The sequence below is a fragment of the Neomonachus schauinslandi genome, chromosome 6 (genome assembly GCF_002201575.2).
Source record: "Neomonachus schauinslandi chromosome 6, ASM220157v2, whole genome shotgun sequence".
NCBI lineage: Eukaryota > Metazoa > Chordata > Mammalia > Carnivora > Phocidae > Neomonachus > Neomonachus schauinslandi.
Genome location: NC_058408.1, coordinates 143,472,583 through 143,544,671, shown reverse-complemented (window position 1 = coordinate 143,544,671; position 72,089 = coordinate 143,472,583). Strand labels below are relative to the sequence as shown.

The 72,089-nt window shown below is 42.9% G+C and overlaps 1 protein-coding gene across 1 annotated transcript; it reads right to left on the bottom strand.

Annotated features, from left to right (window-relative positions):
- Window positions 1-22,714: 22,714 nt before the first annotated feature.
- Window positions 22,715-67,985, bottom strand: LOC110589501 (THUMP domain-containing protein 1-like). Its single transcript, XM_021700015.1, is given in 10 exon segments — window positions 22,715-22,829; window positions 22,831-23,155; window positions 23,158-23,620; window positions 23,622-23,813; window positions 48,642-48,770; window positions 52,520-52,642; window positions 53,694-53,828; window positions 57,724-57,749; window positions 66,925-67,071; window positions 67,949-67,985. Coding segments are annotated over 10 exon segments (1,692 nt in total).
- Between the last annotated feature and the right edge of the window lie 4,104 nt (window positions 67,986-72,089).

Here is a 72,089-nt window from a genome sequence, read left to right as displayed (position 1 = left end):
AAACAGATCTGATTCGCAGCTTTTAGAAAATGAAGCTGCGTGCTTTTGACTATTTAGAGCAATCTTGACAAAGCAATCTCATCTTCGGATAACGTCTCAAAAGGACATTATGGGGCTAGTAAAATTGTTTTTAATGTATGAAAGGAAAAATGGAAGCTAGCATTTAATATTTTGCAAACTCCCTATTTTGTTAGAAACATTTTGACTTCAATAGCTAATTAGATGTTGGAACAGTATCTAAAATACACAGTATTCAATTTCTTTTTCCCGATTTGTGTAAATCCTTACTTCGGCGCCATTCTGCATGGTAGAAGTAATAGAGAGCCTCAAAAAAGGGCAGATTTGTAGAAAAAGAATAGAGATGGGTGATTTTCAGTGGCCTCTAGAGAAAGAAGCCCAAGGGTTGTCCATCACACTCCATCCTCATCTGCCCGTGGTAGAGAGGAGGCTCTGTGAGAGCCAACTGTTTGGCCTCCAGGGCAAGGCTGAGCCACACTTACTGGTGAGTGCTGTGGGGGTAAAAGTCTCCTCTGTCTTCTAAGCCTAAGGGCCAGTGTGCTCTGTCCACACAGCAGCCAGTCATGACCGCCCTGGGCCTGGAGACCACACAAGGTGCTCTCTTGCTATTTGCTTCTTTGTATGAGGCCCAGGGAGCTGGTGGCAATGTTGGGTGGCTTTCTTCTGAAGCTGGTCAGGTTTAGGAAACAAAGGTCCTCTATAAGGTCAAACCTATCTTACCAGGGAGATCTGTGCTGGGTCTCAGGTCCAAAGTCCAATGAACAATCAAGTGTCAGCAGGGTATACTAGTCAGAGCTTGGTAGAGAGAACCGATAGCGTATGTACAGGGATATATAAGAGGAGATGTATGGTAGGAATTAGTTCACGCAACTATGGAGACGGAGATGTCTCACCATCTGCCAGAACCCAGAAAGCTGGTGGTGTCATTCAGTTGGAGTTGGAAAGCCTGTGAACCAGGAGTGCCAGTGTCCAAGGGCAGGAGAAAATGGGAGGTCAGTTCAAGCAGAGAGTGAATCCACCCTTCCTCCACCTTTTTGTTCTATTTGGGCCCTCCAGAGATCTGATGGGCCACCCGCACTGGAGAGGGCAATCCCATTTACTCAGCTCACCAATTCAAATGTTAATCTCTCCTGGAAACACCACCACAGACACACCCAGAACTATTCTACTTGCTCTCTGGGCACCCCTTAGCCCAGTCAAGGGGACACAAAATCAACCATCACACAGGGTGTTCTCGCCATTGTGCTCCTGTGCCCTCTGGAAATCAAGGGAGGGGGGCACACTGAGGCCAAGGCTAATTAAAGAGAGTCCCGAAGCCACAACCACTTCCTAAAACCTTCCAACTTGCCCTTCAAACTGTGATATTTGAAAAAGAGGGAAATAGGGGAAAGAATTGAGAAGAGAGAAAGAGAGAGGAAGGAAGATGGACAGAATTGCTCTGACCAGCAGCCAGGTAGCCTCCCAGCAACGGGAGTCTTGTACAGTGTCTGACCTGCCTTCAGGGCTGTCAGTGGGCAGTGTGGGGGAGATCCAGCACTGCACCTCCAAATGTCAGAGCCAGGAGCACGCGCACTGAGGGGAGGATACGGCACAGGTACTGCTTGCCAGCGTACTTTCCTTCCATGCAGAGCTTTGGAAATGTATGATTCCAATTCCACGGACTCGTTTGGAAGCACAAAGTTCAACATGGCAGGATATGGGTGATGCATAAAACCCTGTGCTCAGAAAACATAATGTGCACTTTCCCTAAGCTAATGAGCACTAAGTGAAGCTTTTCTTTTTTTCCTTCTTCCCACAGAGAGGAGAGCTCAGCTTGAGTGAGGTCATGAGCTATCAGTCCAGCCTGTGATTTGGTATATGCATTTGTTGGAAAATTGCAGCTTTCAACACAGAAACCTGGATTTCAGGGGGTAGTGGTAAGTACAACTAATATATTCTGAAGTTTTGCAACATTACTTAGAGATATGTCATATCTATCAGATGATGCATGATTGAGTGCTAATTTTTCAAAACTTCTAGAAGGGAGGTGGTGTGGAAGTGAGGAGGGGCAGAGGGGCATTTTGTGATTTATCAGACTTAGCAAAGCAGCTCAGTTCTGTGTGTGTGTTCCCTACGAGGGTGTGTATGCTCAGCACGCTCCTTCCCAGGTCTCAAATTCTTACCTCATGCCAGGACGTTCACCTAAATATCTAACCACAGTCTTTTCAAATGTGGAGGCTTTTGCCCCCAGAGAAGATATAACCAAGGTAATTTGATCAGTGGAACAGAAATGGTCCATGCCTCACTGAGCCCATGGCAGACTTCTGCTGCATTTTAAAGATGCTGGCATTTATTATCATTGATTACTTGGCTTTTAATTTGACATTTAATATAGCTCCTTGTCTCTGAGGCATTCAAGACATACAGACGTTTCCTTTTTACTCTAAGTTAACATTTTGCCTTTCTTTGTAGCTCATCATTCTTAATCTCCTTTAAACACTTCCTCTAAGCCAACAGCTGTCTTTAGCCTTTCTGCCTAAAGTATTTCTGGTAAGGATCTCGCAAGGTTGTCAGTGTATTTGAACTTCGATCCTCAATGACATCAGTCTTAGTGAGGCCTGCAGTCCTTGGGGCCAGGAGCCTCAGCTCTTTACACATTCTGCAAAGCGTCTTGTGAACTCACAGGCTTCAATAAATTCTCCACTGTGGCCACGGTGATCACTTTCCATCTCCACCCTTGGGACTTCGGTCATCCCTATTTCATGGACATCTCTTAACTAGGTCCATTAATTCTGCAGTAAGCATTCTAACTGCAGATCAGCTCCTGTACAGCATGATTTCCCAACTGGTCTATTTCACAAAGGCGCCAAAGGGATCTAATTTATAACATCCTTAAGGAGGGCTGTGATTTGTTGTTTTCATGCAGAAGCTGGAAAGCTCTCTGTGGAGCAACCCCTACACAGGAGCAACATTTACCTGGGCTAGGCCAAGCCAGAGCCTGGGAGGCAGATTGAACCTAGATGAGGGCATTGGGGTTCCTGGACAGCAGGTGGAAGCCCACCTAAGGAACACCTTGGTCTTGACCAGGGTCTCCCCAGGTCAGTCAGGCCACTGGTCAGTGGTGGAGACAGAAGGCGGGGATCACAGGGGTCCCGGCAGAGGGCCCTGGGGCTGGAATTCAGTTCTCACCCATGGATGAATTGTCCCCAGGTTTGGGGCTGGAGCCCTCCTAGGCTGGGTTCACTCCTCCAAATGCTGAGCATTTAATCACAGTCAACCCACGTGACCTAAACCTGATTTCAGGATCCGAGTGACACAGCCCCTGCTCAGCAGCCAGGCAGCCTTCGCCTCTCCTGAGCCTCCATCTGCTACCTGGGTCGGAGGCTCGCAGCACCAACCCTGTAGAAAAGTTAGGAGAACCCACAGCACAATGCCTGGCACAGAAGCACTCAATGCCCGTATGTTTTCCGTATTTTATTATCACTTCTTATTGCTTCTGAACATTCCAGAAGGTCATGCAGGGCGTATCGCTCCACTTGCCCCCAGCTTCTCACCTGGCACACCTGGCCGCCTCCCCCGCAGCTCTCTGCGATCTGCCCAATCCCCAATGGTGAACACAGCCTCAGAAACCGCACAGACCTGTTAACAAAGTTTAGGCAGCACATAACAGAATTCAAGGCAGGGATGGGGTTGGGGGAGTAGAATTATGTCACAGCCCCATGGACCAAATATTTCATGAGGCTGCTCAATGACCCCTTTCCCCCAGCCCCAGCTGCCAGGTTGCTGGATTCACTCATCACCTCCACACAAAACCTCCAAGTTCGTGTCCCTTTGCCATGTGATAAAATCTCCGCAGTCACCTGTACCCTCCACAGAGTCACCGTCCTTATGCAGAGGATGCCTCACTACCCATTCCAGGCTCAGCTTTAGTTTCATCTTTTCCACAGCCAGATGCATCAAATAGTAATTTCCCCCAAAGGGGGGGAGCCCTGAGCCCTAAGAGAAATCATGCCTCCATCTCTGCTACATAAGGAATGTGAAAACAATGAGCACCTTTCTCTGAAGGTTACAAGAATCCCAAGTACAATACCAGTAAGTAAGGTGCCCCCAGTAGCACCAGGAAGGTCCTTGACCTCCATCTCGTGGAAGGGGCTCGCTAAACGGGTCTCCCAAAACAAAGGGCTATCTTCCCCAAACATTGCTTTGTTACCATCATGGAATAAAGAAACATTTGAGGTTTTCAAAATAGCATTTCCCCTTGTCCTGACCGCACATGGATCCCACCATTTTGGGGTGCCTGGGTGGCTCAGTTGGTTGGGCGACTGCCTTCGGCGCAGGTCATGATCCTGGAGTCCCAGGATCGAGTCCCGCATCGGGCTCCCTGCTCAGCAGGGAGTCTGCTTCTCTCTCTGACCCTCCCCCCTCTCATGTACTCTCTCTCTCATTCTCTCTCTCAAATAAATAAATAAAATCTTTAAAAAAAAAAAATAGGGGCGCCTGGGTGGCTCAGTTGGTTAAGCGACTGCCTTCGGCTCAGGTCATGATCCTGGAGTCCCTGGATCGAGTCCCGCATCGGGCTCCCTGCTCGGCAGGGAGTCTGCTTCTCCCTCTGACCCTCCTCCCTCTCATGCTCTCTGTCTCTCATTCTCTCTCTCTCAAATAAATAAAAAAAAAAAATCTTAAAAAATAAAAAATAAAAATAAAAAATAGCATTTCCCCTTGTCCTGACCGCACAGGGATCCCACCATTTTGTAATCTGTTCTAATGTTCTGCTTCCTACTATGCCAGGATTTTTTTTTAAGATTTTATTTATTTATTTGGCAGAGAGAGAGAGAGTACAAGCAGGGAGAGGGAGAAGCAGGCTCCCGCTGAGCAGAGAGCCTGACGTGGGGCTCAATCCCAGGACCCTGGGATCATAACCTGAGCTGAAGGCAGACACTTAACCGACTGAGCCACCCAGGCGCCCCTATGCCAGGATTCTGATACATTTTATAACCCATGACTCCTGCATGCTTCTCTACAGATCTCACCATGATTTTGTAAAACTTCACTTTCTATAGTTTGTATTTAAAATAGGCATTTGAAAGCATTTTTAAACCACATACCCTTCCCCAGAGGTTCATATCGGCCCTCCTGGCATCTGCATCCTATTCCACTCCAGAGCCTGGGAGTCACTGATGTTAGACCATAAGCTCCTCCAAGGTAGCACCCTCCTCCACTCCCGTGGGCCCCACATTTGATCGGCCCCCAAGGGTGGTGGGCTCCACTCCTGAATATCTGTTCATGTCACGGATCTTTGCACTCCTTTCTATTCATGGCCCTGCCATACTTGAGCCCACCCCTTAGCTCAGCTGCCCACAGCAACAGCTATTCCAATGGTCTTCTGGACCCTACTCTGGCCCTTCCACAATCTGTGGCCCATGCTCTAGGCAAAACAAGCTTTTTAAAATGCAAATTTGACCGTGTTGCTCCTCAGCTCAAATGCTGCCATGGTTTCCCACTGCTCTTAGGCCAGTGTCCAAAATGGCTCTCAAGACCCTGCATGTCCTGGCTCCTGCCTCCCCCTCTTGCATCATTTCCCAGACTGACCCCCACTTCCTACTCTGTGCTTAGTCAGGCTGGACCTGTTTCAGTTCCTCCATTTCGTCATCGTCTCTGATCTCCCTTCGTCTGGACATGCCAGTCCCAAGGTCGGACCCATGGCAACTCCTCAATACCCATATTTGGTAAAGAGATGAATCAACCAGTTATTTACTAGGTCACTCTCTGCCTAGCAAATTGCCTGCCTGACACAGGAGTAAAATGTTTGAGGGAGAGGAAGAGAAGTGAGATGAGGAAAGACAAGGACACAGGGAAGGGACTAGAAGACAAGTAGTATGCCGGTTGATGAGAGGCCACAGACAGATCAAGAACCCAATTGGTAGATCTGGGGAGGGTGAAGCATGTAGAATTAAGAAAGGACAAAGCCAGGGTGACCACCATTGTCACAGATTGGGAGTCTTAGACCTTAGCCAGCCCCGCGGGTTGGGCTCTAGCAACAAGTCTAAGTTCCAAACGTTCCAAGCACCCAAGGAAGCTTCTGTCCCCTCTTGTGGGAGTTGTTGGATCCCACCTTTCTACACACTGTCCGTCCCAGCAGAAGGGCTGTCCCAGGGGAGGGCAGGGCTGTAGTCAAGACTGGGTAGACCCCTGATTGAATTTATAAGCCTGACTTCCACCAGCACAGCTACATCAAGGTCTCATCAGCTGGCCTCTGACCAGGGGCTCAATGCCACTCTGGCCATTCTCACCTCAGAAAAGGATATGAAAATATCTAGGCCAAGAAACCAAACTAGAGGTCTGAAGATGGAGATCTCTCAAGCCCAACACCTCATTCCAGCCACGAGGCAATTATATAGTCAAGCTCTTAGAGAGCAAAACAGCATGCCAATGAGGAGCAGCGGGAGAACTTTGTCTTCCTCCTAGAAAATGTGTTTCCTCCTGCAGGGTAGTCAACCAGAGATCTACGTGTCAGCATAGCTTTGAGAGATTCCGTCTGCATAAATGTGTACTTCATGTGGAACTCAGCTTACAAGGGGAAACAGAGGTGGCAACTATGTATGTTCTGTAGTGTGATAACACCGGGCCCAGCTCAGAACAGGTACTCCAGGAATCGCTGCAAATGGATGAATGAGCGGGTGTGACAGTCGAGGTAGAATGCAAGAGCCAGTGGGGCCCTGAGAAAAAGCACAGCTCTTATTGGAAAGGCAAGTCCCAGAAGACAGGGAGGACGCCCTTGAGGGTTATCATTCAGGGAGTTTGTTAAAGGAGTTTCTAATTACTAAAGTACTTATTGGAAAAAACCTAGACGTTACACAGAGCATAGAGAAGCACACAAAACCCACCGATTTAGGCAGACAAACTGAAGTAGATGTGGAGGAAGTGGCTGAGCAGGGATGGAAATGAAGTCAGTGAGGAAACCGGCCGGCTGGGCTGGGCCAGGCGATGAAGGGAAGGCATGAGGGTTGCTTCTGGGAAGAAAGAGTGATTCAGTTGGCCATACCATGGAAACTCCTGTCTGATATGTTGTTGAGACTTGAAAAATATCTGGGACCTCATACTGATGGTTCAGAGAGAAAGATGGGGTAAATGGGTATTGAGGATTAATACTGCCCAACACCAGTCCTTGTTTGGCCCGGAATACCCTACTCATCACTCATGCAGTGGTCAAAAGCCCCTGCTAAATCTTCGGGCCCACCTAACGAGAAGGAAACAAGACTCCTGCCATCCCCAGAAAGAAAAGAACATCACCCAACTCTTGGCCAACCAAGTCCAAACTGACTTTTGGCACTGGGGCAGGGCATATGTGGTAGGCAGAATAATGACCTCTGCCAAAGATTTCTCTGTTCTAATATTTGGGATTTCTGAATATGTTACCTACATCATGAGAGGGACTTAGATGTGATTAAGTTGAAAATCTCGAAATGGAGAGATTATGCTGTACTATCAGGGTGGGCCAGTGTCATCACGGGGTCCTTGTAATGGAAAGAGGGAGACAGGAGCATAAAAAGGATGTGTGACAATGGAAGGCAAAATTCAAAGAGATTTGAAGATGCTACTCTGCCAGCTTTGAAGATGGTGGAAGGGGCCAAGAGCCAGGAACAAATGCCGGCAGCTTCTAGAAGCTTGAAGAGACAGTGGAACAGATTCTCCTCTAGAGCCTCCGGAAAGGAGCCAGCTCTCCTGATACTTTGACCTGAGCCCAAGGAGACCCAGGCTGAACTGAGAATTACAGTAAATTTATGTTATTTTAAGCCAGTAAGTGTGTGGCAATTTGTTACCGCAGCCTTAAGAAACTAATACAGCATGTCTTTGTTTCATACAGTCGTCTCCACATTACAGGGCCTATCGTGTCCATGGGTCCTGCCCAGAAGGTTCTGGTAGTGCCCCACAGTCAGGTAACAACCAGAAACATCCACACTTTCAAATGCTCACTGCACGAGAGGGAGCATCCAGCCCACTGAGCACAAACTACTCAGTGGACAGGCAAACCTTTCTTTCATGCTCCCAACCCCTCAAGCTTCCATCACTCCTGCCTTTTCCTCTCAGTCCATGCCAATTTTTCAGATTAAAGGCTCCTAAAATATCCAGAAGAGGGCGCCTGGGTGGCTCAGAAGGTTAAGCTTCTGCCTTCGGCTCAGGTCATGATCCCAGGTTCCTGGGATCGAGTCCCGCATCAGACTCCCTGCTCCTTAGGAGCCTGCTTCTCCCTCTGCCTCTCTCTCTCTGTCTCTCATGAATAAATAAATAAAATCTTTAAAAAAAAAATATATATATATATATATATATCCAGAAGAAAGAAACTGGGGCTTGGTAGCAAAGGTAGAAACAGTGGGTACATGGAGAGAAAGACATTCATCCATTTGATTCACTTAAACACATTTGCCCCTGCATAGACATCTGCTTCTATGTATGTGCTCAACAAAGTACAAGACCGCTTCCGGGAGGGGGTCAGCTGAGATGGGAGCAGCTCCGTGCCCCCTAAGGACTGGAGGAGAGAGTGAGGCTCCCAGATTGACAGCATGCAATCCCATCAGCTCCCCTGCAGGGAGCACGGCTGCCTAACGGTCTCAGAATCCCGCAAGCAAAGGATTTTCATTCTGGGCATGGAGAAACTGGAAAACAGCAGAGCAAGCTGGAATTTGCACTTGCACGATCTGCTGGGTGAAATGATGCCTTGTCCGTTTTCACGTTGGTCTTCCTCCCAGACCTGCACGCCAGAGACCCGCACAGCTTCAGGTGGATGCTGGCTTCCCCTGGAAAAAGCGTGCCATGTGGACATTCCTCATTTGCTAATATGCCAAATGCTAGAGCAGGGATGTGGAGAGATTCAGGTGGTTTATCTCTATCTTCGGCTTCCAAGAAAAGCGCTTCACAGATCACACCATTATTTCCCATTAGCCTAAGAATGGTGCCCATTTCTCCCTTAGAGAGAGGCTCTGTATAGATAGGCAGTGGCTTCTGAAGGCCCATAAAAGGAACAGAAATTCAAAGATATTTTTTCCTGTCTTCAGCTAACATTTGCTGCGTGCTTCTTTGAATTATTCATTATTAAAATTATGCCATCAGTGAAACCAAACTATCTCTGTTAAGGGAAGTTTACCCACAGAAGTTTTAGAAAGTAGAATATAGATTACAATCACTCCTCCTACTTTTAGCCTAGTTTTTTTCCTTAAAATCCAAACATCACCATGGTTAATGCTAGAGAAAAGCCAAAATTGATTGATTATATATAGTCACTGATACAGACTTTAATGCTCAAGGTCAAAATTTGTTATTAAATGTTACTTTTCTTAGCTTCAAGAGAATTTTCAGCTATGTTATGTTGTTAATCTTTCTTCAAGGGGAATGCCATTACCTAAGACGTGAACAAAAATTTTTAGTGTCAGAAAAGCCTTATTCTTATGTTTCTAAAAAAGTCCTTGCCAAGTTCTCACTGGGATCCTAAGGTTACTCTAACTGGGTCTCTATACCTCTCTCCAACATGCCCCCCACCCCCGAACAGGGCATACGCTGTGGACTCACATACTCACGTGCATACACACACACACACAGCTGAATTTCTTTGGGCCTTCAGCTTTTCTACCTTCAGCTTAGATTAGAATCATAGGTTAGGATAAGAGTAAAAAAGAAAATCTTGGGGCTCCTGGGTGGCTCAGTCAGTTGAGCATCTGACTCTTGATTCCGGCTCAGGTCATGGTCTCAGGGTAATGGGATGGAGCCCCGTGTCAGGCTCCATGCTCAGCAGGGTGTCTGCTTGAGATTCTCTCCCTCTCCCTCTGCCCCCCCCACACCCTGCTTGCATGCATGCTCTCTCTCTAAGATAAATAAATAAATCTTTTTAAAAAGAGAGAGAGAGAGAAAATCTACCTTACTCCAATTCTTCCTACATCCCAAGGACCTGGCCTTGGAGAAAGATGGTCTTTGTAAAAATGAATGAATGAATGAACAAATGAATGAGGTCAAGGTGTGGAAAACACCACAGGGTTATTTATGCAAGCTCCACAAGTCACGAGCAGTGTGACCTCAGGCAAATTGCTTAACCTCCCTGTGTCTCAGTTTTCTTACCTGTAAAATGTGTATATAATTATGGTACCCACCTCATAGGGTTGCTGTGAGAATTGTATGCATGAATGCATGAAAAGCACCTTTTAACAGAAGAAGGAATATAGTAGATGAATGGATGGAGGATGCATAAATAGGTTTTTAAAAATAAGTCATTGTGAGAGTAGCAGGCTTCAGAGATCAATCAGCCGCCCATCAAGGATTGATTTAGCACCTAGGAAAAGGCAGGCTCTGGGCCTGTTGCTATGGTTATGATCACAACCAGTCGAGCTGGGTTCTTACTCTCACAGAGCCCTCAGTGCTGTCTCCTCAGAAAGCAAGGAACCTCCACGTAACGAACATGCTCAAATCATCGCTCTCTCGATGTGGACTGAGCAGGATATGTGCTGTCGGCTCAATTATCTGTGGAAAAAAAACACAAGAGTAACAAGATGATGGAGGCATTATGGTCTTCAAGGCTGAATGGACTGAAAAACACTCCAACTGAAGGCATTATGGAGTAATTATAAACAACTTTAAGTAGCCTATCAAGTCTTTTTTTTTTTTTTTAAGTTTATCTTCTCCCTTATAGCAGTCACTGTTCCTTGGTACCAGGCTGAAAATTTGATCACAGTGCACCCAAAGTTAAATATCCACAAATAATATATTATCATCATTCCCACAAATCCAGCACAAATGGTACCCTACCCAAGGCACGGTCTCGAGTCCTACCATTTCTAAAACATGAAAGCACAGACGGCCTTCTTGAGGCCCCTGGGGGGTCACGCTTCAGTTGACCAGCATCTCCCCTTCTGCCATTTGTATTAAAAGCCACTTCCGTCAACCCTCAAATCCATTCCTATAGGATAGGGTATCTTTGGGAACAAGGCAGGATTCGTGCAACAGAGGGACCATGATCTCTAAACCAGGCTCTAGAACCTGGTCTCATTTTCAGCTGATTAGCATTCACCATGCAAAGAGTTTGTTTCTGACTTATTTCACAGAACTCTCAGGATCAGTCCAGCAATGCAGATGCCAAAGGGAATGGTTCCTGGTACAAGAGCAACTTGTCATATTTTCTGCAAAGCTTCGAGGCATGTCTACAGCAGTGAGGCCGCTGAATTTCAGGATGTGGCAAAGAAAGAAACCAACTTCATGCACATTTCCATTTGTGTTAACTGCCCGGCCCCAGTCTCCCACTGACCCCCAAAACATATTTCCTGAGAATTATCCCTCAGTTTCCCAATGTCTAATAATAAAAGGGCTAATTATTGAGTAGTTACTACTGTGCAGGCATTTTCTTATTGAAATGTAATGGACTGTGGGCGCCTGGGTGGCTCAGTTGGTTAAGCGACTGCCTTCGGCTCAGGTCATGATCCTGGAGTCTCGGGATCGAGTCCCGCATCGGGCTCCCTGCTCGGCAGGGAGTCTGCTTCTCCCTCTGACCCTCCCCCCTCTCATGTGCTTGCTCTCTCTCATTCTCTCTCTCTCAAATAAATAAATAAAATCTTTAAAAAAAAAAAAAAAGAAAAAGAAATGTAATGGACTGGGGTGCCTGGGTGCCTCAGTCAGTTAAGCATCTGACTCTTGGTTTCAGCTCAGGTCATGATCTCATAGGTTGTGAGATCGAGCCCTGCATCCAGCTCTGTACTCAGCAGGGAGTCTGCTTGAAGATTCTCTCCCTCTGCCCCTTCTCTCTCTCTCTCTAAAATAAATAAATAAATAAATCATAAAAAAAAAAAGAAACATAATGGACCAATCATTGTATACATTTAAGGTGCACAACATGTGGATTCCATACATCTAAATAATACAAGATGATCACCCTGTAGCATTTGCTAATCTATCACCTAATTTTCACTTTTTTGTTAAAGGAGTAATGAAGATCCAGTCTCTTAAGTTGAATGTTTATAATACAGTATTGTTGCCTATAATCACTCTTCTGTACATTAAATCTCCAGGACCTTTATCTGCCAGTTGCAAGTTTATACCTTTAAACAACATTTCTCCTATTTCCCTTTTATTATGAGCTCCCGGTAACCACCATTTTGCTTTTTAAGAGTTTGGCTTTTTCAGATTCCACCTATAAATGATTTCATACAGTCTTCATGTACAGTGATTTCATACAATATTTGTCTTTTTCTGTCTGAATTACCTCACTTCACATTATGTCCTCAAGGTCCATCCATGTTGTAGCAAATGGCAGGATTTTCTTTTTTCGCGTGACTGAATATTCCCTGGTATATATGTATACCACATCATCTTTATCCATTTATCTGTTGATGAACACTTGGGTTGTTTCCATATCTTGCCTATTGTGAATAATGCTACAATAAACATGGGAGCACAGGTATCTTTGATATCCTATTTTCATTTCCTTTGGATATACACTCAACAGAATTACTAGGTCATACGGCAGTTCTATTTTTAATTTTCTGAGTTATCTCCACACTGTTTTCCATAGTGACTAAAGCAATTTATATTCCCACCAACAGTGTACAAGGGTTCCCTCTTCTATAACTGCATACAATTTATATACACTAGTACAAGTGATCCTTGTCATAAGTCTGTTGAAGCATTATCCCCATTCTGTGTGCAGAATACATTTTTAATTCACCATTATCCTCTATAATGAAGAAATGGAGATTTACAGGAAGAAATTTGTCCCAGGTATAGAGTTGGGCCTCCATGCCCATGTTCTAGATCAATGCACCTGTGGTTAACATTGGTTTCTTTGGTTCCAGCTTTAAAACAAAAAACTCTTGGGGCACCTGGGTGGCTCAGTCAGTTAAGTGTCTGCCTTCAGTTCAGGTCATGATCTCAGGGTCCTGGGACTGAGCCCCACGTTGGCTCTCTGCTCAGCCAGACCTATACTTCTGCCCCACCCCCATGCTCTCTCTCTCTCAAATAAATAAATAAAACCTTTAAAAAATAAATAAAACAAAAAAACTCTTTATTGAGGTATAAAATACATATAATAGACATAAACTATACACCCATAAGGAATACATTATAAATTTTGACACACGTACCCTCATAAAACCAACAACACAATCAAAATAATGAATGTATCCATTATACATCACTAAAGTTTCCTTCGACCCCTTTATAATCCTCCTCATATTCTGCCCTATCTCACACTAACTGCTGTCACTCTAGTTTGCATTTTCTAGAATTCTATATAAATGGAATCCTACTATTTTTGTGGACTGATTTCTATCAGTAGGCCTAAGTATTTTGAGATTCATCCATATTGTTGCAACTACGAATAATTCATTACGTGTATTGCTGAGTCCTACTTCATTACATAGATATACCAAAATTTGTTCCTCCATTTACCCACTGATAGGCATTGGGTTGTTTCCAGATTTGGCTGTTACAGATAAAGTTGCTATACATATTTGTGTACAAGGATTTATGTGGATGTATATTTTCATTTCTCTTGGGTAAATACCTGGAGGTGAAGTGACTGGATCATAAATGTATGCTTCACTTTTAAAGAATCTACCAAACTATTTTCCAAAGTCCTGTCATTATTTCATATTCCTTCCAGCAGCATATCAGAGAATTTCAGTTACTCTACATCTTTGCCAACAGTTGCTATGATGGTCAGTTTTAATTTTGAACATTGTAAAAGGTGTGATGGACTCTGTTGTTTTTAAATTGCATTTACCTTGGGGCATCTGGGTGGCTCAGTCCTTAAGCGTCTGCCTTTGGCTCAGGTCATGATCTCAGGGTCCTGGGATCAAGTTCCGCATCCTGCTCCTTGCTCGGCAGGGAGCCTGCTTCTCCCTCTGTCTGCCGTTCCCCCCTGCTTGTGCTCTCTCTCTGTCAAATAAATAAGATCTTTTAAATAAATAAATAACATTTACCTCAATGATGATAATGCTGAGTATCTTTCATACATTTATTTGCCATCCATATATTTTCTTTAGTGAAGTGTCCAAATCTTCACACAGTTTTTATTGGGTTTATTTGTTTGTTATTTGTTGTTACTGAGGTTTAGGAGTTTTAAAATTATACTCTGGACATAAATCCTATGTCAGGATGATTTGCAAATGTTTTCTCTCCATAGCTTCTATTTTCACCCTTACAAATGTTCATCAAAGAGGAGCAGTTCTTAATTTTGACAAGGTCTAATTTTTCTTTTATGGGTTGTGCTTTTGATGCCATTTTATTTTTTTTATTTTTTATTTTTTTTAAGATTATTTATTTATTTATTTGAGAGAGAGAATTAGAGAGAGCAAGCACATGAGAGGGGGGGAGGGTCAGAGGGAGAAGCAGACTCCCCGCCGAGCAGGGAGCCTGATGCGGGACTCGATCCAGGGACTCCAGGATCATGACCTGAGCCGAAGGCAGTCGCTTAACCAACTGAGCCACCCAGGCGCCCTTGATGCCATTTTAAAGAAATCTTTGCCTGATCCAAAGTTGCAAGTATTTTCTCCCAGAAGGTTTGTAGGTTTACACTCACATTTAGGTCTATGATCCATTGAGTTAATTTTGTATTGTGTGTGAGACAGAAATCCATGTTAATTTTTTTTAAATAGGGATGTCTAATTGTTCCAACATCATCTGTTGAAAAAAAAATTATCTTTCATTAAATTGCCTTTGTAGCTTTATCAAAAACAAATTGACCATCTACACATGGGTTATTACTGGACCCTGTTCTGTTCCATTCACTTCTTGTCTACCCTGATGCCAATACCCCACTGCCCTGATTGCTATGGCTTTAAAATAAGCCTTGAAGTCAGGTAGTGTAAGTTCTCCAACTTTGTTCTTCAACAAAGTCACTTTAATTATCCCAGACACTTTGCGTTTCCATGTGAATTTGAGATCCACTTCTCCGTTTCTTAAAAAAAAAAAAAAAAAAAGCTTATTGACATTTTCATTGGAATTGCATTGAGTCAGCCTACTGATTTATACAACAACAACAACAAAAAGCCCAGGAGAGTTTCAATGGACATAGAATTCTAGGTTGTTGGTTTTTCTCTCAGTACTTTTAAGATATTGTTCCACGCTCTCTTGGTTTGTATCAATTTCAACAAGAAATCTGCTACCATTTTTGTCTTTGTCCCGCTATATGTAATAAGTATGTTAAAAGGTGTTCTTCCACAGAATTTTAAAATACAAGTAAAAACCAAAGAACATTTGTCTCCTGTTCTATTTGCACAGATTTGAGCTACTGTCTAGTTGGGAGGACACAGGTACTATCTGCCCTATTGATGGGAATATAATTTGGTGCATTTTCTTCTATGGTAATTTGATATCATCTATCCCAAAAATGTCTGAACCTTTTTACTTTTCTACTAGCTTTTTCTCTAGAGATCTATTCAACAACCGTGTAAGTATATAAAACCACTTACTGCTTCATTGTCTAAAGTCAAAACTTCAAAACACAAATCATAGATTTTTAAAATATGAGTTTATATATTAAGAAAAATCTACCCAGGAAAACAAATATACACAGCATAGAAGTTTATGAGCAAAGAAATATGTATCAGTAAAGATACTTTTGAGTATACATGGCAAGAAACACAGTCCAAATGAGGTTAGGAGAGAAAGGAAGTTATTGGCTCCATAATCCAAGAAAAGGGAAGGTGACTGAACAACCCAACTCTAAGAAAAGAATAAGGAGCAAGAAAATAGACAAAAAGCTGGAGGTCTCTAACCTTCTTTATCACCATAAAAAAGATGACCTCCACAGTGCAGGACTATGGAGAATTTCCACTTTCTCCTTCACACATTTCTCTAGGGTTTCAATGTTTACCATATGAGTAAGAAAAAAATTCCTGTATTTCAAAATAAAACTTCAAAGAGGCAAAGGAATTATTTAGCATAATTTTTGCATAAGAGTAAAGGGAAAGAATATACACATACATACACACGTAAGTATTTTACTTCATATTTCACAAACATAAGGATTGCCCAAAATCTAATAAAAAGTTATCTAGGGGGAGAGCAGGAATAGAATTCTAGAAAGAAGAAAGATGGCAAGGAGACTTCTGCCTATACTGTTCGTGTAGTCTTGATTTTGAATCGTGTACCCGTTTTTCTTTTTCAAAATTAATATTAAACCAATAGAATGAAAAACAAATTATAAAACTGACATACATTAATATAACTATTATCAAGTTGATAACAATGCCACATAGAAAAGGAATTAATGCAATTTTTTATAGCACAGTTCTTCAACTGCACACACTTAGGATATATTCTAAGAACAAAAAGAACTTCCCAAAGGTCTTGAACTTTACTTGGTGGTTTGTCATAGGCAGTGATATTAGCACAATAATCTTGAAACTACGGGGCACCTGGGTGGCTCAGTCGGTTTAGCGTCTGCCTTCGGCTCAGGTCATGATCCTGGGATCCTGGGATCCTGGGATCCTGGGATCGAGCCCTGCATTGGGCTCCCTGCTCAGTGGGGATCCTGCTTCTCCCTCTCCCTTTGCCCCTCCCCCTGCTCCTATGTTGGCACACACATGCGTGCTCTGTTTCTCTCTCAAATAAATAAAATCTTTAAAAAAAATAATCCTGAAACTACTTTGTGTGTATTTAAAGATAGAAAAAATTCATAAATATAGTGATTTGTGGTAAGACCAGTTATCGAAAAGGAGAAAGGAGATATAAATATTGAGTTACAGACAGTGAGAAAGACCTTCTATTTGAAGTAGAGGTATCAGTACAAGCTCATGAGTTAAAATGTACTTTTTCCCTAGCCCTGTCTACTGAAAGGGTCTAGAATCAAAGACACCTTAGTAGCAATAAGCATACCTATTGTCCAGTTTTTGTTCTAAATATTATTCTCCAATAAAAGGAACCAGGGCTCCTTGGAGAAAGAGCTGATTCCATATCTGGGGCAGAGAAAATATAAGATGAGCCTGGACCATCTTGTTGGGCAAAAATAACAAGGAAATGCTCAAAGAATGAAGGGTCATATCAAAAGAACACTGGAGTCAGCTCTAAGGGCTCCATTGGCCAAATCTGAAACAAACTGAGTAAAAAGAATAATGACATGTTCATTTAAAAATAAACCCATTAATCCAAACTTAAAAATGAGAGAGGGAGATGTTTATAGAAAAATGTCAATTAAGGGGGTGCCTGGGTAGCTCAGTCAGTTGAGCACCTGCCTTTAGCTCAGGTCATGATCCCAGGATCCTGGGATCGAGCCCCGCATTGGGCTCCCTGCTTCTCCCTCTCCCTCTGCCGCCACCCCCCCCCAACTTGTGTTTTCTCTCTCTCTCTCTCAAATGGATAAAATCTTAAAAAAAAAAGTGTCAACTAAGAAATGTAAAAGAATAGCATTAGAAAATCACTGTTTTTCCACCACTGATGAAATCATTGATTTAGGCAAGGATCACCTGTGAATGCTAAAATCCTTGAGTGAAATTCAGGATTTTCTCAATAAGCTCAGGATATTCACATGGTCACAAAGCATTCAACAGGGAATTTTTACCATGCAGTAATCTGGAGAGGCATACTAGAACTAAGTAATGGAATTTACCATTACTACCAATGGGACAAACTTCTGGCTTATGCCTCTTGATATGATGCAACAGGGAGGACACAACATCACCTGCTTGGAGTTCTTAGGGAAAATGTTTAATTCTGTTTGATCATAAGGAAACACATAGACCAATCCAGATTATAGAACATTCTACAAGACACCCAGGTCAGGACTTCCCAAGTATCCAAATCATGAACACTAGGGGAATGTTCTGGATTAAATGAAACTATGGAGACATAATAAATAAATACAATATATGGGGGGGGCAATCAGCTGTAAAGGACATCATTGGGCAACTAGAAATATGGATGTTATATTAGACAAAATTTTTGTATGTATCTTGAGTTTTTGGATATAATCATTGTATTGTGGTCATATAAAAAAGTGTTCTTATTCGCATTAGAATATTTTTACAATGTAAATGGGGGAAAGGGATGCCACTTATTGTCTCCCTAACTCCAACTTACAGTACCTAAAGAGATAGATAATACCAACTTATTTTGAACTAGCCCCAAACTCCTGTCACCTTGGAACCTGTTGAAGCGTTTTTATCAACATTCCCAATTAGCATCATTTCATTACTCTTGTTTTTATTTCTGTCTTATCTTCCCTGTGGGACAGGCAAGAGGTCTTCTCTTCTGTACCCTCCGTGGCCTCTAAAACCATATCTTACTAGCTCAAAAATACTCAAAATTCTTACTGTGATTAGTAAAATTTGTATATTTCCTGAAGTTATTTGCCAGCACTAATTATGCCACGTAACCATGGTACCCCCTAATAGATTAGGGCATCATACCACCTCCCTTTCATGAGGGCCTAAGATTAAGGCTTAATTCATCCACTCAAAAATATCTACCTAATACCAATTATGTACCAAGTACTGTGCTAGGGTCCTGGGAAAATACAAACAAACAAGACACAATCTCTGTTCTCAGTATAGTGGGAGAGACAGACAGATCATCACAACACAAAATGATATCTGCCACAACAAATACAGATAAGAGGCACAGTGATAGGTCTATCCCTGAAGGAGGTTGGTTCCATTTTGGAAAGAATTATACTTACAATGATCATCATCTGTTGAGTACCAGGAGAACCAAAGGACAGACCCTGTCAAATCAAGGCTGTCTTGAAATATCTAAGAGAGGGTTATACTACTTCCTGGGGGCAATGCCATAGCTAGCCAGGAATGGCATTCAAAAATAAGATGACCTGTAGCTCTGCTTATCCCCTAAAACATCCAGATCCTTCTCACTCCTGATTTGCAGGGGAATTTGTCAAGGGTCTTCACTGCAGATGTGGAAATCCATCAGTTCCCCAAAGAGGCTGTGTACAACAGCTGTGATGAAAGCACCCTCGCTGCACAAAAGAGGCACTGTTTTATCATCTTCTATCACAATAATTGCACAGTGCACAGGCTTGTTACTAAGAACTGGGCACCACCATGAAAAACATGTTGTTGGAAAACACCTGCACTGGCAAAGCAAAAATGAGCGGACCCAATTATTTTCTCCATTTCTAATTCTGGATGAGATATTAAGAGTCACTGAAAAGAACACATTGGCAAGAAATGGAGATAATTCTGCTTGGGGGGAAAAATTGCCCACAGAGCTCTATTGGACAACACTTGGAAATGTCTTCTAATTATACTTTTCCACAACCCCCCTTCCCTCCCTCATGAAAAATGCCAGGGGTGAAAACATGTCATCTAGAGCCTTTCACCCACCAATTTCTCCCTCACATCCAATTTGAAATTTTTAAAAATTCCAATCTAGAGCTCTTTGAAGGATCATGATGGGAGGGAGACCCTGCCAAGCATGTAGGATGGGATGCAACACGCTATGACTAGAACAGATGGCTCAAGGAGAGGCCACCAATTCAATGTGACAGCCCACGATTACATTGCTCCCTTTAAGTCTTTGGCAGTTTTGTGGCCCAATCCTTATTAGCTTCTCCAGAAACAGAGAGACTTGGGTCTACAGAAGCACCACAGGGCACTTTTCAAATAACCTGTGGACTTGAACAAGATTCGAACTAGGAAGGGACACGGGGTCATTGGCCCTATTCATTCCCAAACTAGTAGCACCAAAGAATCACTCTAGAGCTTTGAAATATCCCTGGACCTTTCAAACGTACAGAAATGCAGGATATTAAGTCAGCCAACTGTGAAGTGCAGATCAGTTACGCATTTTGTCTTTTTTTCTCCCAGGTTTTCTCTGGATTTTTTTTACATGGAAAATCAGTACAGATACATTTCAAGTATGCTTTGTATCCCTCCACAATTCCTGTTTCTCTCCCAAGACAACTATTATCTCGAAGATGGTATGTTCCCTTCCCATATGTATTTTTACATTTTTGGTATAAATGCATGTGTCCCTAAATAATATATTGTATTGTTTTAGGTTTTGAAATATACATGAATATAATACTGTACATATTCTGTAACTGGAATTTTTCACTAAACATTTTTTTCTAAATTTATCCATGATACATGAAGATGCATTTCATTTATTTTCATTGAAGGAGTCATTGTATTTTTGATATATCTCTTTTAAGCTGTATTTTTTTTTATCTTTCTGTCTTTTGAGACTGTCTTTGAATCAAGAATTTTAATTTACATTTGTTGTGAATGTTAATATAACTTATTTCTACAATCTTATTTTGTGTTTATTTACCTTGGTTTTTCTTTGCTACTTTTTTTGGTCTTCTATGAAGTTTTATCTCTTTATATACTGGTTTAGAAGTCATGCTTCTCATTTTTATTCTCTTTGTAGTTACTCTTATATTTTCCATAAACATTTAGACAGATCTAAAGTTAATAAGTATCTGAATCCTGCTCACATTAATACAAGGTTGGAATATTTTAATTCCTAACTTCCAAGCCTCTTTTTTTTTTCTATATTTATTACCACAGCCTGCTCTTGGATTCACTTGGTTTTAAAACCCCCATAAATTGGTCTTTTCTACACCAATTTATATTTAGAATTGCCAACATTCTTTTTTTTTTTTAAGGGAACAAATTTATTTTGATTTTTCTGAAAATATCAGGAACTATGAAAAACAAGCTAAATATTTGGCCATACCAAGAGCAAAATACAAGTAAAAACAACATTTAGAAATCATGTGTGACCTTAAACAAACAGGTTTCAAGACACTAAGTTTAACACTCTTTCCTCCACAGAACAAAACAGGTTAACTTTTTTTTTTTTTTTATAGCAGCAAAACAAGTTTGCTAAACCACAATACTGGAGGTTTTTTTTAACTGACATAACTTAAAAAAAAAAAAATTAAAAGAAAAAAAAAAAAAACCACTCAATTCCCACCCTGGAATCTCATCATTATAAAACAACATGCTCAAATGTCAGTGACAATAAAGTTGGGAAACCTGAAAACATATCAATGAAGGAATTCAGATTCCAACAGAACACAGTGCTTTACAGCTGGGGAAGAATAGCTTTTGTCGCACTCAGGTCTTACCAAATATAAATAAATACAAGAAGATTAAAAACAAACTACTAAATCAAAATCTTTCTGTAGAGTAGCAGCTTTCACAAAGTAAAAGGAATCAAGTCTGCAGAGTTGGATGTTCTAAAAGCATATGGCCAATTTTATTCCCAAAGTCCCAGAGTCTTACACTATCAAAATAAAAGTATCTTTGTCTTGGAGCAAGTCCAATGAAGGCACCAAAATCCTATCCTCCGTGTTCATGCAAATGACACTTAAAATGCTCTTATCATCCTTTCAAGATGACCTCAACCTATTAAGAGTTAACACTCTAAATAAATATCTAAAGATCTAGAAGGAAGTTCCAGCCTCATCTGCATTACCAAGGTCCAGTCTATAGCCTTTGCCCCTCCCAAATCCTTCTAGTCTGGACCACTAGTTTAGGAGGATAAAGAAACATTCCCGGGGCGCCTGGGTGGCTCAGTTGGTTAAGCGACTGCCTTCAGCTCAGGTCATGATCCTGGAGTCCCAGGATCGAGTCCCGCATCGGGCTCCCTGCTTCGCAGGGAGTCTGCTTCTCCCTCTGACCCTCCCCCTCTCATGCTCTCTCTCTCTCTCATTCTCGCTCTCAAATAAATAAATAAAATCTTTAAAAAAAAAAAGAAACATTCCCATATTCCCTAGCCATTAAATAAACACAGACATTGGTGCAGGAAGACTCAACAGTTATACTACTACTGAACTTTTTAAAACTTAATAAACCCATCTCCAAAAGTGAATTTCACAGATTCTTAATATTTATTCTCAATGTGGACTCAGTATGCAGCCCTCTTTGGTGTCCGTCTCTTCCAGGCTTTTCAGTAGTTTTACCCTGGCGGAAACCTTGAAAAACTTCCAAATTACGGGAACCCGCACGGCATGGGAGTATGAGCACGAAAACGACAGAGTTTGTGTCTCTTGTTGCACTGGGATGCTGAAGAAACTCAGAACACTAATTCTTCATCACTAACCTTATCAGGAATGTCTAGTTCTATGCCTAGAATGGTCCTCTTCTATCTCACACCATGCCTTCAAAAATTGCAGCACTGGACCATCAGATTTGTAACAAATGTTAATAAAATGTAAAAACTGGCATAACAACTAAATAACAGAATCACAAAAAAATAGAAAAACTTCACAAAAACAATTCACTTCTAAACCTGTAAAACCCATGTTTTTGCAATGTTTACAGCAAAGTGGGAAGGGACAGCTGAGTGGCAACACATAAAAGTTCCTTCCTTAGCATGAAAATTTCCCTATGAGTTCTCTTTTACAGAGTTTGTTTGCTCCCATGAGTCAGATGGCAACACAGAAGGGGAGGCTGGGGAAGGTAATCAGGAGGGAGAGGCCAACACTATCTTCCTTCCACCCTCCCCTCCACGAAAGTGTTCATCATTATCCGTAGCTTCTCCTAGTTCAACCAAATGCACGTAGGCCTAACTGCACCCTGGCAAAGGGGGCTGAAAAGATCTCCAACAGAACTGTTAACGGGGCTGCTCAATCACTGTTCACTATTGTGAGTTCAGCATTATGCAGCGCACAAAGGTCAAAAACATATTTTCAGTCACAATTTTATATGGAATCCTAGCAATATCTCACCAACGCCATCTGAGAAACCCACCTGCAACACCAAATGATTTTTTTTCTTTATGAGAGATCATTTTTATTTGACTCAGATCTTTCTGTGACTTGACTTTCAAGTTCAGGTTTAGCTCCTCCCTCATTCACCACTTGTGTCTCAGATCTTGGTTTTGTCTGCCCATTCCTCATTATTTTCTGGTACCACCTGCTGGTTATTTGTTCCTTCTGGGTCATGTTGATTTGATTTGTCACCAGATTCCAATTTAGCTTCTTTCCCATTTCCTGCTTTCACTGGCTGCTTTGGGTTAAGTTGTGATGGGTCCTTAGCACTCTTCACCACCTCTTGGAGATTATACTTTCTGAACAACATATAATCTTTGACAACTCTCAGGCAACAGACATCTTTAATTATTTCTACTACAACCGTGTACTGTGGATTGGTAAAATCCACTTTATTTTCCGAATTGAGGCTGCCTACTATTCCTGCCAATTCTTTGATAACTTCTCTCTATTCATGTGATGGTTATTTCGAGATTTATATACAATCTGAAATGTCCCTTTGTTTGGAGCTTTAAACCAGGGTTCCAAAAATGTTTCTGCGTATTTTTTCGTATCTTCTAAGAAAGCCCTGCATGTGCCTGAAACGGGTAACATACGTAGAATAACCCGAGCCGTCTTCTTCTTGGTTTTGTACGTATCCTGGAGAATATGATGCACCAATTTCTCAGGTTCTATTCCAAGTGTCCTGATGAAGACTACATTATTTGCTCCACTCTCCACTGACTGGAATCTTCTTAGCTTCATCTCTGTCGATGCTTTCATGTCACCAACTTCTTTCTTCAAGACAGCCTCCATGTCATCATCCTCTCCGTCGCTTCCAGAGGGCTGCTGATCTTTGTGCGTAAACTTTCCCGGCCCACACACGTCGTCGCCGTATTCGTCGAGCAGGCTGTAGGCCTCCTCCACGCACTTGGCGTTCGTTCATGTTGCAGGTAATGAGAATGCCCTGTAGCCGGGGGCAGCCGTCGTGGCGCCGAGCCCGCTTGGCCTGCACATACCGAGCTTTGCTTTTGCGCTTTCCGCCGCTGGCCCGGGGCCGCCATGGCGCGTGGGAACCAAGGCTAGCGAGAAACGTGCTTCTCTGCCATGCCCGGCTTCCTCGCCTCTGCGGGCGCCAGCTGGCTTGCGTCAGGTCGAACTGCCAACATTCTTAGCAATCTCCCCATCAAGTGTTTCTGGCATCCTTCTCTTTCCTTCTGTGTTGTGCTTCAGCAAGAGGGAAACATGCCAGGCATCCCTTTCCACAGGGTCAGCAAGAGACGAACTCCCTCAGGCTTCGTGTGTTTGTGTGTGTGCCTTTTTTCATCAGCTCTCCCAAATGGTTTGGGTATAAAATTCTAGACTGAGTTCATTTTCAGCTTTAGAAAGCCATCATTCTGTGGTCTTCTGACATCTTATTTCTGATGGGAACCCTACCAGCACCGTTTATGGTCACTCCTTGTAGATAATCTATACATTATCTCGGGCAGCATCTAGGATTTCTGTAGGATATTCACGTTCTGCCATTTCCCTGTGTATGACGTCTGCATGTGTGTTTTCTTTTCCTACTGGAGACTCCACATACTCCTTCAGTCTCTGCTTGATGTCTTCTCATTTCTCTTTCATATTTTCCTTTTCTCTCTGTGCTACGTCTTAGATAATTTTCTCAGATCTTTCTCCCAGGTAAGTCGATCACTTGTAGGTGTGTCTCATCTAGACTTAGACTCCTCATTTGAGGGATTTTTTCCACCTGTAATTACTATACTTTATTCTCTGTCATTTCTATTTGGTTCCTTTTCAAATTTGTCTATTCATTTATCATACTATCCTGTTCTTGCCTTATGTTTTCTAACTCTTCTGTTATCTTTTTTGTTATCTTATTGTGCTACTATCTCTGGTTCTTATGATGTAAATTCTCCAGGGTGATAATTCTCCTTCATGGTGTTTTCTCATGTGAGCTTTTAATTTTTTACATGGGGAGCTTATCTTTAAGTGACATCATTTTCCATGGGAGTCCTAATGCTCTGGGCAGTGTCCATGTTCTCACAGAAGATTCTTTTCCCTTCTATCACCTGACACAGAGGCCCTGCTTTCTTATTCCTTCCCAAGGCAGGTGAATGGGATTTCTCATACCCCACTTCATGGCTCCCAGCATTGCACAGACTGCTGTCCTGCATGGCACTGAGACTTTGTCTCCTATCCTCTAGTTTTTATGAAGACATCAAGCCCCTAGTCGGGAGTTTTTAAAAAATTGATTTCTGGGGGCACCTGGGTGGCTCAGTCAGGTGAGCATCTGACTCTTGATTTCGGCTCAGGTCATCATCTCAGGGTTGTGGGATGGAGCTCCGCATCGGGCTCCACACTCAGTGGGGAGTCTGCTGGGGATTCTCTCCCTCTTGCCTCTCCCTCTCCCTGCTCCACACCGTGCGTACTCTATTTTTCTCTCTCTCAAATAAATAAATTTTAAAAAACGATTCCTGAGCTCTATTCTAAACCTTCCGAACCCAAAGTCTGAATGTGGGGCCCAGGAATCTATCATGTTCCCTGGTTCCACTAGCCTAGTTATTGGCAAAGACAGAATGAGAATCTGTATTTCCTAAGAGAATGTTAATGTCAGAAACACTAACAGGGGAGCAATCTAGTACTTTCAAGAAACTTTCTCTCTCCATAAACGGAAGAGCAAAGTATAGCTTAACAGACCACCTGTTAGAAGTAATCAGCAGCAAGCACACACTACATGTCATCACTTTCCTAGGTGATGTCCTTCCATACAAAAGGTTTCCTCTTATGAGTCTCTAATCCAACTGCTCCATTTTTCCAAGAATACTAGAATCCTCTAAATTATCACCAGCAAGAGTCCATTTGACACAAAAGGAAACTTTTTTCTTAAAAGTCCTACATGAAAAAATTAGAGATCTTTATCCTCTTCTTTCGTCTTTATTTAGGCATCTCTGGTGAGTTCCCTACATTTAATTTTTAAATCCATCATCCACAGGTTTAATTATAGTTTTATCTTCTATAACAAGCTTTACTTCCATGGCTTCATATAAATACCAGAATAAAACCTGACATTATAAGAAATTAATTTAATTTTTAGTGAGACAAATGAAGTGACCTGTTATAACCTCTAAATAAATTTCTTACACCTTGCATATTTTTTTTCCTAAATGCAAGGATTCTTTTCCATTTTGAAAACATTTTTATTATGCAGCATAAGTTTCCAGGAGCATTTAAAGTCTATCATATTCAGTCCCATGATCCTCTTCACCTTCATCCCTTCCACTCCCCGACTTTGGCTACAGCCATACTGATTGACCTGCAGACCCCTGAACATATCACTGTTTAATGCTTTTGAGCATTTTCTCACAGTGGCTCTGGCCAGAGTGCTTTGGCTCTGCCCAATCTCATCCCATGTCTCCCACCACCACCAGTTCCAACTTGACACAAACACACTTCATTATGCAGCATCTCCCTACCTATCCTTCAAATACCTAAATATCTACAAATACCCATCTCTTCTACCTACAAATATCTACAACCTACAAATATCTACAAATACACATCTCTTCTAGCACTTTTCACATCTGCTACAATAATTAATTCATTTATCCTCAGTAGAGTATAACTCCTTGAGGATAGGGACGACATCTTATTTAACTTTCATGTGTTATTTGGGAAATGAAATGTTTAACTGGCTGCTACATGGCCAAGCCTTGCTGGGCAATGGGGATAAAATGTAAGGACCCTGGCATCCTGCCCTCATGGCACGTAGTTGGGGAGAAAGACAATGGAATGACCTCGTAAATAAGTGTGCAAGTATACATTGCGAAAATGTTTTACACAAAATGTACAAAGTATACCACAAAGGGATCTGGTTTGTTCCAGAAGGCTTCCCTCAGGAAAAAAATGTTTGAGTTAAGGGAGGAATTGAGGGAAGCTGGGTATACTTGGATTCTCCAGAGAAACAGAACCAATTGGAAAATACATATGTAATCTAAATACCTATATCTAAATTTATGTATTTATCTATAGATCTATAGACATAGACCGAGAAATTTATTATAAGGAATTGACTCATGCAGTTATGGAGGCTGAGAAGTCCCAAGATCTGCAGTTGACAAGTTGGGGGCCTGGGAGAACCGACAGCATAAGTTCAAGTCCAATCCAAAGGCAGAAAAAGATCAATGTCCCAGCAAAAAGACAGAGAGAGTGAATTCTACCTTATTCTTTGGCCTTTTGTTCTATTTAGCCCCTCAATGAATTGGAGGATATTCACCCACGTTGGGGAAGACAGTCCTGCTTTACTCTGTCTACTGATTCAAGTGCTAATCTCATCCAGAAAACCCTCACAGACACACTCAGAATAATGTCTAACCAAATAGTTAGGCACCCAGTCATGTTGATACAAATAGTTAACCATCACACCCAGGCAAGAAGATAGGGAATAGCATTCTAAGGAAAGAGTAACCTACTTGAAAGCCTCAAGGAAGAAGCATTTAAGAAGACTGGAAGCCAGTGTGGTTGGAGTCCCAGAGTGAGGGTCTGGGCAACCGCAGGTGAGGCTGAAGAGGGGCAAAGGCAGGTCTAGCAGGACTCTGGGAATCTAGAGCAAGTCACAGGGTGATAGAAGGGACATGTTAACATGCATTCCAGACCTTAGCATGGTGCCTGAGAAATAATGTCTCAATAAATGTTTACAAAAGAATTAATAATCCATGAACAAACACAAAATCAACCTTGAGTTCAAAGCCACGCAAGGCTGAATTAGTATCTGTTTGAGAAAAATCAATTCTCAAAAACAAATACAGAAACATATTCACACACTCATTCAACAAACATCTGTAAGGTCACTGCTTTAGACAAGGTATTGCAGGGTACTACGGAGAGTCATCAGACTCTCATCAACAGTGGCTCAGAGACATTTTTCTGAAATCCAGCAATCCTTTCATTTTATTTTACTTTTTTTTCAGTTAAATTCAAGCAACTGTAACTTAATAGTTTTGTTAATAAAAAGCAAATATACCATAATCTAATTTTTCCCAAGCCATTTTTGTCCACCTGTCACTCTGTGTATACATATGTTCAAATATTAATAAAAGTTGGTTATCTCTAGGTGGCAAGATTTTTGATGATTTGTCACCTTGCAGCTTTATATTCTTCTGTATAGTCTGATTTTTAAATGTAATGAGTTCATATCATTTTTACAAAAATAAATTCATATTTCTAAGCTACTTAAGAAAAGCATTAATTTTGACCATATCTAATGTAGCCATATAAACTTATGTCTCTCAAAGAAATTAAGAAATTTAAATTCAGATAGATTAGACAACTAGTACAAAGTTCCAGAGTTAAAACCACTAAGATAGTCCTTGTAAGGAATTTTTTGCTTGTTCTAAAAAGTAGAGGTCTAAAAATTTGCCATTGAGAAGCAGAAAGTAACCTCCCTTCTCCTCCCTGTGGTTCCCACAATCCCCAGTTACAGAGAAGAGTACCTCACACAGGAATAGACACACCCCCAGGACAACCACCACATTCTTGGGCTCTGTCTAGGGAACACGATCTGACACGTGTTACATCTGAACCAGTAACAACTAGTCATATGCCCATATTTCACAGGAAAACCCCTACCCTGTATGGGGATAAATAGGTCAACTTTTAACTAATGGTTACAAATCCCTTCTATATCAAAGAATTTAAAGGGCATGCTTTGAAAGAACAGGGTGGGAAGAAGGGGCAAGGAACGGTATAGAACATGCCTGAATTTTCTACCCCAGATTCTATCATGCTGCAGATAAAAGAAAATCCCCATACATATAACATCTCTAGTCCACTTCTGTTTTTCGTTTTTAAAAAGTTATTTTTTTCCTGCAACATCAGCCATGCAAAAAGATTTGTTCATTTAACAAACACCTGCTAGGTGCCTAAAGGACCCCAGAAACTCTGTAAAGCATGGAGAAACCAAAGATAAAGAGGGCATTATCCCTACTCTCAAAAAGCTAACAGTCAGGAGCCAAGTTTTCTATTGAAAATATCATTAAACATTTATTTCTACCCTATGGGTTAAAGATTGGAAAATTCTAGAAGGAAATTCTAGATGTTATTGCAACTATCCTCTTAAGATCATTAATGTGGAAAAGAGGCCTCAATTAGGGTGTTTGCCCTTTAAAAAAAAAAAAAAAGAAAGGAGGAAGAAGGCTGGTGTGAGAAAGGTTACCAAGAGAACTATGACAATTTATGCTCGAAATACAAGAGCCCCATTCTGAGACAATTTTCTCTGGCAAGCACATTAGTCACTGGGCAGGAAGGAGCATATACTTTTTGGACTGAGATCTACTTTTTGGATCACTGCTTATGGCATGTGGAGAATATATTTGCCAAACTATTCTTCCCTGAGTCTGTGTCTTTCAGGGGATTCAGGTAACCACACTGCTCTAGCCATTAAGCTGAAACAAAATTGACCCCAGTCTGCTGGTGGTAAGACACTAACTCATTGAAATTCAAGAGGCATATTGTATGGTTGAAAGTGACTGGTACCCACCTGGGAATAATTGTCAACTCTGCTAGAAGAGATATAAGAAAAAAAATCACTACAAAATAGGTCCTGGAGAACGTTTCAGACCAAATGTGTCCACTCAGGCCTAAATCTCATAGCTGGAAATGCGGATGGCTAGGCACCCAAAATTCAGTTATTTCTACACCTGGTAGATACTTTTGATGCCTTTACCTGTGTAGACATATCAATACAAGTTTGTCTCTCTTCTGTACCTCTCCAATATGCTTTATGAAATCAAAGTGTCTTAATGAGGGAAAAGAAATCCATGGCGGCACTGGAGCACTCTTAAAATTTGAACACCACAAAACTATTCTTTAAAACCTTCACAGAAAGCTGATTCATTTATTTAAAACTTGTCTCGAGCTGCTCTTCCTCAACACCCTTGTTTTACTAGAAGAATTAGAACTTATTAAAGTGGTTAGAATAATCAGCTTTCCCCAAACACACCCTGAGGATTTGACAGAATAAGCATTCTAACATCCCTGTTAATGTTTATTCATAGTTTATGGTAATTTTGTAACGTGAATAGTCAATGCAGTAAGAAATTATTCTTTACCATGTCAAAACTATAATCCCTAATGGTTTCACACACAAAAAGAGAATCAACTTCTCTTGATGAAAACTTGAAAACAATATAATTTCTCTTTCAGATACAGTAAATAATCATTGTTGCATGTCCCTATTTCAATGCTTTTTATAAAATAAGAAATCTTACAGTTGAAAGAAAAACACTTTGTTGACTTGGGGGAATCTTATTTTGGACATAGAGAGTATTTTCACTGGGTCTTCCAAGCAGAACTGGCAACTTAACTTTGCAAGAACCCCTCCCCCACCTTGATCACAAGGCTCTGTCAGCAAACCCCACAAGGCTTAGAACCACAGGACACCATTGGCTCTCCTGTGGCTGAAGACCAAGGAGAGTAACTCCACAGTAGAGTGTCCACACAGTCTTCTGTTCTCAAGGGGAAAGTCCAGTCTCTCCTCCTCCTGCACTGCTGCTTTTCACAGTTTCAGTTGTCTTTCTTGGAGACTCTGGAATTCTCAGGAAAGAAAGATAGCCAGACTTTTTCTTGAGTGACATGGTAAGAAAGTGCACTTTTGTTACCCACTCTCCCCCCAAAGGTCCAGAGGAAAAGTGAAGACTCAGACTCATTTCCTACATGAAGGATTTGACTTACAAAATATCAAGTGGTGGAGAACCCAGGTGATGTTTAGAACAGGACTTTAGAACTCCTCTTCCCGGAAGTCCAACAGAGGGAAAAAAGACCTAGGCCGGTTACTTAAAGGAAAGGGGGCAGGGATGAATTAATCACATAAAGGAAAAACTTAGGGACTCTGAACAGATATCCAGTTCTTCTATGGGAAGAACCTAACTTAAAAGCACTCAGCCATTCAACCGTCTGTTCATTCATTCATTAAACATTTCTTGACATCTACTCTATGCCAGTTGATGTGCTGGGCCCCAGAAAGCAGGAGACAGGCCCGCCTGCAAAGAGCTCAGTCCAGGAGGAGAGGCAGACTTGTGAACACATGTGTTCAATGCAATGCACACCCCAGAGCAGACAGAGGTAGCCCAGAGTTAGGGGTGACTGACTATTGCAACCTAAGAAGGAGGCAACTCATGAGCTCGGATTTGAAAGAGGGGAAACGTTCATTCGGTGAAGCAGTGAAGGAATGGGATTTCCATGGAGCAGAAGGAGTGGTTCCAGCAAAGACCCCAGGGCCAGACTAGGAACAGAAGGCAGAACGACTGGTAGCCCAGTTGGGTGAGGAGGGTAGCTCAGAGCCCACCAGTTGGTGATCTAGGAGAACTCTGAGCATATCACCAAACTCGGCACTCTGCATCTCTACCTGTATATTAGCATCACCCAGAGGCTTAAAAAGTAAAAACCAATGCCTGGGTCCCCCTCCAAACCGATACCATCAGAATCTCTAGGTGTGGGATCCTAACCGATTCCAATACGGTGTGAGCCCTAGAGCTCACTGTAAAAAGGAGTGAATTTTTAAAACCCAGCTCCGTGGGTTGTCGTGTGGGTTAAGTAATAAATATACCATGCCTTGAGAGTGTTCACAAAGCTGGATGATAACAGAGGGATTGAGGATTGGAAAGGAGACGGAAGGTGTACCAGAGCCAGATCATCCTCACGGCTAAATCTCCCTCGTGTGGTGCTGGTCTCAGCTCTTGGCGTGTATATCACAGCCCATCGGGCTATGGGGACCAGGCTCTTTCATAGCTCTCTACTGCCAGAGGATGGATTCAGATAGTAAGGCTTTAGGCCTTATTGTGTGTATTGATGAGCCTCATTATCAGGGAGTAATGTGATCAGAATTATATTATTTAAAGTCATTCTGACTGCAGCAGAGACAATAGGTCAAAACGGAAAGAGACAAAGGCAGGGAAATAATGCTACTCCGTATACATAAGGCAGACTGAAAGGGTCTATAGAAGGAGGAAAACAGCTCTTAGAAGCCCAGAGCATGAAAGGAAAAAAAGAAAAGAAAAGAAAAGAAAAAGTACAATAGGCTGGTAGATTTTCTCCTACTACCTGTGAGACTTCATTAAGACATAAATGTGTTCTGATACACAAGTAAGTGCCATTTCCACATCAACCACCTCTCACCTCTTGTGCAATTTCAGGCCTCAACATCATCATCATCTGAAACACTGTTAATCATGTCTCTAGAAAAGTCTGAATAATACTACACTTAGCAGACTTCCATCATTTTCAAGAATTTTGTCAATTCAAAAGGTTTTTTTTAAAAAATGCTTATATTACCATCATCTGTTGAGGGAGTTTGATTTAAATGATTTTGTGTATGGCAGTTTCTTTTTTTTTTTAATTTTATTTTAATTCCTGTAGAGTTAATATGCAGTGTTTTATTAGCACTAGGTGTACAATGTAGTGATTCTATGGTAGTTTAATGGGCAATAGAGATTTTTTTTTTTTTTTTTTTTAAGTAGGCTCGGCACCCAGGACAGAGTCCAGTGCGGGGCTTGAACTCATGACCCTGAGATCAAGACCTGAGCTGAGATCAAGAGTTGGAAGCTTAGGGTCACCTGGGTGGCTCAGTCAGTTAAGCATCTGACTTCAGCTCAGGTCACGATCCTGGGGTCCTGGGATCAAGTCCTGCATCGGGCTCCCTGCTCAGCGGGGAGCCTGCTTCTCCCTCCCTTTCCTGGCTTGTGCTCCCTCTCTCAAATAAATAAAATTAAAAAAAAAAAAAAAGGGGGCGCCTGGGTGGCTCAGTTGGTTAAGCGACTGCCTTCAGCTCAGGTCATAATCCTGGAGTCCCGGGATCGAGTCCCGCATCGGGCTCCCTGCTCGGTGGGGAGTCTGCTTCTCCCTCTGACCCTCCTCCCTCTCGTGCTCTCTCTCATTCTCTCTCTCGCAAAAAAAAAAAAAAAAAAAATTAAAAAAAAAAAGGAGTCGGAAGCCTAACTGACTGAGCCACCCAGGCAACCCTGGGCAATTCAGATTTAAACTATGTTTCCATTAGTGATATAACTGCCATCAGACTCTGAGCAGATATGCTTTTTTTTTTTTTTTTAAGATTTTATTTATTTGACAGAGAGAGAGACAGCCAGAAAGAGAACACAAGCAGGGGGAGTGGGAGAGGGAGAAGCAGACTTCCCGCAGAGCGGGGAGCCCGACGTGGGGCTCGATCCCAGGACCCGGGGATCATGACCTGAGCCGAAGGCAGATGCTTAACGACTGAACCACCCAGGCGCCCCATGAGCAGATATTCCTATACAAGACAGGTGCCAGCATTCCCATGTGACAGACGATGACACAGCAGGTCACCCTTTAGAGAGGTCATGATTACAGAAAGAATGAACTACCCAAGGACCAATCATTTGTATGCATCTCTAGAACGTCAAGATTGCTATTCAACTCTAGAAAATAAGCTAAACTAAGTTCAGCTACTCGAGCCCTGCATGCTGCTCCTTGCTCAGCGGGGAGCCTGCTTCTCCCTCTGCCTGCTGCTCCCCCTGCTTGTGCTCTCTCTCTGTGTGTCAAATAAATAAAAGCTTTAAATAAATAAATAAATAAATAAATAAATAAATAAATAAATAAATAAATAAAATAAATAGATTGGAGTAGTAATAATTCTAAAATAGAATTTTCATTCCTATACCAAGCCTCCTTTCCAATGAGTAAGACAAATATTTTTAATTAAGTTACAAAGTTCCACAAGAAAAGGGGTAAAAAAATATTTAGTAAAGAAACCAAGCACTCTACAAATACTACTGGTTATTATTTCTATCACTTTCATGACAACAGAACAGAAGGATTCTCAGCCTGCCTTTCCCACTATGCTCCATAGTCAGAATCAGAGATTTAAAAAAAAAAAAAAAAGAATCTAAATGTGCCTCACTGGGATAGACTGTAGTATAGGAACCCATCCCATGGAATTAACTAGAAGGATTAGATGGATCTCTATCCTCCAGCACACCGAGATCACTGAGGCAGACACATTTTAAAATACACATATATAAAAAATACACATTTTATATATGTATGTCTGTAAGGCATAAAAAGATCTTAAAGACTAAATAGTATTTGAAAGTGGTTCCCTGTGGAAAGAAAAAAAGGGAAATAGACAAGTGAACTTCTATGGGTTTCTTCAAGAAACAATTTATAAAAGAAAGAGAAAACCATGGATTAGACAAGAGACGTATCAACTTATTGCAATATGTTACCCTATTAGAGCCTGATTTAAACAAAAGTTTAAAGTATGAAACAATGGGGAATCTAGACGCTAGACATTTGCTGATAAGGAATTACTGTTGATGTGGGGAGATAGGATTGGAGTGGTTTTTGAAGCCCTTATCTTTGAGAGACACATTGAAATATTTACATATGAAGTGGTATTTGCTAACAAAATAATCCAATGGCAGGTATAGATAAAACAAGATAACCTGATAATTGTTGAAACTGCATGACACTACACATTAGGGCTCAGTGGGTTATTTTTCTCCGTTTGTGTATGTTTGGAACTTTCTATAATAAAACATTACAAAAAGCCTTTTTAAAAAATACCTGGCTTTGCTATCTTCCTAATTGTGTGATTTGGGGGAAACTATTTGATCTCTGCAAGTTTCTACCCCTTTTACTTTCAAGAAATGGGAGTAACGTGGCTTAGCCTAGAATAAACTCTCAAGAAGCTCGGACCTCATTGAGCTGTTGGACATGCCCTCACCACAGGGTAGTAGCTGTTTTACAGCTACTTGTCATCTCCCTCTGAATGTGCTAGGGAAAACGCAAACCTAGCATGTCTGAAATGGAATCCATCAAACTGGATAAATGAATGAATGACTGAATGAAAGAAAAAGATCTCCATCATCATTCTGGTCAATGCTCCCATGGTTTCTTCCTCATAGATGGGCTTTTCCTGACCGCTGTCAAGAATGTGCTGTCTTTTTTTTTTTTTTTAAAGATTTTATTTATTTATTTGACAGAGAGAGACACAGCGAGAGCAGGAACACAAGCAGGGGGAGTGGGAGAGCGAGAAGCAGGCTTCCTGCCGAGCAGGGAGCCCGATGTGGGACTCGATCCCAGGACCCTGGGATCATGACCTGAGCCGAAGGCAGATGCTTAACGACTGAGCCACCCAGGCACCCAAGAATGTGCTGTCTTGACTTCAGCTACTCAGAGTTTAGGCTTCTTCAAGTACAGAATTGTCATGACCCGAATTTTCACTAGCTTTTAGCATCCCCATTTCAACTAACAACCTCAAAGATCTCTAGAACTACTGCTAATGAGGGCTTTGCAGAATGCATCTCTCTGATCTCAACCAGCTATACTGTCTGAGAAAAGTTCTATTTTCTATATTCTTTGTCTTTGGCAAAGAGTGAACATCCAAATTACACATAGCCTCAAAAGAACTCATGAACTTAATAATGTCCTTAGTGTTATTTGATTAATCACACCCAAGGGTGTAGCAACCTATGTTTTTTCCATTAACTATTTCATGCTCATCTTCGTAAGATTCAAGTTGGGTATGTAATGAGAGATTTTCCCCAGGGAAGGTTAACCATTCAGGAGCCATACTATAATCAAAAAAAAAGGGAGAAAGGAACAACCCAAGAAACTGTTTTCTATACAGCCCCAGAAATCTGAGTGATTTAACAAGAGTCTTGTAAGCGCATTGCATCAAAATGTGGTCTCCCGATGGATTTCATACAAGTAATAATTTCCTCCATCGATGTTCGGTAATGAGCACATTTCCATGTCCTCAGGAATAAATAATATGCTTCTCATGTACACAATTCTGAAAATCTGTTTCAGATCCATTAGCATCTTGGCCAATGAATATATTTATTTCTAGATAGATGCAGACATGGTAATTTTGCTGCACTTTTAACTCACCAAGAACATAAGGGCTATGTCTTTACATATTGCCCTTTTGTTCTTTTTTGGTGGTATATGTGTCCAACAGCCCATATCCTGCATTTACTCATCACTCAGCTTCTTCCAGGTGAGGTTTTTGTGGCTAAGAAAAACATGAGAGGGGTACCTGGGAGGCTCAGTTAAGCATCTGACTCTTGGTTTGAGCTCAGGTCCCGAGATCGAGCCCCGCGTCAGCTCCACACCTGCTTGTCCCTCTCCCTCTGATCTTCCCCCACCTCTCTCTCTCTCTGTCTCAATCTATCTCTCACCTGAATAAATAAATAAAATCTTAAAAAGAAAAAAAATGAGAAGCATTAGAATTATAAACCATCACACAGTGGGACACAGAGAGCTTGCCCCTCTTGCCCAAACCAGTAAGGCTGGTCAGTGGTAAAACCAGGGCTACAGTCAGAACCTCAGACTCCTAGTTCAGGGCTCTTTGCCCCACATGATTTGAGTCCAATGTCTTTGGACTTCTACCTACTGAAAAAAAAAAAATTATTCTCTGGTCCTTAGAAAGCAAAGTCTCTTTTTCGGACCATTCAGTCACCACATAATGATTTATGAGAACACATTAAGCACTCAGTTTTCAAAAGCCCATATCAAAGTTCCATTTGCATAGAGGGAATGCTCACTGTGGGGACAGATCCCCTCAGAGGACCTATTCTGTTTCTGCTATCTCTGTAAAGCCTGGGCCTTTCAAAGAATGTGTGCACACTCCTGACAGGAGCGAGCCAGAAAGCCCCCAAGGAACACTGCACTGAAGTGCCAATGGACACTTGTTCTAAAATAGCAAGCACATGAACGTTTGAGACTGAAAGAACACAAACAACTTATCTCTTCATATGTTTATGATTTCTACTTCAAAGTTGATATGAAGCCCTTCTTCAGGATGATTTGTACGTCCATTCCATTGATTCAAATTAATCTGGTATTTCATAACCAGTAAGAATGATCAATTGGTGACCAGAAATCAATACATTTAAAATTAAACAAAGTAGCCTGTTTCCTACCTGTTCTCCACAAAAGCTATCCCACTTCTATTGTCAGTCAATAACCTGTTTACCACTGGATGCCCATTCTGGAAATTTCCATTTTGTCTTCCATCTCTCTCACCCCTCCTTCCCACCCAATCTGTCCTCACATCCTTAGGAAATGTGTCTTGATTCCTGTAGGGACTGTGACCCCACCACCATCCACTCCCTCACTTTCCCCTTCCTCACATGGCCCTGAACTTCCCAATCATGCTCTTCAGTTGGGTAGATCCAGTCACCACCTGCCCTGGGAGTGGGTATGAACAGTGAGCACGGCTCATCCTTTCTGGCTACAGCAGTCCTTTAGGAAATGGGCACAAGATCCAGTTCAGACCAATGAAATGTGAAGAGCTGCTTGATGAAAGCGCCAGGGAAAGGAATGTCCTCAGTCTTGTATGGGAACTCCTGAAATGGAACGCTTTCTCTCCCACTAGATGGATAAGAGAGCACTGGTTACTGCCAGCGATCCTCCTGCAGCCACATGGGCAGCCAGTCTAGATGAAACCCACCACCAGGTTTCTGGGGACACTGTTGATGGATCAAGCTTTGTCTGAAGGCTGCATTACTGCTGGACTCTACTTCGATATACCTATACTTCTCTTTAATTTATGTTAGTTTGAATTGGCTTTTCTGTTCCTCCCAAACCAGTAATCCTAAAACAAATTCATTCCCTTCTCCTCAGCCCTACACTAACAGTTCATGCTCTCATTCGAATCATAGTAGTATCCTATTCACTCTACCTGCTCCTGGAATAGCTACTCTTTAAACTCTAATTCTTGGAAAATGATATCAAATTATGACAACATTTATTGAATACTTACAAGGTGTCAGACACTGGTTTGAGTATTTTATGTGCATAATCACATATGATCCTTGTAAGAATCCTACGAAGTAGGCACTATTATTAACCCCACTTTAGAGAAGAGGAAACAGAGTTTTTGAGAGATGGAGAAATGGTCCAGGGTCCTTTATTAAGCAGTGGAGAGCCTAGACAAACTCAAATCTGCCTAATTCCCAGGTCCTTGATCTTAATCACTCTGATAGTCTCCTCCAGTGAAAGCACCAGGGTCTCCCTGCAGTACGTACTGAATACAACATAAGCTCCTGACATGGCCCTGAAAGCTCTTCCCATGTGGGTCCCATCCCCACATTCTTCCAGATCCTGAGGTAGGTCTAAAGCAGAGGCCTCCTTGCTCCAATAGGATACAAAGTCTCATGCCTTTGATTATTAGACCCTCTTCCAGGAATGCCTTCCCCACTCCTTCCCTCTCTACAAAGACCAGATCAAACATCACTTCCAGTCCACCTCTTGAGCTGGTCACCTTGGCACTTTGGTCCTAGTTAGAGATGGACCACTTACAAGGAACAGAAACCCTCCCTAGGTAGCTTAGGTAAAGGGGATGTGCACCAGGGGACACTGTGCTGTCTCACAGCTTCTAAGGACAGGAAATAAACGGCAGCCAAGCCACACAAAGACCCAAACCACCACCTGGGGATTCAAGGCTGCTGGATCCCCAAGATCTCTTGGACTCTCAGCTCTCTCCACTTCCCTTCTGTTTCTCTCTCCCCCATCCACCTGCTTCCCTCCACAGACTGACATTCTCAGCAAAGCTCTTCTGTCTGCCCACATTCCCCCCTACTCGTAGCCTTCAATCTCCCTGCAGTCCCCACTCTAGCTGCCACCCTCCTGGAAGACTAATGTCCAGTGCCACCTCAACACATCTCTGCCACTTATTCACTTTCCCAGAGAATCCCATTTTTTCATCCCACGAATGCTGCCTCTTCCTAGGTCAGGTGCACCCCTGGTCCAGTCAGCTGTGGCTGCTGGGTGGTATCCTAAGACAAGCGCATCTGCTGAGGTCGACTTTTCAACAGGAGCTATGGATGCCCCGCCCACATCCCCTCCTCCCACCATTCCTGTGCACACCGATCCAATGGCACCCTACTGTCAGCAGCTGAGGTGCTCTCCTGAAGGCTTTCTCTGGGTGCCTCACAGAGAAGGTCAGATGTGCTGGGGAATGGGTACCCCAACAAAACTGTCAACCAATGACTGATGGGAGATGGTAAATAGCCCTGCTCTAGAGCTCTGTTGGGATAAGGATGTGGGGTGTTTATCCCACTGTCCCGGACCTGCCCAGCAGAATCGAGCCTCAGTTCCCCATGGCATTAACCTGCTTAATAACACACCCTTTACTGGCTGTCTTCCATGTTTCTCTTCCTACTCCCTTGCAGGTCCCTAGGATCACCTTCCAAAATGAATGACCCACACTCACACTCTTGTCTCAAGATCTGCTGCTAGGGAAACCCTACCTGGGGCAAGTGGGGTGTATTGTCCCTGAAAGGGGTGCTGGCAGGGCAGAAAATCTAACATCTGTGGGACTCCATTGTACAACACTGTTTTACCTCATATTATCTTTAGTTGTCTGGCACGCCTATCTTTCCAAAGACAGTATGAGCTCCTGAAGGGAGAGGTTGTTTCTTCTTCACCTCTAGACTCCTGGGTTCCCAATATAAGGCTTTGTATACAGCAGGCCAACAACTGTTTCTTGGCCAGGGAATTAGACTGCATCTACGAATGAGACATTCTCCTAACTGGATTATACCACACCCAGGCAGTCCATTAACTGGACTATATTATAAGATTCTCCTAGGAACCAGCTGCCTTTTTTCGTTAACGTACATTCCATTTTTAAGTAATATCTAGATGTTACTACTGTGCAGTGTGATATATTGCAGAATACTGCAACCTGTTAAATTTTGCAAACTTTTAATAGAAAACAAGCTTAAAGCATAATTCCACTTTAATTGCATCAAGGAAAGTGTGATTTTTGCCTGACTCCTGAAATCTCAGCTTAATAAACAGGCCACTGAAATATTTGCACTCATTCTTATAAACTCTATTAGATAGGTAATTATCTTTTCACTTCCCAGCTCAAAATACCATAAGGCAAATTTGCTAAAAGGTGCAGAGGGCAGGTGAAGGCTCCCTTTCACCCATGCGCTGTTGAGCAATAAAATCAGCATGATAATTAAATGTCCATCATCCTAAAGTGTGTGCAGAAAACTGGATGGTGGCTGAAAAGAAAACAGACTGAGAGAAAAGTCCCAATGGACTCATGTCACAGTTTTAATTCTCTTTAAAAATTGACATATTAAACCTACCCTGCGTTCCATTTCATCTTTACATAAACACATCTAAGGATGGAGGGAGGAAAATATACAGATGATGACCCACCGGCTTATACCCCCTGGATTCCTAAGGAATTAGACTCCTGGGGTTTTTTTAAGTAGCATAAACAGGATGAAAGGCAGTAGTGTATACATGAGGTAACAGTCAAGTTCGAATCTGGCTTTGTCAGCAGCAGCCTCAGCTTGCTTTCCATCTGTGAAATAGATTTGAAATAGCACCAGTAGTACCAGAATCACAGGGTTATCATGACGACTGAACAGGATAATGGCTTGTCCAATCCCTGACACAGTGTGAGTGCCCAGAAATCAGCAGAAAGGATGGAAAGCTCTGTGCAAGAAGAAAGGAATTCAGTTCATCAAGCTTGTTTTTTGTCTTCACACCCCTTACATTTAGCGTTGCCGAGGGGTCTCATTAATGCCCCCATGAACGTTAGGCCCACATTGTCTGCTAAAGTTGACCATAGTCCTACACCATGGCAGCAAGTTCACTCCTGGGTACGTACCCAACAGAAATGTGTACAGATGTTCACCATGTGCAAGAATGTTCATAGTATTTTTTGTAATATCCCCCAAACTGGAAACTACCCCAAGAGTAGAACAGATCGTACCTGGCCATCAACAGAGAAATTGACCACTCCGTCAGCAGTAGAAAGGATAGATTGTGGTGCCCTCAGCACTGAATTCCTCTCCTGCAGTGAGAATGTGCAAAGAGCCACAGCAACGCAGATGAATGTCACAGACATAACACTGACAGAGAAGCCAGACAACCAAGATAGCTGAGGGCATGATGCCGCTTACATAATGTACAAAGACAGGTAAGACTATTCTAATATATTCTGTCAAAAGTCAAGAAACTGGTCACTCTTGGGTGTACAGTAACTGGAGAAGAACAAAAGAATCTCTGGAGTGATGGTAATGTTCTCTTACTTGGGGTCGGGGGAGCTCAGAAAAGGGTAAGTACACTTAGGGAAAGCTCAAGCTATACATTTAGACTTTGTGTACTTACCTGAAGGTGGGCAATCCTTCACTAAGAAGTTCACCAAAGAAATGAGTCAGACTCCTTGGGCTCAGAAATTACACCTTTTGCAGGGGTGGCCGACTCTTGTGCAGATATAGTAATGCTGCTGGAACACTGCTGGAGGCCCAGGTAGCCCTGGTAGATGGTCTACCCACTGCCAACAGCTGCTCCTCACTGTTCACCTCTCTGCAACTGAAATTCTAATCTCACCAGATACAACAGCGCAAATATGCAGTCAGCGGGGGACAGGAAATTGGCCTCTAGACCAAGACCAGGGGCACTCAGAAACAGTCTCTTAGCCAAGATCTAAGACCTCTCACTTCCCCATTGTCCTCCAATGTCTGGCAAGAAGGACAACACAGAGATGGTTCCAAATTATTGCTACGGGGGACACCATGATCCACCAAGCACCAAGCATATGGCAGATGAGTTGTTCTATTTGGAGAAGATTTGGAGAAAGCAGCTGTGCAGCTTTCAGTACAAAAGACCTAAACTGGGGATCTTCTAGAACAAAAAGCATATATGTATATATACACAGTTATTCATTGTTTTTATATATGTAGTTACATGTAGTTTTATATATAGATTTTTTTATGTCTAGTTATAGGTTTTCAGTAAATTATTCTATAGTTTTTCTATTTGCAATTGTTTATGCTCTCAGGAAAGCAGTCTTTTAAAAGACCTCCAGTGATGCCAGAAAAATTATTTTTGGCCATAGATGATTCTCTGTACAGAAACACTTCCTCATGTATTTAATACTTTGGCGTTGGAGTCCTTTCTTCATGATAGATGCCAGATTACATTTATTTAAATGGTCACAGAGTTTTGAAAAAAATATGTTGAATACTGTCATTTTTTTCTCCCCTCAATCTGTGATGGCTCCATAACTCTCCCAGAACAGGTGACAATCCTTTGATGTCTGAAAGTGGCTGGTGTGCAGTCCCTGTCCTGACTAAGGTGAAGAGCCAAGCTCCCTGATGGATGAAAGTCCTTTGGAATCACAGGAACCAGAGGCTGAAGGGGATCCCAGAGTCCATTCCTCCAACCTCCCCTCCTCTGGCCTCTACCTCACAAGGCCACTTTGGCAATGACACAAAGGCCACTGGCCACCCTCCAGCCTCACTCACAGATGTCATCCCTCAACCCGCAGTATTTCCACTCACGCAGCTCATCCTGCTGTCTTGAGCCTGCTCTTCTCTGTACTCAATGTCCCATTGTCCTTTCCTGGAAAGGCCCTTTACCATCCTATTTACTCTTCTGAACGAGCTCTAGGTTGTCTCTATTCCTCAAGGTTGTGGAGCTCAGAAGTGGATGTATAAATCATGCTGAAGTCTAGGCCTGAGGAAAAAGAGTAGAGGTAGCATCTCCATTGTTCTCCCACTACCCTCCCCCACTAAGGCACCCTGTGGGGAGATGGAGAATGGCTCACAAAGATACATCCATGTCCTAAACTCCAGAACCTGGGAGTGTTAATGTAGTTGGAATGAGGGTCCTTGCAGAGGTGATGAAATTAAGGAATTAGAAATTTGAGATGATGAGTTTATCCTAGATTACCTGAGTGGGGCTAAGTGCCATCACAAGAGCCTTTATAAGAGAGAGGCAGAGGGTGTTATACACAGAAGAGAGGGCAAGGTGAAGATGGTAGCAGTGATTGGAGTGATGCGGCCAAGTGAAGCCTGGAGTCACAGAAAAGCTAGAAAAAGCAAGAGCACAGAGTTTAGGAGGGAGCATAGCCCCACAGATACCTTGATTTCACCCCAGTGGTATCAGACTTCTGGCCTCCAGAACCATAGGAGAATAGGTTTCTTTTTTTTTTTTTTTAAAGATTTTATTTATTTATTTGAGAGAGAGAGAATGAGAGAGAGAGCAAGCACATGAGAGGGGGGAGGGTCAGAGGGAGAAGCAGACTCCCTGCCAAGCAGGGAGCCCGATGCGGGACTCGATCCAGGGACTCCAGGATCATGACCTGAGCCGAAGGCAGTCGCTTAACCAACTGAGCCACCCAGGCACCCGGAGAATAGGTTTCTGTTATTACCAAGTTTATGGTAGTTTGTTACAGCAGCAATAGAAAACTAATATATGACCCAAGACTACATTTGCTTTCTGTCCATAATGCTGACTTACTGAATTTAGTTGATTCTTTCCTCCTATAGAGAAAATAGTTGGTAATAAAATAGAGCCATTGAGAGGGACAGGTGCCATTTTATTGGATTCCTAAGCACAGAATTTGGAGAGAAAAGCCTCAGTAGAGATTTAAGAGGGAGTGGCTGTGTGACCTCGGATAAGTCACTGTGAGTTACTTTCCCCATTTGTAAAATAAATAACCTCTAAAGTCTTTCCAGGTGATTCTCTAAATCTTTATGTATTTTACTTAATTTTCAGCTAATTTCAGGCCATCACTGACTTAATATCATCTCCTTAGGTGTCATCTCCTCTGGGAAGCCCTCTCTGATTCACCTCCTTTCTCTATAGTCCATGGCTCTTGGCACAGGTCTCCATTTTAGTGTTTATTTCACTGCACCCTAGTGATTGGTCTCCATACCCATCTTCTTCCTGAAGAACTCCTTTTACTCCTCTATCTCCAGTGCCCAGCTCTGTAACAAGTGGGCAGATAAAGAAAATAATGAGTTGCTATAAAGTAATGACCTCACCCTACATAGATCGTGGATGAAAAGGTCACAGGACAGGGCTGAGCACCAGAGTCCTAGAACCAAACATCTATAGGGGAGCCATTCATTGAATAGCCCTAGCAACCAGACTGTATTGTATGAGTTTTATGTGTTGTCATTGTAAATATGGCTTGTTTTATCTATTTAATGCAAGTAAGTCCTATTCCAAAAGCCACCTTTGACAACATATGTGCTTGAATTTCACAATTATGATCAATCTATCCATACTTGAAAAATTTAAATGCCTGCTAGAGATGCCTTCTCCTTGGTCAACAAGGTTTTAGCAAGACTTTTCTAAGTCTTGCCATTTCCATTCATAATTCCAATACCCACAAGCATAAAGTTCAATGGTAATACATGAAAAGCTACACATGAAAGAATCTGGGTCTCTTCCTCTGGTGAACGTGAAGGGCTCATCATCATGATAGATGCCAGCTGCCCCCCAGCCCTAGTCCAGTAAACAAATGCTACCTGTCAGGATTTTAACTGGGGTGCCCCACTTTTTTTTTAAGGAGGCTCCATGCCCAGCATGGAGCCCAACGCAGCGCTTGAACTCATGACCCTGAGTTCAAGACCTAAGCTGAGATTAAGAGTCAGAGGCTTAACCGACTGAGCCACCCAGCCTCCCGTGGAGTGCCCCACTTTTTACCAAATCTCACTGTAATTTTAAAATTTTTCTAAAGTCAGTTGTCAGCATCATAGCTGGTACTGAGCACAGAAGCCATTTATAACAAAAATTAAGGGATCTAATTTAGATTTACAAAATAATCACCCAAGTCTAGACTTCCCTATGAAAATTTTAAGCCTCTAATGAAACTTAATTTGGAAATTATCTGGTGTTATTTTATTAATCAAAATCACCCCAGGTACCTTCCTGTTCCCTTAGGAAGTTGAAGATCGACATGGTCCGCCAGACTAAGAGTAAATCCAAGGGCCTGATAGAGATGGGATTTATCACAGGCCTTATCTATTCTGAAATAATGACCAAGAACACTTTTAATTGCAATGTGTTCACAGCCAGCAGGAACCCAGGGTCCTTTCCTCCTATCTACAGGAGTATTGCTCAAGATGCTTGCCTGTGGAATTGCTTCTCATTTACCAGTGATAATTGTCATGTCTACAAATGGGAACTTTCTAGATGTAAAACTCCCTTAAGTAAATGGTTTACCTCTAGATACAATTTCTCTACTAGCTCTTTAGGACTATAAAGGATTCTACCGCCACAAGTCCAAAATTCCTTGGGACCATTTCATTTTACCTCATAACTTTAAATAGGTTTTCTGCAATTACGGATCCCTCCTTTTTATTACTTTTTTTTTTTAAGTCTGTACCTACACCAGGGACTTGGAAATTCTGCCTTTTAGTGCCCGGGTGTTCTGTGATTCAGGCTAAAATGTTCCTGATATTGGCTACCTTTTCCTAATTTGCAAAGGGAAAACAAAAACAGGCACAATCTTCCCAGTTTCACACTTTGTTTTCTTCCACAACTTACAGTGATGGCTGTTGCTTGAGGGATAGCAGATAAAATTACTGAATAAATACTGAGGGAAACAGACTTTCAATCGCTGGTTAAAAATCAGTATGACAGAGGAAATTTTAATTCAACCTAATTTGGATAGCACCCCTAAGATGGGGGAGGCACTACAGAACAGGAAAAAAATTGAAAAGCTCTCTGCTGCCAGAGGCAAAATCTTTGCTTGGGAAAATAGGGCACCTGTGGAAAAAGATAACCATGGGCAGCAGCATATCAGATGCTGGTGGTCGGGAGGGGGGTGGGTGTGGTTGAATATGGCAGAATGAGCAGGAATAGGAAAGGGCAAGAGCTGGAGAGAGGATTCTCGAGCTAGGTTGGAGAGAAAGGGAATAGTTTAAGGAAAACAAAAGGTAAGGTGATGTGGAGAAGCAGAACAAAGAGCTTTACCTGGAGTGAGACTTTGGTAGAGAAGGGACTAGAGATACAAGTCAACGCAAGAGTGAAGGACACTGCACACCATGCTAGAGGCTAGGTGGTTTCCTGGAGACGACTTGGGGAAAACAGATGGCTGGGCAAAGGAATGGCAGGATTTAGAAGGAGTAATGTTCCTACACTGTACAAAATGCAAGGATGAGGATGCAAATTACGGGGTGGGGGCGGAGGGACCTGGTGTAAATCCAGTGAATTAGACCATGCTTAAGCCAAGGTGGTGACAGGGAATAGGAAGGTGTATAAGAGATGCTGAAAAAGAAGGAATGTTCTGGTTTGGAGACGAACTGGGTAGGGAGGACAGACAGAAAGCAGACACTATATTTTTAGACCCAGATGACTGGGGTCATTAATCAACCCATTCAGATTCAAGCAGAGTAAATATGATTGCAGATTTTAGATGAAAAATGTCCAGCAATAAAACAGTCATTTATTCAAAGCTCACCATGGGCCAAGTACATTCTCAGCCCTTCATGCCTGTTAGCCCATGCAATTGTCAAGGGAGCTCCAGGAGAGAAGCATTGTGCCCCCCTTTTACAGACAGGGGAACAGAGGCCAAGGTCACCTTAGGGAGTGGCAGAGTAGAGATTTGAACTGAGACCATAGTTTTTGTATTCTACTTTCCAACTGTCAACAGGAGGCTGGTGGTGTGGGGCTGAGGGACCTAGGAGAAGAATCAGAGCCAGAGACAGAAATCTGGAAGCACTAGTGGCCGCTTGGAAGAGCTAAGCAGAGAGCAGAGAGTGGAATCCAGGGACAGATCTCTGGCCCTTGTTTGGTTTCAACTGCACATCTGAATTCAATAAAAGTGACTAACAACATCCTGTGACAAATGACCTGAATCCAGACACAACGACCTTGAGAAATACAGAGGTCGGTTCATCGTTTTCCTCCCATTCCATGCTCTTGTCATTGGTTTTCTTCCCTTTTCAAATTCCCAGCAATCTGTTTCAAAGTGATCAGAGATTAATCGTTGACTGGGAAGATTTTTAAAGCAATCGGAGTATAATCAGGAGAGAGAAATCATTCAGTAATTGGAATAGTAAGAGGCTAATGTAAAAAAGGTAACGATAAAGCAATTAGATTGACAAGGGAGCAGCAAATAAGAATTGAAAGGAAGTTTCAAGACTACAGGAAGAACAGATGTAAGGAGAAGCCACAACTTCTAGAGGAGACACAGCGTCCTCCCCAGCTCACCCTGAGGGCAGAGATCTGACCTTGTTAGGAAGGGCAGAGCTGGGCTGAATGAAGGGCAGGAGACACTGGTGGGGGTCTTCTAGAGTGCTGGGAAAACCTTTCTTGGGGAGGGGTCTCCCCAGAGGCACTCCTGTGAGGACAAGTGTTGGGGAAGCTGCTGGCTGTTAAGAGTGGCAGAGTCCAAGCCCCTCGGCTACAAAACCAGCCAGGAGGAGTGCCTGGGAAGCCCCCAGCCACCGCGTGCTACAGAGCTGAGCTGGAGAAGGTGCCAACACTGCAGGAGCTTGGTGGATGCTGGAGAAAGCTGCACGTGCTGCAGGAGCCTGCCAAGCAAGCACTCCAGATCCAGGGGGGCAAAACCCTTTCCTCCCGCACGGTCTCTCCAGCAGCCTCTGTGGACAAAACGTCAGTGTCGGCTGGCTCAGGAAAAATACTTAAAGGATCCAGATCCATCTTCACAGAGCAGGCAAAAAATGTCTGAATTTGCTGTTGGTATTAAGAGAACATCAGATTTTTAAAAGAACTGGAACTTCTCATTCCCCTCTAGATCTAAAAGCCAAGCATAACCTGGCTGCCATGTTCTAAGCCCAGAACTAAGAACTCTGTCCGCTACAGCGGGGGCAGAATCCTTGCAACTTGACCGTGTGGCAGGCAAGGAGAGTCAGGTGCCACCAGCAGTCCCTTTGCCCATCCATTTCCAGCAAGATCCACACTAGCACTCTCACATAGAGCTTTCTTTTGTTTATAAAGAAGCACAGACAGCAGTCGCTCTCATTAGCAGAGGGAGCCGAGAGCAGGTTTTAGTAAATACATCCAGAGTAAAACTAAGGCGGGAAAATTCATACTCTGGGTCCCATGTGATTTTGTTCTAATTTAAAAGAATATTAACTTCACACCACACTTAGAGTGGACATTCGTACACGTTAAAAACTAGTTAAAATATTAAAACACACAGTTTTGAAATGTAGGTGAGGTGGGTGGGGTCCAGAGATGGCCAAGAAAGAATTCTTGAAACATCTTTGGTGCAAAATGGTGGTTTTATTAAAGCATGAGGATAGGACCCGTGGGCAGAAGCAGCTGCTGCCCCAGGATTGTGAGGAGCAACTGATTACTTCCCTCAACCCCAAAGTATATAAAGATAAGGGAAGTTCCAAAAGGATTTTCATATGCTAAAGATTCACAGGCTACTGGAGGCCTTGCTGTTGTCAACCCAAGTTTGTTTTTCCCTCTAGCAAGGCATTAACATCAAGACAGTTGGGAGCTTCCTGGAGGAGCATTATACTCTGCCTGCCTCAAGTATTTGTCAATGGGCTGCAGGTTATAAGGACATTAGATTTTATCTACATTTCCTTCTGCCTTTGTTTCCCACATCATTCCCCCTGAACAATGTTGACCTTTAAATCTTTAAGGTTGCTAAGGGTAGAAGGTCTCCTCTTCTGTAACTTCCTCCTGCTGAATAGGGGCATAGAGATATCCCTACCTACAGGTCAACATTGTTCAGTCAGGAAATGTAGAGGGGAGTTACGAAAGGGGAAGGCAGCTGAATCCAACACGGACAACATAGATGAACCTCCTTGAGTAGAACAGATCATCTATCAGCTGGAAGTTCTGGCAGTGAAGGAGTCTTGGCACCAGACAGGGAAACACCGAAAATAAGAAAATAAGGTTAATATTATGAGGAGAAAGAGAAGCCTGAATAAAAGACCTTTGACAGTGGACCATAATTTTCCTCCAGTCTAGGAATCTTAAGTAATCACTAAAGGAAAGATCGTTTAAAGCACCCATTTGAGTATTCATGTCAGAAACCCAGAAATATTCCTGTGACAGTCTGGAATGTACACAACATTGTCTTTATGATAGTACACATTTCACCTTGTGCAGCAGCTGAAACATCTAATGCCATCCTGTTTTGTAAAACTGCTCTACACATTTGTGTTACCTCAGTATTTAATAGAGAAATGCTATTTCGAGTGTCATTCAGGGCTTTGACCGTGTACTTACTAAGAGCTTCCATGTGCCAAACATCCACCAGTCTCAAAGAGGGAACAAAGATGGATGCTAGGCGGTCCTACCAATGTAACACAAAACATGTCCACTACTTTTTTAAATATGGAAGATTGGCTGGGTTGGTAATGGCTTTAATGTGTCCATGCATCCAGGCAAAACCCAGAGTCCAGCGGCCTTTCCAGCCTGGGGGAAGTTCTAGACACAAGTTAGAGCCACATAGACATTGGGTCCCATTAGGAGCCAGCCATCTAATACTGGGCCTCCCTGAACTGTAGTCAGGGTTATCAAGGGCTCTTCAGTTTTGGAGGGCCACCTTCTGATTTGTGGGTGACTGCATGTCAGGCTTAGTTAAAGGTGGTCATTGTATGCTCAGCTAAAGCCGCTACTTGCAATTTTACGCTCAGAGGTGGCTTTCAGGATAAATATGGCTTAGGGATAAAACCATCAAGAAGCCCCCTTTGTTTGAGATCTAGCCTTAACAATATCCTAAATACAAGGAATCACTGGCTCATGGGAGAAGACTTGTCTTAAGAGGTAAGGGCATCCCCGAGTGCATCATGCAATCCAATCCTAAAGAAAGTGGGGTCATCCATTATCTCCACAAGTCCATAGTTAACCCTATGGAGTGGGGTATGCTCTGGCTTTTAAGGAAAAATTTCATTATCCCAGCCATAAGAATTGGTCAAGATGCTGGCTTGGGGAATCTATCTCATTTTCCAGTTGTTTAAATAATCCTATGCCCATGGGGTCCTGTTGTTATCCCCCCAGAGTAAGAAACAAGATGACGGTCTATACATGAGCTATTGTGTCAATTTCTCTGAAGTTTACCTCAAGTTGTCTAGCATCAGTTTTTAGGGTTTTAGGAAAAAAGGCAGCTTTACTTTTTAATGACTAAGTCAAGAGAATGGAAGAAGATTGGAAACCTTAGTTGGAGAGCCATAGTCAAATATCTGAGGAAACTGGCATTCAGGATCTAGCCTAGTTTATAATAGTATTAAAATTTAGTATCTACAAAGATGCGTTACTGAAACATTTTCTCTCTATAAACCCTCATTTTTAATCAGAGATAGCCAAATCAGGACTAATTTGTTTGTAAAACAAGTCCAGTTTTAACAAACTTGGCCTATTTACATAAGCTCAGCAAGAATAGCAATTAGCCAAACAGAGCTTTTCAGATCGGCTTTGCTGGAACTTTTCATAACGAATCTAGATTGAACTTTCAGTAGCCTCTCAAGGCCAGAAACCAAGCCAAGTGCTCGCCATCAGACATGCCTGCAATACCTGTAGATTTGGGCAAATGCCACTTTACGAGGTCCCCAATATATCCTGAGGTTCCTGCACTTGCCAGGAAGGGACATTCTTTACTCAGCTGGGATCAGGCCAACATCTCCAGGGGACTTTATGGTTCCATGTTTCATAAAGTCAACCCCAATTCCTTAAAGCTGTTTGGTCATATCTGAGTCTGTGCAGATCTCTCAAATATGACATTCCAGTCAAAGCCTTGGTAAAAATAACCAGTTTCCAATGGTGTCCTGTTACAAGGAGAACAGATTCTTACTGAACTTATGCAAATGACTATGAGTGCCATGGAAGAAAGAATACTTACTGAGACCTTTTGAATTTCAGAGAATTCAGGTAGAGAGAAAAATTAAATGCTTCAATTTGTTCACAAGTGAATACTTTATCACATTTCTGTAAGTCATAGATAACTTAAGAGAAAGTTTCCTTAATCTGAAAGAACAAAATTTAGAGAACCAACAGTGTTTCAAACAAGAGTCATAAAACCAAAAAAAAAAAAAACTATAATCATTTTTCCCAATTCGCTTTGTCCCATGTTACTATTCTTGTTCAGTTTGAATGCAGCTTTAGTTAGTTCTGGAAATTTTTACCCATTTTAAGTTTTGATCTTAAAGATATCAAATACCTGTGTTTGTCCTAAAGTCCTTTATAATGAATCTCCTTGAAGATGAAACTCATTTTGCAAGAGAATAAGAACAATTACAAATGCTGAGAACTCAGAAATGGACCCTGTTAACTATCTGATTATGATGCAATTGACAAGGAAATTGCGGTTATTTCTGTGACACATAACACTCAATCAAAATATCAAGTGATGACCTTATATTAGAACATATTACAACTTTAGGAATTGCATATCATCTCTAGAATAGTTATAACATTTACCCAAGCAATACAATCTAAGGCTTATTATTTGTTTAACAGTGCTTCCAGAGTAACTTAACATACCAAATAAAAAGGCCTAAAAGAGTCGAAGAGACTTCATTTACAATTTAAATCTTGGGAAGTTAAAACAAACCCCAGAAAGTTATAGCATATGCCTAAATAGATTACAGATCATTACAAACTTATTTTTATTTAACCAAGGTGACAGTAAGAGATTCCAAAGGCAAATATGTACGGTTATATAGTTGCTAGCAAAACTTAGCTCCTTTAACATTGAGAAGTTTTAACTAAGTGATCAAAGACCTGATAAAGACAAAACATCGAAACTGGTTTTCTGGACAGACAAAGGAGAAAAAAAAAACCTTTGTTTACATTTTCTTATCAAGAGCAGACCAATAATTCAAGAAAACTTTGTCTTTTTAACAGAGAGGAAAGCAAAATTTCAATCTTACACCAGTGTACTTTTTAAAATCCCTTCAGTTTAATATTAGTCTGTCCTGACCACATATAAAATTCCTCTGCAAAGATTTCCCTACAACCAACCTTCTACAACTTTCCCTTTGCATTCAGATTTTGTCCCAAGCCATTTCTTTCCAAACAACTAGTCTTATTTAGGACAAAATTACCTTCTTTTACCTTCAACAAAAACATTCCCATTCCTTAGATCTTTCTTATATATAGTATAATTAAGACTGATAAAAAATAAGGGAAGCAACATTTAGCAGAATTTTAACTCGTAGAAATCTTAGTCTCCAGTGAAAGCTAAGTAATAACTAATTGTGAACTGCTACACCAGAATTCTGTAGATGGCAAAGCACAAAGTTTTCCAACAGACTCAAATATCCTTAGTTTCTCTGCAATAAATCAAAAGCACAAACCTACATTCAGTAATCAACGCTTTAGCACTCCATCCTACTTGTAAAAGACCTAGATGTCCAATGAATTCAATCCCATTTATCATCCAAGCAAAACTTGAAAGTTTCAGGTTACCAAAGACTTTGAAAGCTACCTTAACAATTACCCATAAAAACTTGAGACAATTAACCACCATTTATAGTCATCTTTTTACGAACAAACTGCAACAGAGATAACATGAGCTTATTTGACCTTCAGTAGACCTTGGTAGAATAAAAGTTTCACACTTAATGCTGATAACTTTAGAGACAGGTCTACCTTAAACCAACAAACAAGTTAAATACCAAACTATGTTCCACCTGGATCTGCTTTTAAAAGTCAGTTTGTTCCCCATTATCGATTTTTACCTGAGACACTGGAGGGAAATCTGGAGTAGGTGGTGTTAGGTCCAGGGGATGCTCTTCTTGCTCCTGGAGAGTGAGGGGAGGGGAGGAGAGGAGCCAATCGTGCTGGAGGCATCAAGGATGATAAGGAAGCCAGTAATGCTGGCCACACCCAAGGTGGTACAGAAACAGGAAAGGGGTGGGGGGGCAGAAGAGGAGAGGTGCTGCCAGCAGGAGATGAAAAGGGGTTCCAGGTTCTAAACCTCGTCAGCTCGGACAGATGAGCAGGCACCATGTTTTCCCACCAACAAGGGAGAATGGGCAGTCCACATCAGGCCAGAGAAGACAGGGAATTTCCCCAAAACAAAGAGCATGTCCAGCAGCTTACCTGGGAATATTCCTTAAAGTTCCCATCCTGAGGTACACTAACCAGAGACAGTTGGTTCCAGTTATAGCCATTAACCCAGGAAATGAGGGAGAAGTCCCCACATACTGCTAGAGTAACCCGGGTCTATTAGAAGGAACAGTGAGAGTCAGCATCCCCTTTGCTAGGGAGGGCCTACATTTCTTCCAGCAACCTGGGTTTATTCGAAGGAGGCCTATTTGGATAATTATCATCCAATAATAGATCAGGAGGGAGTTTACCGGTCTGGTTACGACCAAACACATTCTACAAGAGGCCCTTAGGTCTGGGTCCTGATTTAGAGCCCTGAAGACCTGGATGGACTTAAGGTACCTTCATCTATTTGCCCTGTTTCCTGCAGAAGAGATCTAAAGGGTAGATCCCACTGAGGCCATGCAATGCCTTTCTTAAATTCTATAATCCAAATTGTTTCCCATGGGTTAAAAGGCATTCCAAGGGAGAGTCCTTGGGAACTGAAGAAGAGAGAAGGTCCATTACCAAACACCCCCTACCCCGGCCAGGTGGCGTCCCACGCAGGCTATGTCAGAGGTTCTTGGTGTCAAAGTGACCCAAGTTGTCCCCCGAACAAAATCGCTATGATCACTGCCACTGTTAAAGGCCCTTATAGGAAGGATGCTAGCATCATCCCCCCCAACCCCCCGCTTTCCCCATCTTATTCTAGACTACAAAATGGGTGCTGGTGTATGGACCAAGATACCGTGCCTTGGAGATCATGCCATAGAAGGTCATGCTTTATTTTGCCTTGTCTTGAAGAACCCGCCATTTTTAATCCATGGAAAACACTAGAAAAGTTTTATAAGGGGAAATCACCCAATTTTGTAATTTTAGTTAGTAGAGGACATTGATGGAAAACAGTAAATAGAAATCCTTCATGATCTAAGCAACATCCCCACACATGTAGTCTTTGCAGCCAACAGTACCCGATTAAATTAAAACCCAACCAGGGACCAGTTTTGGCCAGCTCCTGTGGAGATCTCGGGGCCAGATAAACCAGAGATGTAAGGAGGTCACGTTAGGCCAATGAGGAGAAAACCTCACATGGGAGTCTCAAGATTGGCAGCTGCCCCGTGCCCAAGACACACAACTTTGTATCAGGACAGGAATAATGAGAGGCCATCAAGTTTCTGGGTCTTAGTACCATGGCCCGAATGGTAAAACTTCCAGCCAAAGGGAAGGCTTTCTCCTCCCCGTAGAGTAGCCACGGGCTAGAGGATTGCAGCCTAAGCCATCGACATGAAAGTGTTCCAGTAAGACCATCCTCCTTGAAGAGCCCCTGGAATGAGAGCAAAGGGAGAGCCAAGTACTCGCCAAGTTTGCACCGAAGCTCAGAGTCCAGACAAAAAGACTTGAAGTCCCACGTTGAAGCACCAAATGATAGTTTTGGGAATGTTGCTGAGGTGGGGTGGGGTCCGCAGCTTATGGCCAAGAAAGAATTCTTAAAATGTCTTTGGTGCAAAAGGGTGGTTTTTATTAAAGCATGAGGACAGGACCTGTGGGCAGAAGGAGCTGCTGCCCCAGGATTGTGAGGAGCAACTGATTACATGCTTTGGGGTTGGGGGAAGGAAAGCTAAGGGAAGTTCCAAAAGGATTTTCATCTCCTAAAGACTCACAGGCTACTGGAAGCCTTGCTGTTGTCAACCCAAGGTTGTTTTTCCCCCGCTAGCGAGGCAATAACATTAAGACTGTTGGGAGCTTCCTGGAGGAGCATTATACTCTGCCTGCCTCAAGTATTTGTCAATGGGCTGCAGGTTATAAGGACATTTGATTTCATCTACATTTCCTTCTGCCTTTGTTTCCTACATCACACCTAAGAGGTATATTGGAAAAAAGAAAAGTCTGCAGAAATTGGATTTTCTAAAGAGACCATTATAAGAAGTCACCTGAAAAATTGTAGTACCAAAATTATGTAAACTGGATGCAAGTTATATAAAATTTAATAACTCCTATATAAAACTATTAAATATACATCATATAAACTTCTCTCACTACAGCAAGGAAAAAAATTGTGAAAAAAAACCCACAGAAATCTTAACATGATTGATGAGATCAGATCAAACCAGCAGAAGTAAAACATCTAAGCAAAAATGATGTACTTCCAAAATGCCTTAAGTATCAGAAGTTCTGTTTTTTAAAGATGGGTCCATGAAAGCACAGGGTGAAACAGCCTAGGAGGAAATGAAGTGACTTACCATACACCTGGCTCTTAAAATTCATTTCCCGACCTCCGTGTGGCTATGGTGGTCATGTTCTAGACAATCACGTTTAAGTGGAAGTCATTAGGTTAGGTTAATATGTTGCGTTGTTTTTGTTTCCCCCACCCCCATCCCTTACCTTTTCCCTTCTGCATTGAGAACTGGTTGTAACAGGCAGAGCTCTGGCAACCATCTCACATTCAAGAGGTTATAGGTCACGTCCTGAGCTGATGGAATAGAAAGCTAGATGGAGCCTAGGTCCCTACTGACTTTAGAGAGCCACCATACCAGGCCTGGACAGCCAGACCTCTTTGGGAAAGAAAAACCCTTACCCTGGAACCTGGAATTAAATGTAGTTTCTAACTCAAAAGTTATGTAACTATTCAGTTTTGAAGTTTTGCACATCGAAATTTGTTAAAGAGGAAACTAACAAATCATCAGTATGAGACCTTAATAGATCTGCTTCTTAAAAAAAAAGAAAAAGAAAAAAAAATCAACTGATCTTAAACTTTACAATTAAAAGGCAAAAATTATCAGTTTGGATAAAAAAGCAAGCCCCAATTACATGCTGTCAGAGACGGAGTTTTGTTTGGTTTTGTTTTGTTTTTTTAAAGGCAGGGCCCCCCTTTTTTTTTTTCTGTTTTAAGATTTTATTTATTTATTTGACAGAGACACAGTGAGAGAGGGAACACAAGCAAGGGGAGTGGGAGAGGGAGAAGCAGGCTTCCCACTGAGCAGGGAGCCCGATGCAGGGCTCAATCCCAGGACCGTGGGACCATGACCTGAGCCAAAGGCAGACACTTAACAGCTGAGCCACCCAGGCGCCCCGAAATGGAGTTTAAATTTTAAAAATGCAGACAGGTAGAAAATAACAAGATGGAAAAAGATATGTTCGAATATGTCATTCGAACACTAAGCTTAAGAATCAGCCGAAGTAGACAAGGAATATTCCAAGGGAAGTGAGAATCCTTTCATATAAGGCGGTCAATTCATCAAGACGTAATTCTAAATGTGACACACGTAATAGAGCTTCAAAACACATGCAGCAGAAGTGGACACAATTAAAGGGAGAAATAAACAAATCCACCGTTCTAGTTGCAGAATTTGCCATTCCTCACTCAGTAGTTGTTGGGGGCGGCGGGGGAAGGTTACAGAGTCAGTAAGGATGTAAAACTCTTGAACAACACTAGCTAACAACTCACCTAACACTTCTGGAACACTACCCAACAACTGTGGAATGCACCATCTTCACAAAGGCACATCAAGATAGATACTTATCCCAGACAAAAAAAAAAAAAAACTGATACATCAAGCAAGATGAGAAATAATTGAGAACACAAGCTGGAGCCAATATATGGAACACATCTCAATGGGGGGGGGGGGAGTTACTTTCAAACCTTAGGAGTAGCAAAAATTGAACATGTACCTGGCAGTGGTGGGCAGCCTCCAAGATGAGCCCCAGTGACCCGCATCTCCCTAGAATCCTGCCTTTGTGTGGTCCCCTTCCAATAAATATGGGTAGGACTTAGAGAGTCCCTTCTAATGAGTACAATGTAAGTAAGATTTCCTTTTAATGAACAGGATAAGGTGGATGTCATGGCAGTGGACTCACACTATCTCAGAAAAGGCTGTATGGCGTGGCGGGCGCCCCCACATGGCCTCCTGGAAGCTTCTGCTCCAGCCCCAGCCAACTCTTCAGAGCTCTGGAGTGCTACCAACAGCTGGCTGGAATCTCACGAGACCCTTAGATATAACTACTCATCTGACCACTTTCTTGATTCCTGACCCTCAGTCAGAAACTGAGATAACAAACGTTGTTTTAAGCTACTAAGGTTTGGGGGTTGTTCGGCGACAATAGGTAACCAATAGAAGCCATTAAAAATTTTTTTCTCCAAACTGACATTTATACAACCTACTTTGCCTGACCACAAATATTAATGACAAGAACAAATTATCCTTAGAATTTTTAAACCTTTTAAATGATTCTTGGTTAAAGAGACCAACCTGAAATTACAAACTATTTAGAAATGAATGAAAGTAGAAACACTACAGATCAAAGCCCATAGCATGCAGCCAAATTAAGGAATGTTTCTAGCCTAAAAATCTAGTATTTATTAGAAACCAGGAAAGAATGAAACAAAATAAGCACTTGATTCAAGAAACTAGATAAAAAAGAACCAAATGAGCCAAAAAATACTCTATTAAAAAGGAGTTGTATTAAAAATTAAAATATGAATTAAAGGTTTTAAATAGTCAAGAAAACCAAACATTCTTTGAGAAAGTTAATAAAGAAACCTGGCGTCTCTAACTGGCAGAAAGAGAGAGAGATGTAAATAAACACTAGGCATGCAAAAAGGAACAAGTCCGCCTAAAGAGATTCAAGTTACTTTAAGACTGTATATAATTATATGCCAAAAACGGGAAAACCCATTAAAATGATAATTTTCTAAGACTTCCCAATAGAACTTTCTGCACAGATGGAAATAATCTGTACATGCTCCATCAAGTGTTAGCAGCTGGCCACACGAAACTATTGAACAATGGATACATGGTTAGTGCAACTGAGGAACTGAATTTTTATTTAAGTTATCACAAATGGCTGGTAGCAACTATAACGGACAGAGTAGCCAAAAATATACTCTAAAATATATTCTAGCCTAGGGTGTTTAATAGGTAAGTTCTAGTAAGCCTCGTAAGCAATATCTGTTTGAAGTTTGCAGAGTACAGAAAAAGATGCCAAAAGTTCCCAGTGATTTCTTCAAGGCTAGCTCTGATACCGAATTCCAACAAGCATGTACACACCCAGATTTACAGATCTATGCAACAGTAAGAACACAATCCCAACATCTCAGTGACTAGGGGTCAGCAAACAACAGACTAGGCACCAACTCTGGTCCTTCACTGTTTTCAGATGGTCCACAGCTAAAAAATGGTTTTTACCTTTTTTAATGGTTAGAAATGAGCTTTCCCACATACTTGATGTTTCTTAATTCGACATAAACCTATAAAAACGGACAGCATGTGTATGTGAAAGGTACACAAAAATTATTTCACTTCTCCTAACAGCCACACAGGCTGTAAATATATGGAAACTGGAGCACAGAGAGGTAAAGTAACATGGCTGAAGTCACACAGCAAGTTATTGTCAGGGTCAGGTCAGTAAGTGGAACACTCTCAAACACCATGCTCTGGGTTATGTCAATAATCATTAAAAAGCAATCTCCCTAGACAATAAACACAGGAGCAAAGAGCTAGGATGCACATGGGGGTGGGGGGTGGGGAAGTGTTGCTGAGAACAAGAAACAGCTTCTTAGAGGAAGTGATACCTAATTCATCGAAGTGATCTGCCTTCCAAGTAATGAATGTGCTCAATTAAAAGCCTAGGCTCATGGGTGGATACCAGTATTTGGCAGTACCCATCTGTGTGAACGGTCGCTTTTAGATGTGAAACAAATACATACACAATGAATAATGCAAGGTGATTATTAACCAGTGGAAGACTTTCTGGCATCAGTGAAGGGAATGCTTGAGAAGGGGGCCCTGCTAGGCTCTGCCCCCTCAAACCAATGGGATTGTTGCTGAGCCCACAGATCTGGTGGCAAACAACTCAATTAGTAACAGCTGTTTCTTCACCTCAGGAAAAGGTAACTTGATTTCCCTGCAATATAATATACTTGATCATTAAAAACTCTGCAAGCTCCATGGAAAAATGAAAGTCTGAGAACAGAAACCTGAACATATCCTGTCGGGTGGCAGATGACCAGGCCCATAAAACACAGCTGCAAGAAGGCGTGGATGTCACTGATGTAAACTTCAGTCACGACACCTTTCCAGCCGCATAGGTCACAGGCAGGCGCTATCTTTGGGCCTCTCCAGGGGCCATCTAAAGCTCTTTAAGAGGCAACGGAAAGCTCTTATTAGTGTTTCAATAAAGCTCTGTGTTCCAGGACTCCTACCGATTTCGGACTTGGCCAGTGTAACGTTGTGAAACATCTCAGAAACTCAGGTGCAGATCCTGGAGATGAAAGGCCGAAGGACATGGAGCTTATTAACTACGACCACAAAGCAAAGTAAAAATGGTACTTGATGGCAAAGCCCAAGAACCCCTTGCAGGAGAGCATTAGTGAGGCCCTAAAGAGGGGGCGTGGAGAAAGACTTGAGAGTGGCTGGTTCTGAACAGGGCTGGGGGTTGGGGGGAGGTTTGCATGGTGCTGCAGCAGCCTGGATCCCACGCTCCTTCACACCTGGGTAGGGAATACCAGCTTAACATGCAAGTTCTCGGTCATCACCTCAACCTGCAGCACCGAGCACCTACTGGGTGCCCGGTAGTGTGCGGAGGGCAGACTACACAGAGATGAACGAGACACGTGGCCCCCACCCTCCCGGCTTAGTTCGGAGCAACATTTTCCTCTACAAGGTCAGAGAATAACTCAGGCTTTCTACGCCATATGGTCACAACTACTCAGGTCTGCCTTCGCAGCCTGCAAGTGCTAGGTGTAAATGAAGATAGTATGTAACTGAACAGGCATGGCTATGTTCCAATAAAACTTTATACACAAAAGTAGTGGCTGGATTTGACCTGCAGGCTGTAGTTGGTCAAGCCCAGGTCTAGAAGGTCATTAGACACACAGTTAATAGCTCACAATGATTGGAGCCTGTTATGTACTAAGTACTGTTGGACATACTTTGTAGATTGTTTTTCCTCATATAATCCTCATAATCCTCTGAGCTGGTATTATGCCCATTTTACAGATGAGAAAAACTAAGGCATAGAAATGTGAAGAACTCAACCAAGGTCAGACAAGTAGCAAATAGGATGAGCTAGGGTTTGAGCCCTGCAGCTCCAGACCCTAGCTATGGGAGCACCACATGGCACCACACCAGCTCTCCTGCACCAAACCGCCTCCCCAAAGCCCAAGTGTGGTTAAAATGTCAGAAAGAAAAGACACAGGGGGGGCATGAAACAGGTGGGCCTATGCTAGATAAGCTCATTGGAGAATGGTTGCACCCTAAAGCATGAGAAGGGGTCACCCAGGAAAAGAGGAGGGAGGGGAGAACATTCCAGGCTGTATGAGTTTTCTATTGCTGCTGTTCAAATGACCGCACACTTAGCAGCTCAAAACAACCCTAAGTTACCGTCCCAGGGTTCTGTAGGTCAGAATCCAGGGCGTCTACAGGTTTCTCTGCTTTGGGTTTCAGGAGGCCAAAACCCAGGCGTTAGCTGGCTGAGTTTTGTCTAAAGCCTCTGGGGAAGAACGGGCTTCTGAGCTCATTCAGGTTGTTGGCAGAACTTAGTTGCTCGTGTTTGGAGGGCTGAGTTGCTGTCTTCTCATGAGTGCTCAGCCCGGAACCCCCCTCAGCTCATCCTGTTGGCCCCTCCATCTTTGAGCCTACACCCGAGCACGGAGCCTGCACACGTCAATGGTCTCTGCCTCATACCGCCTTCCTCCTGCCTCCAACTCCACGCCGTTCTCTGCTATTAAGAGATCACGTGATTAAATTGCAGTCACCTGGATGAGAGGCCCTCCCTGTTTTAAGTTCTGTAGCCTTAATAACACCTGCCGCCATCCATCAAAGCATATCACAGGTGCGGGGCGGGGTTAGGGAATGGCTATCTCTGGAGGCCCCTCAGCCTACCCCACAGGCAGGGGGAACAATGCAAGCAAAGGCCTTGGCATAGGCGCTGAAAGAAGGCCGTTTGGCCAGAGGACAGCAAGATGGGACGACGAGGAAAGAGCTTGGCTGACCCAGGCTGGAGGGTGGCCAGCGCCTAGAGGCCACAAGCTTTGCAAGCCATTAAGAAGTCGAGATTTCATTCTAAGGGCTATGAGAAGCTGTGAAAGGCTTGTAAATGGGGGAAATACGTCTGATTCACTTTTTCTTCATGATTAGCTGCTGGGTAGAGAATGGATCGGGGAGGGGCAAGAGTGCGTTAAGTGGGAAGAGCAGTTAGTGGCTACTGTGGTTTTCTGGATGCACATGGTGGGGGCCTGGAACAATGTCAGCAGTGGAGGTGGGGGGAAGGAGGAATGCGAGACATGTTTTAGAGGAGATTGTCAATGGATTGGCAAGTGGTAGAGGGAGGCGTTAAGGGTAAGAAGGAAAGATGGAAGAACAGGTTTGGGGCTGAAGATCAAGAGCTCAGCCTTGAACGTCCATTGCTGAAGTGGCTATTAGGCATCTAAACAGCTCTATGAAGTAGGCAATAGATGATTTGAAAGGCAGGCGGATGCCACAGAGTTCTGCCCACCCCAAAAAACTTTCCCAGCAATCATTACGGTTTCAAATTCTCATTGCTGGCCTCATGTCATTGGGGAAAGGTGTTGGGTCTCCAGGGCAGGTACTAACAAATGGCCTACAACATGCTATGGATTCACACAGTACTATAGCTCAGGTGACGGGATCTGAAAGCTCTCTGCTTAGGAGGCTGTGAGCCTGGAGGGAGGGAAGGAGGAGGGCACAGGATGGGACATTTTTGGTGATGAGAGACAAGTCTAGGGCAGGCCCTGGGAGGTAGCCCGAGTGGGAGGCATCTCAGGAGGAGACTGTCAATGAGGGCCTGCATGAACCTGAACCAAACCACCTTTTTTTTTTTTTTTTTTAGATTTTATTCATTTATTTGACAGAGAGAGACAGTGAGAGAGGGAACATAAGCAGAGGGAGTGGCAGAGGGAGAAGCAGGCTCCCCACTGAGCAGGGAGCCTGATGTGGGGCTCAATCCCAGGACCCTGGGATCATGACCTGAGCCGAAGGCAGACACTTAATGACTGAGCCACCCAGGTGCCCCCCAAACCATCTTTTGTTCAGCCCGAATCCCTGACTGCAGAGACCAAGATGTCCGCTAAAGAGAAGCACCTGAGATTTCTGGGAGGTGCTGTTATCCAGCAGAGGGACAGCAATACCGGCTTAGGCAGGATCCACTTCCCCTGCCTGCTGGAAAGATACACGCACGGCCTCCCTGAGGATGCCTCAGGCTGACCAAAGAAAGTCAGCATGATGTGGCTTAGGCCATAGGGGGTGGGGGGGGCGCGCAACGGTTTTAGCACTGTTCCGAGTATTACCCGCTCTTGAGCCTCTCCTCCACCTGAAGATACGGTTGTGCCACCTGCAGACATGTCCTTCCTTTCAGGCCAGTGCAAACTTAGGCGTGGGACGGCATGGTTTTGCAGCCCAGCTTTGCATTTCCTGTGTAACTTTAGGCAAGTCACTTAACCTCTCTGTGCCTCTGTTTTCTCATCTATAAAAGGCTCATGGCAAGAATAGTACTGGGGAGTCCCCGCTTCCAGGACAGCAAAGAAAGGAGCTCGGCAGACCTCCTTCCTAGTGAAACAAGCCTAATGGTGAAAACTATTTAAAAATAGACAACCATTTAAAATCTCTGAAAATTGTTTTTAAGGGCACATAGCAAATGAAGAAACATTAATTTAAGAAAATCTACTGGAACTTGCTAAGAACTATAAAAATCTCTGGTGCCTGAGCCACAACCTCCTCTCTTCCCCTACCCAGCTCAGCTGCTACCCCCTCCACCCATCCACTCTGGTCAGCTGTGGCCAAAAAGAGGGCTCCCTCTCCCCCTGAGCTCCTAAACAATGGTACAGCTCACTTCGGGGAGCAGGTTGCCAGCATTTCTCATCCCCTCCAACTCCAATTGAAGAGGTTAAATTCCTGGTGAGTTTAGTCAAAACATCAGGGGCTTTCTTTCCTCCACACATCCCCCATTCATAGGATGGGCACTATTCTGGGCTCATCTGGCCAAGAATACTTGGGGTGGGGGGCAACAAATGCCCCAGGGCAGTGTTGAAAACAGGAGAGCAGTCAGCCAGCAATTCAGGGAGCCTAAGAGCTGGGTGTGCTATCAAGCGAGTTAGTTCTACAGAGAAATGGGGAGAGACACACAGAGAGCCCCACTGAAACCCAATCATCCCAGGGTGAGTGTGCACACCCACTTCATTCTGGAGCCCAATCATTTCACTTTCCACCCCCCAGGGATGAAGGAAGTCAAGAATGAAAATGAGTGCTGCAGAGATTAATTCTAAATCACCACATTCATGGAATTTTGCTCAAATTAGAGCATGTTTGGCAAAGCACTTTGCAAACTATAAAGCACACCATGTATGTTAAATATTGTTATTACTTATCAGGGCGACCAATATAAGGTAGTAATTAAGAGGACAAATTCTAGGGCAAGGCGTGTGAATTCAAAGACCAAAGCCATCACTTCTTGACTTTGGGGATTACCTGACTTCTCTGAGACCCAGTTACCCCATATGTGAGATGTGTCCTGTATCTCCCAAAGAAAATTCTTCTAAATCCTGGTACCCAGCCAGTGGCCACCAGGGATAGTTGAGGCATAAACAAAGAAGGAGCTCTAATATCCTGCCAGGTCGCTGCAGAAGCAGAATTTCCTAGAACCCCAAAGCCAAATCTGAACATAAAAAAACTGACACTAACTCATTAACTTGTTGGAAACAATTAAGATCTAAGGAAAGATGTACCTGTCGTTTTTTTTTAAATTCAGTCATTGATCTGTTAGATATTGCTGTTACATATCCATGTTCCCAAGAAGGTTTCACTTTATAAAGATCATTCTAAGGTGCACTGGAAGGGTATTTCCTGGTGATGTACAGCGATGTACATTGTAGGGCTCTTGATTGACATTAGAAAGACTTTCAACAGTTTCTCAGAGGCACAAAAGGATTATTCTTTCGTCCTTTTACTTCTCTTTAATAGAGATTGTGCAACCATTATTTAGCTGGAGCCATGTTGCTTCTGACGGAAACACTAGGTGCCCTTTTTGAGTTTATCCCTGAGTTCAGTCCCTGTCTGACCACTTTGTTCTCTAGATGAAGAGGTGATTCAATTTCCATAGAAGAAATGGTTTGATGCTTTCAGCCAATTCAAGAGGAAAGCAACACAGCTTTGTTACATTAGTACTCTTTTTTAAGCAAGCTGCCCTAGGAGTTTTCTTTGATTGCTGCCTCTAAAATGGATTGAATGTCTACTGTTGACCTTTACCAGGTATCTTGTAGATAATAAATCATCTCCGAGTGGTCCCATATTTACTGAGATATACCACATACTGTGTATACATTAATTCTTTAACTCTCTTAATTTTACCTACTGAAAATATCCCCAGTAAAATAGTGCTTCATTCTTTTTTTGCATCTCCAAATCTTATACAGTGCACAATGTACAAGTGAAATTTTTATGCTGCATGGTGGGCAGGGGATGGGGCTGGAGTGGATCTGACTTTTGTCATGAAATAATTTCTTCAGTTCTTCTTGGTAAGTAGCTTTTCCCAAGAAATGTTTTAAACTTATTGGAATACAAAGTACATTCATACTCACGTGGTCTACTTTTTTTTTAAGCATGCAAATCTATGCCCTGTGCTCTCTTCTAGCTAGAAGGTAGGTCACTGGGTCATTGCTCTGGCCCAACCTGCCATCGGGCACCTCTCTCCATCACCTCTGGCAAGCTCAAGTCTCTTGTCGCCTCTTGCCTGGACTAATGCAGTAGCTTCCCACTGGTTTCCCTGCCTCTAGCCTCAGCCTCTCTAAGCGGGAGGAAGCTTCAGGGGTGGGGCAAACAACAGATATAGTGTTACTCCTTCCCAGTAAATTCAAAAAAAGCAAGACTACAAACAATGAAGCAAACATTAGTAGGCGCAAGTTCAATATCCCTTCCTCCACATATGAATTTTTATAAGTGAAAACACTTGGCAACAAGCAACTTTTCATCATTCTGATGAGTTGGGTTTTGGCTTAGTTCGAGCTTTGTGAAATGAATTTAAGACTGAAGGAAAGTAATGCTGTCTCTCTTTGCTGAGAAATTTATGCTGAACTGGACCTTATGCCCATAGACTACTGATCTTCTATTCTCACATCTGAGTCCTACTTGGCTACAGGCCAAGGGGTCCATAAGGACCTGGGCTGCTAAACTATTAATATCCATTGACCCTGATGAGTCACCTGCCAGGAGGAAATCTGCTATTGTTCCCACCTGGAAGCGGGAGAAAAAAATGGCAAGTAGAGTGGTCACACCATTCATTATCTGCCCTCTTGGGTTCTGACCAGTGGTGTGCTGGACCTGGCTTGTACCAGCTTGAGAGAGATGACCATTAAATTTTCAGGAGTTTTGTGAGCTAGTTGTTAAACACTGTTATTATTGAAAAACTAACTTATGTAGATTCATAATTAAATTATGGAAAAACGAAGGCAATCATTACTCAAAACTCATCACTTCCTAATTATTTTACTACAGCTTACAATTAGTTATCTAGGCTTTTGAGGTGATTTACATCTATTGTATCTGCATAGAGAAAATGCTCTCCAAGAGTGGGCTCCTGTGCATTTCCCAACTCCACCTTCGGTGATACCACGTTGGTAGCTTGAAATCAGCCATGGTGAGAACAACGACACCATGGAAATCAGCAAATGACACAAATTAGGGTTTTCCATCTCCGTTCAGCAGAGTGGGCTGGTAAACATTTAGGATACCACTGGTTCTAACCTGCTTCCAGTGGGCATGATTCTGTAGTTGTCAAGCAGGAGGCCCCATATCCACCACATATGGAATGTAGCTTCTAGAGGCAGTGATGGGCCCAGGAAAGGCCACATAACCCCAACAGACCCAATCAGAGATGCTTGGAGAGAGGACCAATGTGGCTACAAGCAGCATAAGGATCTTTCTGTCCTTGAGGTTGTAAGCTGGAGGAACACATAAGCCCGGACTTGCTGGGGATCTTCATATGGAGGGAATTGTCAGGAGAAAATTGCACAAAAGGAAATTAGACGTAGGGGCACTTTGTGACATCATTTGAGCACCTTGCTCCAGCTGTACCTGAAATGAGAACCAATTCCTGGAGTTTTTAGATACAGGAGTGGAAAAATTCCTCTGGGGCTTGACAAATTTTAAGTCCTTTGTTTCTGTCCTTCGTAACTGGAAAAGTTCTGACCTACATACCATTCCAAGTAGGATTTAAGTAGACCATTGGGCTCTGGTTTAGGTTTTGTTCTTATCAAGTAAAAATTGTCAGCCACCTGCCAGAAGGGAATGGGAAAGAACAGAGCAGACAGCAGAGCTGGCCTCCTGCCACCCAAGCACACTCTAACAGCACGTCTGTTAATGCAAAGGCTCTGAGCGTGCCTTGAAGGAGACTCTGTTTTCAATAACCAGGGACACAAAATGAAAAAGTCAAATATATGCTAAGCACTATGGCCTCCGCATCTGGATCCCATCCCCAGAGTTTGAGAGATAGCAGGCCTGGGATGGGGCAGATAAACTTGTATTTCTGTCAAGTTCCCAGATGCTAGTGATGCAGCTGGTCCAGGGATTATGCTTTGAAAACCATTATTTGTACACTAGAAATATAAACATAGAGGTGGAAGATACCAGTTGGGTGCTATTCCCCAGACCCTCCCCTCCTCTGGCCCCAGTCTACAGGGTGGACCCCCAGGGGCCACGTTTATGCCTTTTGACTCTGCCACTTGTTCAGAGCTTATCAAAGTCGAGCCAGTTCAGTGGTTTTTCCCAAGAACTGGAAACTTAGAAAGAAGAGAGACAGACTAGAAGTAGTCGTAGCTGATTCTCAAAGTCATAGCTGAATTGTAGCAGCCTCGAAAGTTGATCCAGGCTCTAATTCTGTCAGAACTATTATTGTTAAGTGTGCCAAGTTAGATGAAAACCTGAAGGAAATAAGCATTTTAATCTCAAACACTATGGAAGGTGGGGTGGGCACTAACAGAGGGCAGAGGGGACGTCTGGGTTCTCCAGTTGGCTTGGACACCCCATCCCCATCTAGGACAGACCTCCCCACCCTCCTTCCTCCCCCACAGACTCCAAACACCTGTAGTGGCCAGATGAGGAAGCAAGGGGCACAGCATGGGAAGAGGTGGCTATTTGAGGGAGGGGACCACCCTCCCAGAACCTGGATGCCCCCCTAGAGCCCTGCAAGAGCAAAATGTCATGGAGCAAAAGGACCAGACCAAGCCAGTTCAAATGGGTGCTGGACCCTCCTGGAGGCCTGGGCAGGCCAGTGCCCCTCTCTGCCTCAGTTTCCTTGTCAGCAAAAAGGAGTGCCCTTGATATGATGTGATGAGAACGGCACTTTACCTCTGTGGTCTTCTGCCCCAAAACCTATAATCATGAGGAAAACATCACACAATTACTGTCGAGCACTTGAGGGGCGCATTCTAAAAATATACGACCAATACTCCTCAAATCCATTAATGTTGTCAAAAACAAGGAGAATCTGAGAAACTGTCACAGCCAAGAAGAGCCTAAAGAACATGAGGTTAAATGTAATGTGTCGTCTTGCATGTGATCCTAGAACAGAAAAAGGGAATTAAGTAAAAAACTAAGGAAATCTAAATAAAGTGTGGACTTTGGTTAATAATAATATATCGTTATTTTTTTAAAGATTTTATTTATTGGGGCGCCTGGGTGGCTCAGTCGTTAAGTGTCTGCCTTTCGCTCAGGTCATGATCCCAGGGTCCTGGGATCGAGCCCCGAATCGGGCTCCCTGCTCGGCGGGAAGCCTGCTTCTCCCTCTCCCACTCCCCCTGCTTGCTTCTCTCTCTCTGCTGTGTCTCTCTCTGTCAAATAAATAAATAAAATCTTAAAAAAAAAAAAAAAGACTTTATTTATTTATTTATTTGAGAGAGAGAGAGTGAGTGAGGGAGTGAGCTGGGGAGGGGAGAGGTAGAGGTATAGAGAGAGAGAATCTGAAGCAGACTCCTTGCTGAGCTCAGAGCCTGACGTGGGGCTCGATCCCACGGCCTTGAGATCACGACCTGAACTGAAACCAAGAGTCAGACGCTCAACCCACTAAGCCACTCAGGCGCCCCAATAATATATCAGTATCGATTTGTTCTTTGGTACAAATGTAGCACACTAACCTAAGGTGTTAGAAACTGGGTCTGGGGTGCAGAGGATCTCTCTGCACTATCTTGGCGATTTTTCTAGAAATTGACAACTGCTCTAAGAGTTTATCTTAAAAATGGACACACACCTCCTCCTTCACAGGGCTGTTGGAGGGCTCGAGGAGATGTGTGGGGAGAAGGTGGCATGTACAAGGCTCTCATTAAAAGTCAGTTCCTTTCAGAAGCAGTGAGATGACTTAGCTGAAAGTTCCAGAAACAAATGTTGGTTTATCGGATGCTTCCTCAGCTTCCTCCTTTAGCCTTCCTCCATGCGTGCTTACCTTCCCCATGTTGTCCCATTCCTTCCACTACGTGCATCATGGAGCCAGCCTTAGATACCAGCACCCACTTGTAAGTTTGTTTCCATCGGGTTGCCCATAACGTTAGCTAATAATAGTTTTTTAAAAGCATAAATAAGGCAATGTTAGGGTCCTCTTACCTGTCGAAAGCCAGAATCAAATTACAGGGTGTGACTGTAGAGATCGTCCCTTACCCCTGTGCTCAAATTGTCTCTGAGCGGGTCACACTGCCGGGCAGCACTCCCACGCAGAACAGAGCATCCCACCAATTCCCAAGGCCACCCATTTTTACAAGCACGGAGGAGGCGCCTGTCCAACGGGGCGCTTGACTACAGGCAGGGCTGCCAGCTTCGTCGTCCCCATCCCAGGCCTGCGCTGGGCCTGTTGGGACCCGCAGCCGATGAGAAATGAAATCTGTGCCTTGGCGCAGAGCCACGGCCAGGCAGGAAGAGCAGGGAAAGCCGCTGGCCCTGCAGGATTAAGGCTTTCTGAGCACAGCTGAAGACAGAAACATGGCCTCGGGCCCCGGCTGGAAGCAGGGATTGGAGGCTGTGGGATTCCCTATTAGCGTGCAGACTGAATCGAGCCCTGAGCCGCTCAGGACAAGGGGAGAAATCATCCTCTGATTACATAAATGGATTTCTTAAAATTGCCCTGCAAAGTCATATCGTCGGTGTAGATTCTGAATCCAGCTTTCTTACTGCTTCTAAAAAGTGCTGTCCGCCTGTAGTTTATTGGTTGTGGACCACGGGGACCCCCCAAACGGCAAGCTTCGCCCCCAAGCCACTCCTGCGCCCGCGTGCCCAGCGGCTGGGGAGCCGGAGGGGGCGGCTCTGGCCGCTGCTGGGGGCGCGGCGCTGTGAACAGAGAGCCGGGAGCCTGGCACCTGGCCGGTCCCCGGCTCCCACGACAGCACCGGGCTCTGCCCTCTGCTCCGGCCGCCAGGTGAGCCCAGCGACCCGAGCCCCGAAAGGCCCCGCCACCGGCTCGGCCTCAGCACCTCTGCCGCCTTTCCCTCCCTAGCCTGTGAGTAAAGGAACACGCAGACAAGAAGCCCTAAGAGGAAAGACTGGTATAATTAGGTACTCTGCAACTTCAAAGGTCTTGTTAAGAAAGGACGCTATTAAGTTAGGAGGCAAACCACAGCTGAAGATATTTGCAGCTTGTTTCACCTACAAAAGCTCAATATCTATCACCTATCACATGTAAGGATAAAAGATTCTTTATCCTTACAAATCAATAAGGAGAAAAGACAACCCGGGAGAGGCCTGAATTGCCAAAAATACATGAATGATGCTCAGCCCCGCTGTTGACGAGGGGCTGGCAGATGGCATCCAGGAGGTCTGGGGTGGATAGGAACGTGGGCTGGCTGAACCCCGAGCGGGGAAAAAGCGCCTTAGAGGGTCATGAATAATCTTGGGGGCGGGGCCGGGAAGTCCCGCCCTGCTCCCTCCAGATATCCCTCCAGACAGGCAACGAGGCTTTTTCTCTTAATAAAAGAAAAACAGGGGCGCCTGGGTGGCTCAGATGGTTAAGCCTCTGCCTTCGGCTCAGGTCATGATCCCGGGGTCCTGGGATCGAGCCCCGCATCGGGCTCCCTGCTCCGCGGGAAGCCTGCTTCTCCCCCTCCTTCCTGCTCGAGCTCTCTCTCACTATCTCGGTCTCTCTCAAATAAATAAAATATTAACGATAATAATAATAATAAAGAAAGAAAGAAAAGAAAAACATCTGAAGCAGCCAGGGTAAATCATTGTATTTGAGAAAGTAGTGTGGTAGGCACGTGCGTTTATTTTCTGGAATTTTCTGCATGCGTGAACTATTTCACAGTTTTTATAAAGCTTATAAATGATAAAAAAAAGAATGAAACTGTGACATTAAACACAAGGATAGAGTCCGACGAGGACCCCAAGATGCAAAAGCAGGTTCCCTTGGGACACAGACCTGGAGGGGGGGCAAGGAGAGACTCCACTCCCCACACCACTGTCCACACACCTTGCTGCCTTCCCTGGGGGGTTATTCAGGACCTGGTGAGGGGGCCTTTCTCCTCCCCAGCCTAGGGCTGGTTCTGAGACCCACCCAGCGCCTGTTCCAACCACCATACCGACTCTGCTAACAAAGACTGACATTTAAATTGGGGATATTAAGAAACTGTATAACTTCCAAATTAACCAAGTGCTGATGTTCATAAGAATATTCATTACTTATTATAAATGTAAGTACTGCAAAAGGGTATGACCTAAGTTCTTATTACCTATTACAGACTGTCTTTCAGTAACAGGACTTTCATTTAAATTTCCTGGGGTTTGGGTTTGTCTTCATTTCTAATATTAAAAAAAAAAATCACTATGAAAGAAAATCAGTTCAGGTTTGTCAAGGATTCGTGCTTTTGTATTCCGTGCGAGATCTGGTCACAGCAACTTGTGCTTTTTTGTCATAGCAATTAAGTCCAAGTAACAAGAACCTATAATTTCAGGCTTGAAGTTGACTCAAATGGACAAAAATATTTATTTTTTCTTCACGCTTTCTATGGGTTCACATAATGAATTAAATGCAGGGCTCTTTTTCTTGATTATTGCTTTAGAAAGAAATTGTCATGCCTCATTACTCATTTTCAAAGAGATGATAGCATACTTTGTTATAGGATTTTTATGTATTGCTAATGTCTAGAAAACTCAGAAGACTAATTCTCTCTACACAAGGTGAAATGGATTGAGTGAACTGGATATCTATAAAAGCCCATCAATTGTGACCTGAAAAGTTGATAGAAGAGGGCATGCAAGGACCTGATGGGAAAAGTATAAATCTAACACCAGAGATATAAAAGTACACCTTTATCTAAGATTGATCTAAGAACCATGATATCTGATAAGTAATTTTTAAATACTATGTGATACCTATAGAAGGTAGAAGATAGGAAAATAACTAAAAATAGTCTCAGATTCGTAAGGAATGTCCAAATGGAAGAAGTTAAATTATTTATAGACATTTAAAAGCCAGGCATATATAAAGTTTCAGGTGTAAGTTTTGGAGGGTTTCGATAAAATATGATATCAGTGCTCACAGAACAACTTCTAAACTTCAGGAAACTAGAAGTAGGGCTCAATGTTGACAGACGTTGGTTCCACCTTCTTCTATATGTAGAGAATAAAGTTTCTCTCGGTTTTTGTTTGCCCAGCATGCTTTTCTGACTACTCCTCCTTGAGAGGAGTTCATTCCATGGGGTTCAAGAAAGGCACACCCTCATCTGCTTACTTAAGATGCTGGGTGTCTCATGTTTGGCTCTTCCCCATATCCACCCATTCCCGCCCAGCTCTGGGCTGTGTTAACAGCTGCATGGCTCTCTGGCTTCCAGTTGGCCTGGTTCCATGGGAGTCACCAGGAGGAGAAAAAAGGCAGGAGGAAAGTGAGGTCAGGGAGGTTATTCCCTAGCTCCTTCCCCTGTCAGGTTCTGCAGCCAAAGGCCATGGCTCCCATCAAGAGGTGCTCCCAGATTCCAGTAATTGTCCCCTCCTTGCCTAGTCAGGCATAGGGATGGTGATGGCAGCCTGGGGTACTGTCTTATCCCTTGCTGGTTTCCCTAAGTCCTTTCCTATACCTTTGCATGTAATACATTGATTAAGTTCTTCTCAAATCGCCCCTGTTGGATGTGCCATCCACTTCCTGCTGGGACACTGCCTAATGTCCTTGATCCTCTGCTTCCGGCTCCATCAATGGGTAGGGCCCTGGCAGGTCTAGACTGAGATTCTCCAAAATAGCTGATATTCCCAGTAAAAAGAGAGAGCCTCTCTTGATTTCTGTACACAAGTAAGAGACAGGTTTAAATCCACATTTGGAAAGAAAACTCTGGGAAGAGAGTAAAGGAAAATTAGGAAGAAGGCAAAACTGAAAGCAGAGAGACACGTATTTTTCATGGCTACCATATGCCAAGCACTGTGCTAGGTCCTGGCAACGTGTACATGAGCAAAAACAGTCGAGTCTACAGTCCAAAAACTCACTGAGTCTGAAGTGTTATTTGATCACCTTCAGCTGCCCTGGACATCATTTGGGACATGAAAATCATTTGTAAAATCACCCCAGATTTAAATGACCAATGCCTCTGCTTCACTCCCCTCATATTTAGATA